The 71370-nt window shown below is 46.1% G+C and overlaps 6 protein-coding genes across 6 annotated transcripts; 2 read left to right on the top strand and 4 right to left on the bottom strand.

Annotated features, from left to right (window-relative positions):
- Positions 1-27064: 27064 nt before the first annotated feature.
- F5J12DRAFT_787102 (uncharacterized protein) lies at positions 27065-28920 on the top strand (the record flags this gene model as incomplete). Its single annotated transcript, XM_051743580.1, has 9 exons — positions 27065-27120; positions 27205-27309; positions 27529-27603; positions 27697-27771; positions 27863-27976; positions 28032-28106; positions 28198-28260; positions 28364-28383; positions 28568-28920. The coding sequence occupies 9 exons, from the start codon at positions 27065-27067 to the stop codon at positions 28918-28920; spliced, it is 936 nt and encodes a 311-aa protein (XP_051594615.1).
- Positions 28921-30756: 1836 nt separating this feature from the next.
- F5J12DRAFT_695764 (uncharacterized protein) lies at positions 30757-31313 on the top strand (the record flags this gene model as incomplete). Its single annotated transcript, XM_051740434.1, has 3 exons — positions 30757-30828; positions 30876-31131; positions 31180-31313. Coding segments are annotated over 3 exons (462 nt in total), but the record flags the coding sequence as incomplete, so codon positions are not given.
- A 3708-nt stretch (positions 31314-35021) lies between these two features.
- On the bottom strand, positions 35022-35861 carry F5J12DRAFT_728555 (uncharacterized protein; the record flags this gene model as incomplete). The annotated part of the gene is made up of 2 exons (XM_051741893.1): positions 35022-35287; positions 35339-35861. The coding sequence occupies 2 exons, from the start codon at positions 35859-35861 to the stop codon at positions 35022-35024; spliced, it is 789 nt and encodes a 262-aa protein (XP_051594617.1).
- A 1202-nt stretch (positions 35862-37063) lies between these two features.
- On the bottom strand, positions 37064-38164 carry F5J12DRAFT_787103 (uncharacterized protein; the record flags this gene model as incomplete). The annotated part of the gene is made up of 7 exons (XM_051743581.1): positions 37064-37545; positions 37586-37599; positions 37651-37741; positions 37782-37795; positions 37847-37937; positions 37978-37991; positions 38043-38164. The coding sequence occupies 7 exons, from the start codon at positions 38162-38164 to the stop codon at positions 37064-37066; spliced, it is 828 nt and encodes a 275-aa protein (XP_051594618.1).
- A 12976-nt stretch (positions 38165-51140) lies between these two features.
- On the bottom strand, positions 51141-51914 carry F5J12DRAFT_867441 (uncharacterized protein). The gene is made up of 3 exons (XM_051747062.1): positions 51851-51914; positions 51250-51792; positions 51141-51173 (listed from the first exon to the last, which is right to left on the bottom strand). The coding sequence occupies exons 1-2, from the start codon at positions 51882-51884 to the stop codon at positions 51572-51574; spliced, it is 255 nt and encodes an 84-aa protein (XP_051594619.1). The 5' UTR covers positions 51885-51914; the 3' UTR covers positions 51141-51173; positions 51250-51571.
- Positions 51698-52939, bottom strand: F5J12DRAFT_559651 (sulfate transporter). Its single transcript, XM_051740049.1, has 8 exons — positions 52706-52939; positions 52601-52647; positions 52428-52515; positions 52327-52359; positions 52167-52267; positions 52022-52101; positions 51851-51937; positions 51698-51792 (listed from the first exon to the last, which is right to left on the bottom strand). The coding sequence occupies exons 1-7, from the start codon at positions 52735-52737 to the stop codon at positions 51932-51934; spliced, it is 387 nt and encodes a 128-aa protein (XP_051594620.1). The 5' UTR covers positions 52738-52939; the 3' UTR covers positions 51698-51792; positions 51851-51931.
- Positions 52940-71370: the final 18431 nt, after the last annotated feature.

Consider the following 71370-nt stretch of genomic DNA (forward strand, 5'->3'; position numbering starts at 1 on the left):
AAAGGGTGGGAGATGCTATTGCATATGCTTCCATTGCCCCACAGACCCCCAACACCCTAGCCCCTTTGACACCTGACTCATGCCCTTCAATTCTGGAATTAATATGTCCCTATCTGGAAACACCATCCATCTGTCATGCCATCTTCAGATCTAGAGATGTCTCTGCCAAGATCTGACTTGCATCACCACCCCCTAATGTGATATCAGTGTGCTTACTCAGTTTCTGATGTTATTTGACTCATTCTGTGATATTTTGACTGTCCTTGACTTGTTCATTGCCAATATTTACCAATCCTCTTTGCTTGCTTACTTTTCATTTCTTGCTTACTCATCATGATTACTCAGTCCTTACTCATTACTTACCAAGCATTTGTACCTTGTTTGTCATAGGCTGTGCTCCCCCTACAGTATATAAACCCCCATGTACTTAGCTACCCCACAAGCAATCAAGAAGCAATCCAGAAGTCACTCAGCAGTCAGTTCAGCTCTTTCAGGCATAACTTATCATCAACAGTTGAGGCTCATTCAGAAGAGTCTATCTGTCTTCATTCATATTTGGTAGTTGAGGCTCCACAAAGGGGTCTATCTGCCTCCATTCTTTATCTGAAGCTTTATCCCCACTTAGTCAGCAGTCTTGCTTAGTCATCCATCCACTCCTGCATAACTCATCATTGACTTGTGCCAGGAGCACATTTTTATCAAAGTCCATTACTCCAGAGTACTTTTGGCTGAACACCTTTGCTCTGTTCAGCATCCCTATCCAGTCATCACTTGCTTGTCTGCTCCTGCATAACTCATCAACGACTTGTGCCAGGAGCACCTGCCATTGAAATTCCCCCACTTTAGATTCTTCTGCACTCCAGGTTCTTCAGAGGCAAACCACCACTTGCTCTTATTTGTCTTTGGTGTTGGTTTTGGTTGGTTTCTGCCACATTTCCACACTTTGACTCACAACAATGGCAAGTATCTGGGAAAAGAGTTCATCATGCATCTCAAGGCAAGTGGCATGAAACAGAAGCTTACTGTCCATGACACTCTACAACACAATGGCATTGCTGAATGCCTTAATTGCACCTTGCTAGAAAAGGTCAGAGCCATGTTGCATGAGAGTGGCTTACTGTGCACCCTATGGGGTAAGGCTGTTCACCATGCTGTTTGGTTAAAGAATTGGACACCCACAAAAGTGCTTGAGGATGGAACCCCTCTTGAAGCCACTACAGGACAGAGACCTGACCTTTGTCAGGCATACACATGGGGCTTGCATGTATGAGTGTGCATTGAGGGGGGAACAAACTTGGTAGGACATGTTGCTGAGGGTTGTTGGGTCAGAATTGATGATAATAGCCCCAATGGCTGCCAAATAAACTGGCCTGAAAAGAAGTCAGTCACAATTGAATGCTCATACTCATGTACTTTGTGCTTATGGTGTTACCTTAGATCTTTGAATAGGTAATGCATAACAGATGTTTGCTGCTTGTGCACTTGACTGAGATCTTTGTATAGATTTGTATAAATAATCTCATCCAATCTACTTGGTGTATCAAACCACAGATAGTCATGATGTACCGTATTATGTCACTCTTGATCTAAAATGTTGTTCAGATAGAATTCATCATCAAGTTCCAGCCACACCATCTGACAGACTCACAGTGCAACAGCATCACAGCACCACAGTAGTACAGTCCCCCACAGGCTCCCACATGTAGTGTTGTGGAGCTTGGTAGTTATAGTTAGTAGTCTGTACAGTTAGTATTTACATTTGTTACTTGCTACCAGATAGTGCTAGGTAGTAGTGAGTTGGTGGTGATTTACTGGTAGAACTTCTTTGCCTGCAGCTCACCCACTTTTGTGAATCATGATGAGGCAAACACACTGTTGTGATCATCCTGTCAAGGGATACGGGTTTACTTATGATCTCATCACAATCTGATGACATAGTGTGTTGAAAGATTTGTGATTTTCCAAGTATTTTGAGTTTCTCTTGCACATTTTTGCACTTCATGATAATGTAAGCAAAGTCTCATGATATCATAATCAGGCACTACAACTTTAATTATGACATCATCATAATGTGAGTACTTCCTGACCTGTGGGAAGTGCACCAATTTTTTTCTAGCATACACCACTGCTAGTGTACTGCCACAGGAAGTGCCTGGAGAGTAATGATGTGACAGTGAAAGTTGTAGCCCATGATTATGGGATCATGGGAGTATGCTTACCTTCCAAAGAAGTGCAAAGGTGCATAAGAAAGATGCAAAATACTCCAAAATTCTTGAGTTTTTACACAAAATGTTGCTGGATCATGATGATATCATAAGTAAGGTTGCAGCCCCTGACAAGATGGTCTCAGTGGTGGCAGTTTTTTTGTGGTTTGCCAATGTTGCCACCTCACCTAGACCCTCCTTCCTGTCAAGTCTGGGCCTACTCTGACCAACTCCAACGCTGGACAAGGTCTGGGGAGAGGTTCAGAAGCAAGTCCAACAGAAAGAGCAGGACTCCAACTGGCAGAGTGTTGGCAAGAATGAAGTCCACCAAGGTAAGGGTGGAGCAAAGTAAGAGTGTTGGGTTTAGCTTGTGTGCTACCCCCTTGCACAATCTCAGCCCTCATATTTCAGAGGGGGAGTACAGATGGACAGTTGGAGGTAACTCCAACAGGCAGAAGACAGAGACAGAGGGAGTAGGAACTAAGTCAATATTTGTACTGAGGAATGGCAGGGTATGATACATGCTTTTATACTACTACAGAGGTACAGTAACCAGAATCAGAACTGACATATGGAGACCCAGAAATTTTCAAGTAAAACTTCCTAGATGATGAATGAAGGGTAGACAGAGGACATATGGATGGGTAACATAGAACATCCAGAAAAGGAAACAGTCCAGGTGCTGGAGCATGTGGTGCATGCACTGCAGAGTACCTGACTGCAAGCTGTCAGGGAGGAGTCTGAAGGTAGTCACATGACCCCTCAGAGAACAGTCCATTCAGTCCAGTAGGAGAGCAGTACAAGTCCAACAGCAGTTGGAGCAGAGACGACTTGTAAACATCAGGGGGTGGGCAGAGTTGGTGCAGAGTGAGTGAATGACTGGCAGAAAGGGGTGTGGAGTGAGTGAGGACTTAGGATGAATGCATGATCATGACAGTGCCCCCCCTTAGGGCCTGAAGCCCTGAAGGCTGCATGTATGAGATGAGATCAACACAAGTCAATCATTTGAAACCATTTTGATGCCTCAAGGATAATGGCTTTAGCCACAGCAGAGCTCCATCGGAGTCTGAAGAACTGCTTAAAAAACATGTGTTAGGGTACTGAACCTTTGTCCTTTCTCCCCATCATCATGTCCTCCCAGTGCCAGAGCAAAACCCCCCAGCCAACCCCTGGTCATGTCTGCAACTACTCCCAAGTCATGGATGATGAACTGGTCATCCTTACTGACAACTCCACTGACACCAAGCAGGAGAAGTCCACAGAGAAGGCGCACCAATGAGAGGAGACCAAGTGGAGAGAGAGTGTGTGTGAGGCAGAGCGCAAGGCCAAGCACAAGGAGGCCAAAAGGTGGAAGGCAGAGGAGGAGAGGTTGGAGGCAGAGCAGAGGAAGAGAGCAGAGGAGGAGGAGGAGGCCTGAAGGAAGGAGGCAGCAGAGGAGGAGGCAGAAAGGCAGAGGCAGAGGGCCCAGGCCAGACAGGACAAGGCTGCACAAAGGTGAGTGGTGGAGTACTATGAGTCAGGCAGAGCTGACTTGCAGCTTTACCTTTCTTAGACTATGCAGCGTGGTGTATTATGTCAACACCACCCAGAGGGTCCCTGGGACCTCTGTGGTGGTCACTGTGACCAGGCAGCCCCCCTGTACTTGCTGTGTAGTGAGTCTGACAGTGGGGCAGTGCAAGCTGGGACAAGGCAAGACCAGGGCCTGTGTGCCCTGCCAAAACAAGAAAAAGGTGTGTAGTTGGATGAAGGAGGATGCAGTGGCAGGGCCCTTGCAGAAGAGAGTGGGGACAGGAAGCTCCCAAGGGGAGAAGAAGAAGAGGTTGTGAGGGAAGGGGAAGGAGAGAGCAACAGAGATGAAGGAAGTGGATGATGGTGGGAGGTAGGCAGTGTAGACAAGGAGGAGCCAGAGACACTGCACGAGGGACCCTCAGGAGCAGGGGCCTCTTCCTGGTGGGCAGAGTGGGGGCAGGAGTGGCAGCTGCAGGCTGTGGAGAGGTATGTGGAGGTGCATGAGAAGGCTGTGACAGCCTTTGAGAGGATGGCAAGAGTGGTGGAGCAGACAGCCAACAAGTGGGGGCTGAACCATGAGTGGGCAGAATGGGCAGAGATGAGGAGGAGGGAGGATGTGTGTGAGGCCAAGATGGCTGAGTTCAAGTGTGCAGGAGGAGGATGGAAGAGGCCTTAGTTGGAGGTGCCAGAGGACAGGGATGAGGAAGCAGATGAGGGTGTGGAGGGGGATAACAAGGAAGAGGAAGAAGTCAGAAGAGAGCCAGAAGGTGGAGAAGGACAGGAGGGTGGCAGAGAGCAAGCAATGGAAGAGTAGAGTAGATTTCTCTCGTTTTTTTTTTTTTTTTTTTTTTTTCTTTTTTGTCTTTTGTTTTTTGTTTGTATATTTTGTACTACTACTAAATAGACTTGTGACCTTGTTTGTGATTCTGAGAAGTGAAACAGACAAGTGGAGAAAACTCTAAAGTACTTAAGGTAGTTTGGTAAGGGGCAGAGTTGGCCCATGGAGGAAGGTTGTATGGGCAGAGTACTATGGTGGAGGTTGATATGGGCCAGGTTTGTATGGATATCATTCATGGAAAGCAGAGACTATGTTGGAAGCATGACCTAGCTCAGTTTCAAGCAACCAAGAGGTTTCTTCATTGGTGTTCTCATAACCAGCCCAGCAGACTAGGTACAAGAGTTGACAGTGGCAGTGACAGCAGTCCACCTTAGAGTCAAGTATCTCCAATACTTCATACTCAAGGTCACCATCAACATCCACTGGCAGAGGTGGAGGTTGTTGTCAGTTTGGGAAAGGGTTAGCTGCTGCAGCTTCCAGTTGTGAGACATGGAAGACCAGATGTACTGAGTGCATAGAGTCAGGGAGCTTAAGGGTGATGGAGTGTGTGCCTGGCCTGGCCAAGATGGTGAATGGACCTAAGTACTTTTTGATGAGTTTTTCTGAAGGACAAGTGGAGCAGAAGTACTTGGCTTTGACATAGGCCTGTTCTCTGACCTTGAACTCAGGTGGAGGTATGTGTTTGGCATCTGCTGGACCCTGGTAGCACTGCTGAGTGGCAGACATTTTGGAGCAGAGGAAGTCATGAAGGGCAGAGAGCTTGATGACATAGTCATGAGCCCTTGGAGAGGTGAAGTTTTGGTCAGGGACCACAGACAGGTTTTCATGATATCCCTTGTTAGCAAAGAAGGGAGAAACTCCAGTTGTCACACTTGGTGCATTGTTGAAAGCAAACTCCACTAGTGGTGTCACACACCAAAGGTGTTTGGTGAGGTGGACATGGATGTAGCTGATGAATGGAGGTGAAGACCATTGCCCTCATGCAAAGAAGGACAGCCAGCAATGTTGGCAGTCATCCCTTGCACAAGAACAAGTTGTTGGTGCCAAAGAAAAAGGAGGAGGCAGGTTAAGCACCAATAAAATTCTTAAGTGCCCGTGTACAGCATTCCAGTTTTTGACGTATCTCCACCAGTTCTGCAGACACTGAAACCATTCCCACACTCGCTTGTAGTGCTCAGCCACGTGGTCCTACCTTCCAAGATTGGAAAGGATTTGCGCACTCCACACGTTTCTACAGCACTCCCTCCAAAAGACACTCATTTCGCTAATTCTTCTGATATGGCTGCCTCCACATCAGTCATTTCGCTTGTCCCCTTTGCTAGGGACCATGGCTACATATATCTACCAGGGGTTCCTACCAGCTTCCATCCTGAAGCGTCCTGGTACATCCCACCCTCATCTGCCCCCTCTCAGCCCATCCAGCTTGGACAGCATGTTCTTTTTGTCAGTATGACCTCCAGGAGGACGTTCTTTGGTCGCCTCAGGTCTGTCATTTGCTTGGAAAGGTCTTATGTGGTCGTTTCAGTCTCTCCAGCCCAAGAAGCATATGGATCCTTCCTCCCTGCCCCCTGCAACATCTTCATACCAGTCTCGTCCGTCATTCTTCCAAAATTGCAACAGCTACAGTATAATCTACTGTTCTCCACTCTCCCTGATCGCATCCATGATGAGTATGATGCACATCTTGCCTCCTTGTTGCAAGATACAGCAGAAGACGCTCCCCCTTCATCCTCTCTTCCAACAGAGCCTCGTTCATGAAGTTTTTATTTGCTTCACTGAGAGGATGGTTTGGGGGGGAAAGTTGTGATCCCCTATGCTCCTGTCACCCCACAGACCCCCAAAGCTTGACCCCTGTTGACATCTGACTCACCCTGTCCACTTTTGGATGTACTATATCAGCATCAGATCAGCGCTGCCTCTCTGTCATCCCACTTTGGCCTAGAAGTGATCTCTTTGAGATGTGACATGCACAGCCTCCCCCTAATGTGATTCCAGTGCACTTTCCCAGTTCCTGACATTGCTTGACTCATACTGTGACATTCTGACTGTCTTTGACTCACCTATTGCCAATACTTACCAATCTTTTGACTTTGCTTACTGATTCTTCGCTTTTTGGCTTACTTATCCTTACCAATGCTTACCAATGCTTTCCAAGACAATTACCCATTGCTTACATTCCTTACTCATCAGTTACCAATCACTTACCAAGTGTTTGCACCTTGTTTTCCATAGGCAACACCCCTGTACTGTATATAAGTCACTGTACTTAGGTAGCAAAAAGAAAGGAGACATCAGAGAGCCCCTCTTGCTTGCAATTTATCATCTCTCAGTAAATCATTCATCAGCTTCAATAGTTGAGACTTTATTAAGGGTCTAGCTATCATCTACTTTGCTTATCATCATCTATCATCCATATACTTCGCTCCAAGCCCTCCCTGAGCTCAGTACAGCTTAGGACATCGAATTAAGTCACCATCCATCCTTCTGTAGGCTGACAGCAGTCTACCCTATCACTTTCTATCACATTCTTGCTCCCTCTTCATCAGGAGCACCCCCAATCCTCAGCACTCATCTTTGAGTGTTGTAGCTCACAAAAACCCTCCCAAAGAACAGGTTCTACCATCTAGGTACTGCATAGGCACACCACCACTTGCTTTCATTGTCTTTTGTGTTGGTTTTGGTTGGTTTTCACCACTGAACCTCACTTTGACTCACAGCAGACTGCCTGAACCTTCTCAGTGGACATGGTCAGACTGGAGGGAGAAAGAACATAACTGAGGTACTCAACAGAGTTGGAGTGAAACTCACACTTCTCTGGCTTGGCATAAAGACCATGCTTTTGAAGGTGGCAGAGTACCTCTTTTACGTGTTTGCAGTGCAACTCCACATCCTGTGAATAAATTAGGATGTCATCAAGGTATACCATGATGCAGACATCAAGCATGTCTGCAAAGATGCTATTAATGAATCACTGGAAAGCTGCAGGCATGTTAGTCAGACTGAATGGCATTACCCACCACTCATAAGAACCATAACAAGTGTGGAAAGCCATTTTCCACTCATCTCCATCTGTGATGTGGACTAGATGATTGGCATGGCAGAGGTTGATCTTGGTGTAGACTTTAGCATGGCTTGGGGAGTTGAGTGGGTTGGAGATGAGTGGCAGTGGATAGTGATCTTTTTTCATGAGTTTATTGAGTCCTCAATAGTCCATGCAGAGGTGGAGTGAACTGCCCTTCTTCTTTATGAAGAGGACAGGGGCACCATGAGTGGAGGTGGACTGCTTGATGAAACCATAGCCAAGGTGCTCATCAATGAAGGTGCAGAGACCTTCAAGCTCTGGCAGAGACAGAGAGTAGACCATGCCAATGGGCAGAGAAGCTCCTTCCTTGAGGTTGATCTTGAGATCAAATGAGCGGTGTGGTGGAAGTTCAGTAGCCTTGTCTTTACTAAAGATGTCAGCAAACTTGCAATACTCAGGAGGGACCAAGGAGAGGTCAGGAGGTGGAGAAGAAGCAGAGGACACACAGAGCTTCACATCATCAGTGGAGAGCTGTAAGTGAAACTGTCTAGAGCCAGGGAGAGCACAGGCTCTGACATATGCAGCAGCACTGATGAGTGAGATGAGCAGAGTGGAGTGTGGCAAGTCTGTTGGAGGTGCAGATGGAACTGCAGACTGAGCAGGGCGGAGTGGAGGTTGCAGTGGAAGGAGACAAAGGCACCTGGGGTGTCAGCATTCCCTATAATGATGGTTTGAATGGTATACTGCCCAGTACCCAGTCAATTGATGGATTGAAGCAGGTGAGCCAGTTGTGTCCTAATACCAGTGAACACAAAGAATCCAATGGAGTAACATAAAACAAAACAGAGTTGACATTGCCAGAAGGAAAGCGAAGGGAAAGATCTACTTCTTGGGAAATGACAGCATTTGTACTACCATCAAACAAGCAGAGCAGAATTGGCAGAGAAATGGAGGAAACAGGAATAGCATATTTTTTGATTATGGACTGGTCTACAAGACAATGAGAAGAGCCAGAGTCAATCAATGCAGAAACAGCATCAACAGAGTAATCAAGAAGAGTTACAGATGGAAGTAGAGAATTGGGACTAGAGAGAGCAGACATGTTGAGTCAGATGTCCAGTTGCACACAGTTGGGACCAATGCTTCCTCCAGGCTGTGTGAGCTCCCTGGAGGAGTGGACTAATTTTTTGGCTCTGCCTTTGCCATGGGTGGAGGAGGCAGAGTTCCAGCCATAGCTGCATGGGCTTTGGCTGCATGAGAGGTAGACTTGGAACAGTCCTTAACAGAGTGGCCAGCCTTGCCACAGAAGAGGCAGAGGTTGTTTTTCATCCTGCACTGTTGTTCAGTGGAGGTGAGTTTGCCATCCTTGCCCAGAAGATGGGCAATATCAGACTTGGACATGTTGGACCCAGGCAGATCTTTCTGTTTGCCCTTGCCTTTGGTGTTGGACTTTGGAGCAGAAGTGGAGGACAATGATTTAGACTTGTTGTTGGAGCTGGAAGGCTGTGACTTGTTGGTGGCAGGCTTGGTGGTGCACAAGATCTCCACTTTATGCTCCCAGTAGTGCACATTGATCATCTGAGTGAGTTTGCAGAGTTGTGTGAGGGTAGAAGGTTTTCCAATGCAAGTGATCTCATCCTTGATGCAGTCTGGAAGTCTGCTATAAAAGCTGTGGCAGAGTGTGCCAACACTGTAGTCTTTGACCTGTGAAGCCCAGTGATTGAACTCTACAACATATTTGGTAATTCAAGAACTGTCTTTCATAGTGAGGTTTTTGAGTTGTTGGATGGCATCCACTATGGCATCATGTGGACCAAAATTAGTTGTGAGTTCTTGTAAGAATCATGATAGTTGTCCATCCAGAGTGGGTGGTTGTAATTGTCAGGGTTTAGTAGGTCTGGCTTGACCTGAGCCAGAGCCATACCCTTAAGATAAGACTGAGCAAAGGTAACCTTCGCTCTGTCAGAGCAGAACATGTGGGGGCAGTCTTGGAAGTTCAGCTTGCATTGTACAAGGAACTCATGGAGTTTCTTAGGGTTGGAGCCATTGAAAGTGTCAGGCTTGCAGACTTTGGTTTTCAGAGCAGAGTCCCCAGTGTGTGAACCAGACTGCACAAGCACATGGACAGCCCTAGCAAGAGCTATGAGGGGATCCTCTGGTGGCTCAGCTGGGTCTTCAGGGATATCCCTGTCACTGCTGCCCCTGCCATCAGGATCACCATCAGGGTCATCAGGGTCGGGTCCATCATCTTGGTTACAAGGAGACAGAGTATGGAGAGTGGTTGGATGGAGGTCAGAGCAACCAGCTTGCAAAGCGCTTTCACCTTCAGCATGAGAGGGGCATCAAGTGGAGAATGATTGGAACTGTTCGATGATGGAAGGGAGTTGATGTGGATTAGCTAGTACAACAGTGAAGTTCTCAGCAACTTCTCTCTGGGATTGAGCTCGAGTTTGCATAATGGTGTAAGTTTTTCAGAAGACAGAAAACAAGATCATATAAGTGTGGGTAGAAATATACTGTCAAGTCCAGGCCTACTCCAACCAACTCCAATGCTGGACAAGGTCTGGGGAGAGGTTCAGAAGCAAGTCCAACAGAAAGAGCAGGACTCTGACTGGTGGAGTGTTGGCAAGAACAAAGTCTGCCAAGGTAAGGGTGGAGCAAAGTAAGGGTGTTGGGTTTAGCTTGTGTGCTACCCCCTTGCACAATCTCAGCCCTCATATTTCAGAGGGGGAGTACAGATGGACAGTTGGAGGTCACTCCAACAGGCAGAAGACAGAGACAGAGGGAGTAGGAACTAAGTCAATATTCATACTGAGGAATGGCAGAGTATGATACATGTTTCTATACTACTATGGAGGTACAGTAACTGTAATCAGAACTGACATACAGAGACCCAGAAATTTTCAAGTAAAACTTCCTAGATGATGAATGAAGGGTAGACAGAGGACATATGGATGGGTAACATAGAACATCCAGAAAAGGAAACAGTCCAGGCACTGGACCATGTGGTGCATGCACTGCAGAGTACCTGACTGTGAGCTGTCAGGGAGGAGTCCAAAGGTAGTCACATGACCCCTCAGAGAATGGTCCATTTGGTCTGGTAGGAGAGCCATACAAGTCTGACAGCAGTTGGAGCAGAGATGACTTGTAAACATCAGGGGGTGGGTGGAGTTGGTGTGGAGTGAGTGAATGACTGGCAGAAAGGGGTGCAGAGTGAGTGAGGACCTAGGATGAACACATGGTCATGACACTGGTCAGCACTCAGCAGATCTGTTTTTGGTCCTTTCAGCCACTCTGTTCATGCTCCAGAATTCTCAGCATCTGCATCTGACATTCCCCACTGAGCCTTCCATGGAACTACTCTATGATCATATCCACAAGGTTTTCCAGCACTCTGGCAGTCTAATTGCCTATGCCAAATGATATTTCCCAAACAGGATCCCATATCTTTGGCTGGAGGCCCCTGCTGACAGCCCAGAGACCAGATTTAAACTCAAGAACCATTACAAGATCATCATTGAATGTGCATTCCATAGTGTCCTTCTCCCAGACAATTCCCAAGACCTGCTCCACTGACAATTCACATACAAGAATGAATGGAAAAGAGCATTATCATCAATAATCATGTTCATGCAGAGACCTGGCTGCTGCTCAATCTCAGCAATGCTTACTTTCCCCTGGACCCTCAGCACCCACATCCTATTGGCACTGGAAAGAGGAACTGTATGTATGTACTGTGCCTTGTGGATTGAAGAATACAATGAGAAGTTCTCTAGATATCAGATGACAAGTGGCTCTCATGGTAGAGCCTATCCAGCTTGGGCTTTTCCTGCTGAGGGTTCTGTTGATGAATGTGTCAGGGAGGAAGTGGAGGTGTAAGTAATCACTGCCACTAACAATATCCATCTCTACCCCCAGAGTCCAAGGTCAGATGAGTTTCAGTTGCAGAACACTGGGATGGCAGCAGAATCTATCACCATAGGGCAGTTAATGGATAGGGTTGTCAGGTGGAGAGGTGAATCATCCTAGGTAACTCTGATCCAGTGGGGCCACTGTCTGTTTGTCTATAGTATTCCTACCATAACTTATACATCAGCAAGCCCAGATTTTTAGCACAATGGTCACAGTTGTCACAGGATGTCACATGACAACCAAAGTGCAATGGTCCTGTGGCAAGCATGGCCCACAGTGTCCCACACCATCTCAGACTCAGAGTAAAAGTCAAACATCATCACATCACCACAGCACCACAGCAGTACAGTCCCCCATGGGCTCCCACATGTAGTGTTGTGGAGCTTGGTAGTTATAGTTGGTGGTCTGTACAGTTGTTATCTACACCTGCTACTTGCTACCAGATAGTGCTAGGGGGTTGTCATAACTGTGTGTTCACTCTAAGTCCTTACTCACTCCACACCCTCTTCCACTGGTCATTCACTCACTCTGCACCAACTCTGCCCAACTTCTGTTGGTTATGAACCATCTCTGCTCCAATGGCTGTTGGACTTGTGTTGCTCTCCTACTGGACTGAATGGACTGTTCTCTGAGGGGTCATGTGACTACCTTTGGACTCCTCCCTGACAGCTTGCAGTCAGGTACTCTGCAGTGCATGCACTGCATGGTCCAGTGCCTGGACTGTTTCCTTTTCTGGATGATCTATGTTACCCATTCATATGTCCTCCATCTACCCTTCATTTGTTGTCTAGGAAGTTTTACTTGAAAATTTCTGGGTCTCTGTATGTCAGTTCTGATTCCAGTTACTGTACCTCCATAGTAGTATAATAAAGCATGTATCATACTCTGCCATTCCTCAGTATGAATATTGACTTAGTTCCTACTCCCTCTGTCTCCATCTTCTGTCTGTCAGAGTTACCTCTATCTGTCTGTCTGTACTCTCCCTCTGAAATACAAGGGCTGAGATTGTGCAAGGGGGTAGCACACAAGCTAAACCCAATGCCCTCACTCCACTCTGCCTTTATCTCAGCAGACTTTGTTCCTGCCAACACTCTGCCAGTTGGAGTTCAGTCCTTTCTGTTGGACTTGCTTCTGAACCTCTCCCCAGACCTTGCCTAGCATTGGAGTTGGTCAGAGTAGGCCCAGACTTGACAGGGGTAGTGAGTTGGTGGTGAATTACTAATAGAGCTTTTGCCTGTAGCTCACCCCCTTTTGTGAATCATGATGAGGCAAGCACACCATTGTCATCATCCTGTCAGGGGCTACAGGTTTAATTATGATCTCATCACAATCTGATGGCATAGTGTGCTGAAAGACCTGTGATTTTCTGTGGATTTTGTGATTTTCTCATGCATTTTTGCACTTCATGATAAGGTAAGCAGAGTTCCATGATCTCATAAGCAGGCACTATAACTTTCATGTTGACTCCTGTCTTCATAGGAACATTTTAAGTTCCAAGCTTCTAGCCAGACCTTATCTCCTTTTTGGAACAGGGTGAAGGGTCATGACAAGCAGTCTTTCATTGTTTTTCTAGCCAGGTCATGTGCCACAAGGGCCTCTTCTCTGGCTTTTTGGAGTTCTTTGAGTCTGAACTCAGCAGCTGGAAGGTGGGTGTCCACAATCAGGGATGGAAGCAGTTTTGGTTCATAGCCATACATGAGGTAAAACAGTGATTGATGGGTGACAGAATGAGGGCAGTGATTATGTGTGAATTCTGCCATGGGAAGGTTGTCCACCCACTGAGTGGGGTCATTCTGGCAGAAGATGTGGAGGTATGTTTCAACCTCCTGGTTTATGTGTTCTGTTTCTCCATTGGTCTGAGGGTGATACACCATTGACAGGGTGAGGGAGTATCCTAGTAGGGAAGTGAGTTCTTTTGCAAATGTTGAGGTGAACTGAGGACCTCAATTGGATATGATCTTGTCATACAGCCCAAAATGGGAGTAGACCTTCTTGAAAAAGAGGGCTGCAATATCAGCAGCAGAGGTGGTTTTCTTTGTGGGTGATAAAATTACCCCCTTTGTAAGCCCATGGTCTACCACAACCAAGAGGGAATCATAACCCTTGGAAAGGGGAGGGTCAGTCACCAGATCACAGGAGATCTGTTGACAGGGGCAGGTTGAGGTCAAGGGGATGGGCATGAGGGGAAGTGTTGTCAGGTGGGTGTTTACTTTATTCTGCTGGCAAGTAGCATGGCCTTCAATATACTTTCAGACAAAGGACATGAGTCCTGGCCACCAAAACTTGGAAGAGATGAGCTGTTGAGTTTTTAAGACACCAGGGTGTCCTGCAGAGGGGTGATCATGGTGGTTGGACATGATGGTCTGTCAGAGAGAGGGATCATCAGAGATATACACTCAGTCCTTATAGAGTAGTACCCCATTATCAAATCTCCAATCTGAGAGATGGGATTTGAACAGGAGGGGCATATCAACATTTTCAATGGTGTGAAGAGCCATCTGGACAACAGGATCTGTCATGGAGGAGGATGCAACCTTCTGGGTAAGGTTGGTGTCAATGAGGTTGACAAACATGGTTTGGGGAAGGAGAGTCACTCCTTTGTTGTCCTCATCATCATCCAGAACATGGTCAGGGTGTCAGGAGAGTGCATCTGGAGCCACCAGGTCTTTGCCTGGGATGTGTTCAAGTTGCAGATCAAAGTTTGTGAGATCCAGGAGCCAGAAAGCTTGGTGATGGTTCAGGTTCTGGGGTGCTTTGAAATAATTCAGGTTTTTGTAGTCGGTGAACACCTTGACCAGAAATGGGGATCCATGGAGGTAATGTCTCCAGGTTTTCAATCCTTGGATGACTCCTAGCAGTTCTCTATCATAAATGTTGTAGTTTTGTTCTGCTGGTTTAAATGATTGGGAAAAGAAGGCACAGGGTTGCCACTGGCCATTTGAGTCTTCTTGGAGGAGGACACCTCCAGTTGCATACTTGGATGCATCTGTAGTGATTATGAATGGCTGAGAGGTATTGGGCATCCAGAGGGTCAGTTGAGTCATGAAGATCCTTTTCAGGTGTTCAAAAGCAATTTGGCATTCTTTTGACCACTCCCAAGCAATGGTCTTCTTGGTGAGGTTGATCAGGGGTCAGGCAATGTTGAAGTAGTAGGGGACAAATCTTTGATAGAAGTTGGCAAATCCTAAGGGGGATCACACATCCTTAACCTTCATTGGGACAGGCCATTTGGCAATGCCTTGGACCTTGACAGGATCCATAGCAACAGTGTTTTCTTTTATGATCATTCCAAGGTATTCCACCTTGGTGAGATCAAAGTGACATTTTTCCAGTTTGAGGGGTAGTGACAACTCCCTCATTCATTTGGGAATGTGACAAGTTCTTTGTTTATGTTCTTTGATATTGGTGGAGAAGATGAGGAGGACATCTGTGTAGATGACCAGCCATCCTTCAGCAATCATATCTCTGAAAGAGTCATTCATGAATCACTGGAAGGTGGCAGGGGAGTTGCACAACCCAAAGAACATGACAGTTGGTTTGAAGAGTCCTTTGTGCATGATGAATGCAGCTTTCCACTGGTCTCCTTCTTTGATATGGACATTGTTGTAGCCTGATCTTACATCCATCTTGGTGAAGATAGATGCTCCCTTAAGTTTATTGATGAGATCTGAAATAAGTGGAAGGGGATATGCACCCTTCACTGTGTGTTTTTATTCAGATATCTGTAGTCCTGACATGGGCGGAGGGAGCCATCTTTCTTTCCAACAAAGAAGAATGGGGCAGCCTGAGGAGACTTCAAAGGGTGAATTTTCCCTTCTTGAAGGTTTTCTTCAATAAACTTTTCCACAGACTCTCATTCAGAGGGAGAGAGTGGATAAGCTTTAGCCACCTTGGGGACAAATTCCTCAACAAGGTTTATAGCATGGTCATATGGTTGTGATGGGGGTAGTACTCCATCAGAGGGTTTTTTGAAGATGGAGGCAAACTCTTTGTAATCTTCAGGGAGGGGTGGCCTTCATTTTCTTCCTATGTTCTTCTTGCACTAACTCAGTAGCAGTGGTAATCTTTCTAAGAAAGCTATTCTCACAGCAAGCATTTTACAATTTTCTTTGTACAAACATAGGGAAAAAAATCTTTGAAAAGATACATTGTTTTATCTCATGTTCTCTGCTGAAACAACTGGCAATAATGTTGTTTGAAAGGTTTTTCTGACAGAAAACATGACACAGTGGATTTCCAATATTTTATTGGTGAAAAACAATTACCATGACCCACCACCAAAAACCAAAAATGATCATCAAAAAAATTATTAGTACTGTTTTCTACATGTTATGCAATACATTAATCAAATACTTTACCACAAAATAATTTAAACACACTGATCATTGAAGAACATGTAATGTTACATAGAACATCAGAAGTAAATGATATATGTTTTGTATGTGATAATAATAAAAACATTTGGCCAAGTCTTTCAATGTTCACCTGAAAAAAAAAATAGAACAGCAGTTCAATGTTTTCTCTAATGACATGAGATGCTAAAATACAATTTTTATGTACAAGAACATGGTACTGAGAGCATGCCAAATGTTCTAGGTCAAATTACAGTATCTTATCTCCCAGAAAACATGATAAATAAATAATGTATTAAAATATCCTGTTCTACCACAGAATAACTGTGAAGTAGGCATGTTATATGTAGAGGTGTTGTGAAGGTTCTGAGCTGTTTAGGTTCATTTGTGGGCTGGCCACCTTGTGCACAGATCCAAGTTTGTCTCTCTTTGACATTGTTTCATAGGTGACAAGCTGACCACTCCCTTCCAGTGTGCTTGACTTGTTTTTCCAATCTTTCAGCATCTCTGCCCTAGCTGCATCATCAGGCCTCTTGCTGTTCTGCTCTGCTGTGCACTTAGTCCCTCAGTAGCTTGTCAGCATACTGAGGTCTATCTACAGATTCCACAATTATATCCTAAAATAAAAGATGAAACACATAAAACAGTACAATGTATCACTGATAAAATGACTCATCCAGTTCTTCCAATGAGGACCATGGTGGGTCTGTCATGCACAAAATATCCTGTTTGACAGTTCTGGACAGACAAACATGACAATTTTACTCATTGAATTATTCCAACATGGCACAACATTCCAGGGGTGTTACAAATGTATACTAGGCATATTTAGGACATAACAATGCAATCTGCATGAGCCAATTTTTTTTTGTACTAAGTTTTTGAAATTTTGACCCACAAATGTGGCCAGCCCCCAAAAGAATTTGTAAAAATCCTGGAAAAAGCGGAATAAGTAGCATTAGCCTAGTACAATATGATTTCAATGTCAGGGTACAGCTGTCACACTAGTGATGAGCAGAAAAAATTGAGCAAGTCTGAGGTCTGTGGTCATGTGAATTGCTCTTAGACACTGTTATGCTCGACCAAGGTCAAGACATAGGGAGAGCTCAGCTGCAGTCTATTGGTTTCTACTGAGCAATGGCTGCAGTAACCTCTGTAAACAACAGAGGATTTAGGCAATGCCAGTAAGAGTGGTCCAGGTTAGGGACACTGAGGGTGAAGTTCTGAGAGAATGCTGCATATGATTGAGCAGCTCAAGTCTGGGTCTACCAGACTTGAGCCAACAGATTAAATACTGTACAAGAAACAGACCATGAGGTGTCCACATGTATTGAGGTAACTATGCCATTGGTTGAACAATGACTGCACATGTCCTAAGCATGTAACCAGCCAATAACACTGATGGTGGAAACAGAGAGCTGTTGGATCATGGAGAAGATGGCTTGAAAAGGAAAAGTAGTCCATTGGATCAAACACAAGGTAAGTGTGAAGAGAAAAGGGAAAAGACAGGGATGAAACATAACATTACCCCCTTTCTAAGCATTGAAGTCTCTGACCTCAACTACTCTCTGTAGGGCTCTCCAGTCATGTTACTGATGGCAGAGTCATGAAAATCAAAATTATTGTCATACAAGTCATCATCCTTGCTCTTGACAAGGGTACAATCATCTACCACACTTGGGGTAGCAATTCTTTGTTGTAGTGCATGATGAGGGCATAGAGATGGGAACTGAGCCTGAGTATGTCCTGGGTGAGCGGTGTGACAAAGGGGACATTCATTGAGTCCACAATTGACATGGATGTGTCCGAGATGACAACAGACATAGCATGTCTGACAGTATCATGGATTGGAAGGGGTGGGAGGATGATCAGCCTCAGTCATTGCATTCAGGACAGGGGACAGGGGTAGTTGTGTGAGAGTTTCAATGATGTTTAAGGTGTAGTCAAGTTCAGCTCTGGAGATGCCAAAGGCAGTCTTGGGATTGACTTTAGACAGGGAGTCATGAGACTTGCAGGGTTGTGGGTTGGCACCTGACAGACAACAGGCACAAGGTTGATTGGCTCTTCTGAGAGAGCAAGATGAATGGGAGGAGCGGGAGGATGATGATGACAATGCCAGAGGGGAGGATGATACAGAGGAGACAGGAGGAGAGGTCACAGTTGAAGGTCTTCTAGACCCAGGAGGAGGGGGAGCAATCAATGTTGGATACTGACAGACACTAAAAATGAGGTTGGCTCCACCTAGGACATCGAAGAGTTGGAGGAGCAGGGGAACCTGTTCATAGGCTATTTCATTAAGGATGGTATGGGTGGGGGACAGAAGGGGGTTCTGTTGATTAACATATCTGGACAGTTCCTCAAGCTGAAGGGCCTGGATGGTGGCATGATAGACAAGGTTGAGAGGGGAGTTCTCGTCAACCTCATGATAGATGGTGCTGATGATGGCAGGGTTGGTGATGAAGAGTCAGTAAGAAGCGATCATCTGATCGCTAGCAGGTTGTCATTGTCATTGAGCAAAAGGGGTGTGGCAATGAGAGGGTTCACAGGGGTAAGTATAGTGATGAGGAGGCATTTCAACAGAGATCTTTTTGATGGTGTGAGTGGGACATCGAGTGGGTTGTTTCTGAGGAGGGAAATCCTTAGGGAAGCATTTTTTATAAGTGGAGAGCATATCATCCACATGTTCAAGGTGTGCTTCCTTTTGCCATGAGTTCTCAGATAAAGGATAACCCTTCCACTTGATTAAAAAGGTGTGTCCATGGCTGGACCTTTTATGGCTGACTATTGCCTCCACCTCATATTCTTCTTCTTCATTAATCAGATCAGGTGGTGGAGCCAGGAAGTTTGGTCTGTGGATGTTGTTTTTGTGATAGGGTGATAGGAGAGAAACATGGAAAATGTTATGTATCTTCCATTGTGCAGGGATTGTGAGGTGATAGGTGATTGGAGACAGGACTTTGGAGATAGTAAATGGTCCTTCTTGTTTTGGGGCCATCTTTCTGTTTTCATGGGAACATTTTAAATTCCATGCTTCAAGCCAAACCTTATCTCCTTTTCAAAATGGGGAGAAGGGTCATGATGAGTGGTCTTTCATTATATTTCTGGCTAGATCATGTGCTGCTAGGGCTTCTTCTCTAGCCTTTCTGAGTTCTTCAAGTCTGGACTCAGTGGTGGGAAGGTGGGTTTCCATGATAAGAGATGGAAGGGGTTTTGGTTCATATCTGTACATGAGGTAGAACAGAGATTGATGAGTGACAGCATGAGGTCAGTGGTTATGCACAAATTCTGCCATAGGGAGGTTATCCACCCATGAGGCTGGATCATTTTGACAGAAGATTTGAAGGTAGGTCTCAACCTCCTGGTTAATGTGTTCAGTTTCCCCATCCATTTGAGGGTGATATGCCATTGACAGGGTGAGGGAATAGCCAAGAAGGAAGGCGAGTTCCTTTGCAAAGGCAGAGGTGAACTGGGGTCCTCTATTGGATATAATTTTGTCATACAACCTGAAATGGGAGTAGACTTTCTTGAAAAAGAGGGCTGTGATTTCAGCAGCTGAGGCAGTTTTCTTTGTGGGTGTTAAAATTACCCCCTTTGTAAGCCCATGGTCTACCATGACCAGAAGAGAGTCATAACCCTTAGAAAGGGGAAGATCAGTGACCAGATCACAAGAGATCTGTTGGAAGGGACAGGTCAAGGTTGAGGGGATGGGTGTAAGGAGTGGTGTCATTGGGTGGGTGTTAACCTTATTTTGCTGGCAAACAGCACAGCCTTCAACATATTTTTGGGCAAAAGAGGCAAGTCCATGCCACCAAAACTTGGATGAGACAAGCTGTTGGGTTTTCAGGACACCAGGGTGTCCAGCAGAAGGATGGTTGTGGTGATTGGACACCACAGTTTGGTGGAGGGATGGATCATCTGGGATGTAAACCTGGTCTTTGTAAAGTAACACTCCATTGTCAAACTGCCAATCAGAGAGATGGGATTTAAACAGAAGTGGCATGTCAACATGTTCTATAGCATGAAGTGCCATCTGAACTATAGGGTCTTGCATAGAGGAAGGCATGACCTTTTGGGTGAGGTTTGTGTCAATAGGGTTGACAAACAGTGTTTGTGGAAGGAGGGTGACTCCCTTGTTGTTGTCATCATTATCAGGAATGTGATCAGGTCAGAAAGAGGGTGTGTCAGGGGTGGCTAGGTCCTTGCCTGGGATGTGTTCTAGTTGCAGATCAAAGTCTGCAAGATCAAGCAGCCAGTGTGCCTGGTGATGATTCAAGTTTTGCAGTGCTTTGAAATAGGTCAAGTTTTTATGGTCAGTGAACACCTTGACTGGGAATGGTGATCCATGGAGATAGTGTCTCCAGGATTTCAATCTGTGAATAACCCCTGACAGTTCCCTATCATAAATGTCGTAGTTTTGTTCAGTGGGGTTAAACGACTGGGAGATAAAGGTGCAGGGTTGCCACTGGCCATTTGAGTTTTCCTGAAGGAGAATGCCTCCAGTTGTGTACTTGGACGCATTGGTGGTTATTGCAAATGGCCAAGAAGTATCAGGCATTTGCAGGGTTGGTTGTGCCATGAAGACTCATTTTAGGATGTCAAAGGCAGTCTGGCATTTCTTTGACCAATCTGAAGTGACTGTCCCCCCGGTGATGTCAATCAGGGGTCAAGTAATGTCTGAATAGTATGGGATGAATCTTCTGTAGAAGTTTGTGAATCCAAGGAAGGATCACACATCCTTGACCTTTTTTGGGACAGGCCACTCAGCAACACCCTGGACCTTGACAGGGTCCATGGTGACAGTATTTTCTTTGATGATCATTCCCAGGTACTCAACCTTGGTCAGATCAAAATGACACTTTTCCAATTTGAGAGGAAGTGACAACTCTCTCATTCATTCAAGAACTCAATGAGTTCTGCATTTATGTTCTTCAGGGTCAGTGGAGAAGATGAGAAGGTTGTCCATATAAACAACCAACCATCCTTCAGCAATCATATCCTGGAAGGAGTCATTCATGAAATGCTGGAAGGTGGCAGGGGAATTGCACAACCCAAAGAACATGATGGTTGGTTCAAAGAGTCCTTTGTGTGTGATGAATGCAGCATTCCATTGGTTGCCTTCTTTGATGTGAATGTTGTTATAACCCAACTGTACATCTATCTTTGTGAAGATAGATGCTCCCTTGAGTTTATCAATGAGATCTGAAATAAGGGGAAGGGGATAGGCGTCCTTCACAGTATGCTTGTTCAGGTATTGGTAGTCTTGGCAGGGTCAAAGGGAGCCATCTTTCTTTCCTACAAAGAAGAAGGGCACTGCCTGGGGGGACTTTGAGGGGCATATTTTTCCCTCTCAAAGGTTTTCCTCAATGAACTTTTCTGCAGATTTTCTCTCTGAAGGAGAAAGCAGGTATGCTTTAGCCACCTTGGGGGTAAAGTCCTCAACAGGGTTGATAGCATGATCATAAGGTCATGATGGAGGAAGGACTCCATCAGAAGGTTTTTTGAAGACTGAAGTGAACTCCTTATAGTCCTCAGGGAGAACAGCTTTTGGCTTTTTCTTGTGTTCTTCTTGAGCCAACTCAGTGGCTGTAGTGATCTTTCAAAGAAGACTGTTGTTTGGATTGATTTTCTTTGCTTCTTCTACCAGTTTTCCAACCAACATCACAAAATGTGCATGGATGGTTTCATCCTCTGGTTCTTCATAATCCATAAACCTATTTATCCCCTTCTTTTCAACCAGGGACACAAGGTTTACAACAGGTTCTTTGACTGCAACAGAAGAGATGTTGTGGCTCAACTCTTTAGACCTATCAGTCTTTTCATCAATGGAAAGAGTGCCCATCCTCCAATCGATGACTGGGTTATTTTCTTGAAGCCAAGGGAGACCCAGGATGATGTTTTCCATTCCACAATTAATAACATGGAAGAAGGTTTGATGAATGATTCCTTCAACTTTAAAATAGAGGGTGGCAGAGAACAGGATTTTTCCCTTGGAGTTCTGAGTTCCATCTGCATTTTTAGCGAGGATGGGTTTGGTGAGTCATTGAGTAGGAATTCAGTGCTTTCACACAAATCCCCAGTCAATGCAAGAAACTTCTGCACCAGAGTCGACCAGTGTGGTGGTTTTGACAACTTTTTCAGTTCTTTCTGATGCATAGAGGGTGACAGGAATTTGCATAGTATGATCTGGGGTAGAGGATACTAGTACAGGTGCAACAGAAATAGAACTGTCCTTAATTTTAGGAACATCTGGCATCAACACAGAGTTCCTTTCTAAAAATCCTTCCCAAGTGCTCTGGCAATGTTCACAAGAGCAATGGATGGACCAGCAACCTTTTCTTCATCATTGCTTTCTTTGCTCTCCACAACTTTGCAGATTTTCTTTACTTTCTTTTGGGGAGTTTTCCCCTTGTTGGGACATTCTTGAGAGAGGTGTCCATTGTTGCCACAACTGAAACATCTTCCTTCTTTGATATGGCAGTCTCTTTCTTCTTTGGAGAGTCTCACTCCATCCATGTCCATGGCATTAGGATCATTTTCTTCGATGAGGTTGTTCTTGGGATAGAATGTCCTCTTTTCTTTCTTTCCAGAAAGTTCATTCACCTTCCTCCACTTTGCATCAAACTTCTGGGCTTGTGTGTACCACTCAGTAATCTTGGTGGGAGTGGTTTCCATCATATGGATTCAGTTTGCAATGAAGGGTTTGAGTCCCTGCAAGAAGAACTTGATCAATGTGATGTCTTCCATGATGGTTGAGTCAGCAGCAGCAGTTTGGAAATCAGTGATGTACTGTTCCACTGTTTCTTTTTGTTTCATGATGTATAGCTTGGTTATTGCTGCACCAGTGGTGTCAGAGGTTGTGAAAGAACTTTTGAAGTCTTTCATAAAATCAGCAAAAGTGCTGAAACTCAGGGGGTTCTTTTCCAGAGAAGTCTTCTGGAAGGTAGCTGCCCAGGAGTGAGCAACACCTTTCTTCATATACAACAAGGCATAGACCACCTTTTTGGTGTTGTTGTCATAAATTTCTTCATTCACCAGGAGATAAGTCTGTACAGGGTACAGCCAACTCATGGTGTTCTTTTGGTCACCATCAAAATCAGATGGGGTGCCAATCTTCAATTTGGTAGCTTTGGTGGCAACAGCACTGACTGTTGCTTTTGATGATGAACTGGACATCATAGTCTGTTGTAGAGGTGGGGGTGTGGGAAGGGTACTGGTGGGTACTGGTGGAATGGGAGTACTGAGCATGGCAAGGGAATGGGTAAAGAGGTTTGAGAGGATGCCAGAAGTAAATCCTCTATCTGGTTGTTCAGGTTTGTTGGAGGAGATGTCAGTGACAGTGCTCTCCTGTTCTTCATCAGATGATGATTCTTCATGAGTGGGTCACAATGATGCCCAATGTTGATTGTTTTGGGGGTTTGTGGTGGTGCACTAAACAGTGACCAATTTGGCCAAAGGCTGGGAGACTTGAGCTTTTGTTATGCTTGACCAAGGTCAAGACATAGGGAGAGCTCAGCCACAGTCTATTGGTTTCTACTGAGCAATAGCTGCAGTAACCTCTGTAAACAACAGAGGATTTAGGCAATGCCAGTAAGAGTGGTCTGGGTTAGGGACACTGAGGGCAAAGTTCTGAGAGAATGCTGTGTATGATTGAGCAGCTCAAGTCTGGGTCTACCAGACTTGAGCCAACAGATTAAATACTGTACAAGAAATGGACCATGAGGCATCTGCATGTATCAAGGTAACTACACCATTGGTTGAACAACAATGGCACATGTCCTAAGCATGTAACAAGTCAATATCACTAATGGTGGAAACAGAGAGCTGTTGGATCATGGAGAAGACAGCTCAAAAAGGAAAAGTAGTCCATTGGATCAAACACAAGGTAAGTGTGAAGAGAAAAGGGAAAAGACAGGGGTGAAACATAACAGACACAGGAATGCCCTTGAAAACCCACTGTAACATGCAACATGGCTGGTCTGCATAACCAGAGCTCAGCTGTTGTTGAAACAGGCAATGTATCATTCCCTGATACACCCAAATCTGACAAGGATCAGCACACAAGCAAATGCATGAGGACATGATCTCATGCTCCCAGCCCTGAGGCAGAAGATGGAGAACTGGAGTGGAAATGCATCAATGTACTTGACAGTTTGAAGTTTACAGCCAGTGAGAGTGAGTCAGAGGGTGAGCTTGAAGATGATCATGCCACATTCCAAGTCATGGGTGTTGGTGAGGCTGATCTCTGTGCTCAGTTGGTCAACCTTGCCATTATTGCTGGTGATGATCCTCTTGGTGAGACTTAGTTACCTCTGAGAGAAGCAAAGTGTGCTGCCCAATGAAAACAGTCACTCAGATGCCCCAAGGGTTACAAGAAGGGTCCTGATGTCCATCAGCTCTCACAGAAAGCCATGATGTTCATTGAAGTGGTTCTTAATCCTACCTTATATAGGGTCAATAACATGTTACCACACCCTAAGTACCACATTCAGTCTAACCAAAATTTTGGCCACCCTAAAAAGTTATGGGAAAAACTTTGGACCACTGTTTTTTGATGTATTTTCACCTGTAGCATCTGAATCAAGTGTTAGTTTTCCCCCCAAAAGTCATGGGAATCCAGAATCAAAATCATTGTGTTTGTCTGTCCACAGCTGTACCACAGAACATGATAAATAAATAGTGTAATAAAATATCAATATCCTGTTCCACCATGGAGCATTATAAACTGTGAAGTAAGCATGTTATATGTAGAGGTGTTGTGAATGTTCTGAGCTGAGACTGCTGCCTACTGCAAATACAGTGCAGAACTCCCCATTTCTTGCATGAACTGCCTTGTACTCTTTCACTTTCAAAAGTGGACTGGGGACATTCATGAGTAGTGTGGGTGCTATCAGAGGCTACTCTTTCTCTAGTCAGTCAGGGCAACCATGGATTTTGGACTATCCTGTTCTACCACAGAACATTATAATGTGTGTCATCAATGTGTTGTTGCAAGAAAAAACAACAAAGGACACAGAATACTCAAGTATAAAAAGTCAGGTGGCACATATCATGACTGACTGAGGTTTATTCCATGAGATAAGATCATGTGACAGCATGTGATGGGGTGGTTGAGCAAGGACAAGCAGTGATAGCATTGATGGTTGCGGATGCCACTTATCATGTTCTGTGGTACAACAGGACACTTTAATGCACTCTTTATTTATCATGTTCTCTTGGAGACAAATTGGTGTGATTTGATTGAAAATATTTAGCATGTTAATATGGAATCTCAGTAGCATGTTTTTGCACATAACAAATATTGTTTTAAATGTCATGTTTATGAAGTAAACATTGAGCCAATAATCTGATGTTTTGTGGGTCAACATTGAAAGACTTGGTTAAAGTTTATTAGTATTATCACATACAAAACATTTATCATTTACTTGTGACATTCTGTGAACATCACACATTCTCTAATGACTAGTGTGTTTAAATTATTTCATGTTACAACATTTGATTAATCAATTACATAACATGCAGAAAACAGTACTAATATTTTTTTTGATGATTGCTTTTGGTTTTTGGTGGTGGGTCATAGTAATTGTTTTTCACCAGAAAAACATTGGAAATCTACTGTGCCATGTTTTCTGTCAGAAAAGCTGTTCAATACATAAGATTATTTCCACTTGTTCAAGCAGAGGGAATGTGAGAAAATAGAGTATCTTTTAAAAGAATTTGCTTGCATGTTTGTGCAAAGACAATTGTAAAATGCTTGCTGTGTCTTGGGATTAACCTTCTCTGCTTCTTCAACAAGTTTTCCAAGTGACATCACAAAGTGGGCACATATGATTTTGTCTTCTGGTTCTCCATAGTCCATGAACTTGTTAATCCCTTTCTTCTCAACAGGGGATACAAGGTTCACAGTTGGTTCTTCAATGGCAACAGAGGAGATGTTGTGATAGAGTTCTTTCAACTGGTTGGTCTTTTTATCAATGGAGAGGGTTCCCATTCTCCAGTCAACAATAGGATTGTTCTCTTGTAACCAAGGGAGACCAAGAATGACATTTTCCAATCCACAATTGATGATGTGGAAAAAGGACTGGTGAACAAGTCCTTTGACCTTGAAGCAGAGGGCAGCAGAAAACAGAATCTTTCCCTTGGAGTTCTGGGATCCATCTGTGTTTTTGGCAAGGATGGGTTTGGTGAGCTGCTGAGTGGGGATTCAGTGCTTTTGCACAAAATCCCAATCAATACATGATATTTCTGCACCAGAATCAACCAGTGCAGTGGTGTTGATGACTTTCTCAGTTTTTTCTGATGCATAGAGGGCAATGGGGATTTGCATAGTATGATCTAGAGTGGAAGATACTAGTACAGGGGCAACAGAAATAGAACTGTCCTTTTTACTGGGAACATCTGGCATCAATGCAGAGTTCCCTTCTAAAAATCCTTTCCCAAGGCTCTAGCAATGTTTACTAGAGCAATAGAGGGACCCATGACTGTTTCTTCATCATCACTTTCTTCAACTTCTACAATCTTTCTGATCTTGTTGACTTTCTTTTGGGGAGTCTTCCCTTTGTCTGGACATTCTCAGGGAAGATTCCCTTTGTCTCCACAACTGAAATATCTTCCTTCTTTGATGTGTTGGTCTCTTTCTTCTCTGGAGAGTCTTACTCCATCCACCTCCATAGTGTTTGGATCTTTTTCTTCAGAGAGGTTGTTCTTTGGATAGAACATTGTAGGGAGCTGTATACTCCCTGATGCTGAAACAGGAGTCTGTCACTAAATTCCACTTGCCTCTGCACCAAACCCCTATTGCTCCACACCTTTGGACACTTTCAGAATTCTTCCTACTCATCACCTCATGTTTCCTCCCAACCCCTGTTGCCTTCAGAGTTTCTCCCAACCTTCTGCATGTCACCCAGTCATCAATAAGCAATAAGCTGATCCAGACATTCTGGTCCCATTCAGTACCCTCCTGCTGATCTGGAGGTTGAACACACTGACCTCTACCTCCATCTATGGGGTGAGTCTGCAGTGCAAGTATGGATGTGGAATCACAACAAGGAATTATGGGAACCTGCACATTCCATGAGCAGACACTCCAGTCACTTGCCACCATTTCCCTCGCAGAGTTCTGTTTGTGGAAAGTCTGGTCCCATACCACCTGTGCAAGGTATCTGCATCTGCTGTTTATATCACTTTTGTTGACATCTAATGTCTCACAGGAATTCAAGCCACAAGTTCCATGAGCACACACTCTAGTCACCCACCCCTATTGCCCCTCACAGCATTCTGTTCATGGTCAGTCTGGCCCTGTACCAGGGCTGACACCTGTGCAAGGTATCTGCACCTACTGTTTATGTGTTGACCTTTAACATCTCCCAGGAATTCAAGCTGGAAGTTCTGTGAGGACTCACCCACCCCCATTGCCCTCATTGAGCTCTGTTCAAGGAAAGTCTGGTCCTGTACCAGGGCTGACACCTGTGCAAGGTATCTGCACCTACTGTTTATGTCACTTTTGTTGACCTTTAATGTCTCCCAGGAATTTAAACTACTAGTTCCATGAGTGGACACTCCAGTCACTCACCACTGTTTCCTTTGCAGAGTTCCATTCATGGAAAGTCTGGTCCCATACCAGGGCCAACACCTGTGCAAAGTATCTGCATCTACTGTTTATGTCACTTTTTATTGACCTCTAACATCTTATAGGAATTCAAGCTACAAGTTCCATGAGTGGACACTCCAGTCATCCACCACCAATGCCCTCGCAGAGTTCCATTCATGGTCAGTCTGGTCCCATACCAGGGCCAACACCTGTGCAAGGTATCTGTTCCCCCTGTTTATGACAATTTTTTTTTGACCTCTAACAACCTACAGGAACTCAAGCTGCAAGTTCTGTGAGTGGACACTCCAGTCATCCACTGCCATTGCCATCACAGAGTTCTGTTTGTGGTCAGTCTTGCCTTGTACCAGGGCCAACAGCTGTGCAAGGTATCTGTTGCTACTGTTTGTGTCACTTTTGTTGACCTCTAATGTCTTACAGGAATTCAAGCTACAAGTGCCATGAGTGGACACTCCAGTCATCTGCTGCCATTGCCCTCATTGGGTTCCATTCATGGAAAGTCTGGTCCCATACCAGGGCTGACACCTGTGCAAGGTATCTGTTGTTCCCCCTGTTTATGATGGTTTTTTCAACCTCCAATGTCCTGCAGGAACTCAAGCTGCAAGTTCTGTGAGCAGACACTCCAGTCATCTGCTGCCATTTCCATCACAGAGTTCTGTTCATGGTCAGTCCTGCCCCGTACCAGGGCTGACAGCTGTGCAAGGTATCCGTTGCTACCGTTTGTGTCACTTTTGTTTACCTCTAATGTCTTACAGGAATTCAAGCTACAAGTTCCATAAGTGGACACTCCAGTCATCCACCACCATTGCCCTTGCAGAGTTCTGTCCACAATCAATCTAGCTCTGTATCAGGGCTGACACCTGTGTGAGGTATCTGTTCCCACTGTTTATGACAGTTTTGTCAACCTCTAACATCCTACAGGAATTCAAACTGCAAATTCTGTGAGCAAACACTCCAATCACCTGCAGCCCTTGCCCTCACAGAGTTCCACTCATGGACAATCTGGTCCCATACCGGGGCTGACAGCTGTGCCTGCAAGTTCCATGAGCAGCCACTCCAGTCACTGTAACCTGGTGCCATTTTCCTCACAGTGTTCCATTCATGGGCATTTTGGTTCTGCTCCAGGGTTGACATCCATAGAAGGCATTCACCCTTCTTTGAGGCAGCCAGCATTGGACAAACTTGATCAAAATGGGCCCTTTCTCAGTGTTGTTTCTCATGCATTTAAGACCCTCAAAGAAAACCTTAGAGTGGAATTCACTGCCATTCATGAAGCAGTTAGTAGACCAGTAATTGTACATCAAAATGTTGCAATGAACACCAAGCACCATAAATGGAAGTCACCTGGCACTAACATACATGATAGTAAAGCCAATGATGAGTCATTGGATGATGAGGGAAGCACCAGATTTGATCCCTTTGCAAAGGATCCCCTCAGAGTAATCTTTTGGGTCGGAGCTCCATCTGCTTCATCTTGATTTCAGTAACTGATTCCCATGTCCAGCAACACCTTCACAAGCACTTACAAATCCTCCTCAAAATTGAATCAACATCATAACTTCTGGACACAGTACCCCCCCCCACATGAGATGAAATTAGAGCCTTCGATGAGAAGCTGCCTGGTTGCATCAAAATAACCTCTGAGAATTCCATTTTGATCTTATTGGAAAGCAGACATCCACCTTTAACAACTGTGCCAAGGCTGTTGCAGCTGGTGATTTTATTGATAAAGTTGTCAACCACAAATGGTACAACTACCCCCCCATTCCAGAAAAGTTCTTGAATATGGACTATGTCATATTCACACTAAATGGGAAATTGAAGCATCTTCAGAAAATCTATGATGAACTCCAGGGTGGATATTCCAAGAAACAAAGGTGTCTAGTCACCACAGCCAGTACCACCTGAAAGCGACAGGCAGGTTCACTTTATCTATGCCACTGACTCTGGCTAAGGCCCCATTTCACCTATACCACAGTTGTTTCAGGCACATATTGCGATGGCAAAAGATGATGCCAGCATACATAGGCATGCCCCACTACTCAAACACATTGGGATAAAAGGTATCAGCTCAGACAAAGGAGAAGGGCCTCTTGAACAGTGCACTTATGTTGTATCGACTCCACCCTGGAGAAGTGCCACTTTGGCCACTCTGTATCAGTAAATCAACGATTCCTGTACTGCCCACCGAATAGTGAAGGCAGGTCATATTAGATTGCAGGGTAATGCACTACAATTCCATATCCACCCCAATCCCCCAAAAATGAGCACAAACACCAAAGTGCCAATGGGATTACCCATCGATTGTTACAATAGGGGTTGGTGTGACTCTCTCTGTGCAGAGGAGTGTAGATTACTGAAGACAGATGAGACAAATGTGTACCCATTTACCAATTCTCCTTGATAGAAATTTCAGAATATAACTGTCAATGAGTTGTATTTTGAACTCGAGATTTGGGCTTCAAATGTCACCCATAAGGATTCATAACCTCAAAGAGAGACAAAGCATTGAATGGTGCTTAATGGATGCCATGTTTTGACACTTGCATTCTTTGATATTCTTTTATTCATGACCATGACCAGCAACTCAACTACTAATGCATACCAACCAGCCAGGGCTCTGGCTGATGGACACACTGACTCTGTTATGTGCCTCTCCTTTTCTCTGTGTGGCAAGTATCTTGCCAGTGGCAGCGAAGATTTACAGCTCATTATTTGGGATGTCCACACAAGAGCAATGACACAGAGGGCATCCCTTCAAAGTCCAGTACTTTGCCTGCAGTGGGATGTCCATTCTTCCCGTTCTTCGAGACTCATCTTTGGGTGTGAAGATGGAAAATTGGCACTTGTTCCAGCACCTAATGTGAGCAGATATCTTTTTACCCTTTCAATGGAAGTGTACTTCTTGTACTGAATCATGGTGACCCAGAACCTGGACAACACACAAGACATCCAGAAGGGGATCATGGCGCCTGTTCATTGCCTAGACATGAACCCTTCTTCTGGGGACCTCACAATAGGAGTAGGCTGCAAAGTCCACATTGCATGAGAGCTGAACAAAGGTAGACTTACAGTTGTCACAAGGACTGACTGGTAACAGCTCTTTTCTGAATGATAGACATATATATGACAGTAATCCTCCTTCCTGCACCACAAGAGCTTGATGAACATCAAACAGAAGCAGACATATGTATCCAGCCAAGATCTGCACACTTCCTCAAAGGCAAGAATCAAGTTGTTGTGGCCTACCTAAATCATGGAGTGATGTATGTCATCAGAATATCTCACTGTTAGTGTCCTCTAATATTCCATCAAGCTGCTGGGACATCCAGAAATCACAATTGCTTTGGCAAATCTGTCCTGCTCACATGCATCAGCATATGTTAGTCCTCATTTTATTCATCTGGAATCAAACTGACAATCAAGGTTACAGAGGAGTGTGGCACTATTGCCAGACAAGACACACATCTTGATATCCAATCTAATGACTGGCCTGGACCTGTATCCTGTGGGCCACTCTGTCATATCCTTATCATTTCCATTCCCATGTGACTCTTCTAATGGAAATTATCCATGTGCTATCGATTTTGTTGATTGTGGTCGAGAGGTGGTCAGTGGAGCTACTGATGGTAAGGTATGGGTGTGGTGCACAAGAACAGGAACACAAGTCCAAACTCTTCATCACAGAAGTACATCCAATCCTCTAACATACCTCATAGCAACTGCTTATTCTGTAGGTGTCATGGTACAGGTGCTGTGTAGTTTCCAGGGCAGGAATTACAATTTCTTAGCAACATCTGCCACTGGACATGGCACATGCATGACCATCAAACTCTGGAATGCAAAAACAGACATGGACATCAAACATGCTTTTGGACAGGTGGGTCATTTTGCAGCCATAGAGTACTGTATTTCATGGCAGGGATGTAGCTTTTCAACTTGGACAAAGCAGATCATCCAGGGACTATTAAGATCATTGTGATCACATTCATTCTAGTTCTTGCTTTGAAAGGCACTTGGGCACTCGTTCTTGTGCATACACCATCATTCCCACATCACTATCTCTGATGACTTTGCAAATAGTCTTTAACCCCCATTACAGTCAGTGATGACATATGAAGGTTTTGTCCTGCCTGCTGATTTCATGCTCAAGTCAGCACAGGACATCATGCTTGTTGCTCTGACACCCAAATCTGCTTTCTCTCACCCTTGGCATTTCTTGGTGAATGGCACATTTGTTATACATTCATTTCTTCAACATGTCTCACATTCTTTAAACCTCATTACTGTAACAGCTCATATGGGTCTGACAATCAAACTGTGCAAGCTTCTACTAGAATTCCTGTGATGCATGCAGGATCAGATTGATGTTCCCATAGAGGCAGAGCACATTTTGTACATATGAAGAAAGTGTCACATCTACTCATTGACCTGTGATGAAGGGCGCTCTCCTTTCCCTGAAAAAACTTTCCTGTGCATTTCAAATGCCATGTTCTTGAGATACATGGTGGTGAAGGATTCTGTGGGCCAGAGGGAGACATAATGCACCATTTCAGGAAACTTTTCATGAACCTTCCATGCAAGGTGTTAGCATCATGGAAGCGAACTAAACAGCTTGTGTGACCCACTGCCAATGAATATCTCACTATAGCCTCAGGATCCTGCTGACTGTATGGTTTTGTCAGGTCAAAAAACTGCTTGCAAAGCACATGTACATCATCCTAAATGATGGAATCTCAGTTGGTGTTACCATGTTACCAGAAAAGTGTAAACATGATCTCAACCAGGACTTTGTTGTAGGTACTATCAGACCAGCCCAATGTTTCCCTCAGAGATCACCCACCTAGGCCTGGCTTTGACATCAGTCCAGGAGGATGAGGGATGAGAGCAAGACCTAACATATTTAAAATTCAAGCCAATGGTCAATTCATGTCACCATTGTCAGTACCAACCTTCCAATGGACTCTGGTAGACAAAGTTAGGAAGCATTGGCATTGTCTCAGCAGTGGTTGCTTTGTTCTCATCCTCTGGCCTCTGATGTCTAGAGTTTATACCTCTGTCTGGAGATGACAGACTGATGGGCAATTCAAAGCCAAAAATCTGCTCTGATGCCCCTGATGATCACATGCCCCAGTTTTGTGCCATCTCACACACTCCTACATCTCCAGTGAGATTTCCCCCAGGGTCCACCTCTCTACTCCAAGGAACTCCTGCTCTGACATGTTCCTTGGTGAACATCATGTTGACTTAGCTGCAGAAAACAATGGCTTACCTGTAATCTTGAGCTTATGCATCATTTCTGCCAGTCATTTCATCCTAGCAGAAAGTGAGCAGCCAGATGAAGATTCACTAGGATCAAGTCATGTTGTGGTTGTCATGATAATTGTCCCAATGTCATTGTCGCTCTCATGTGGCTTGGCTCTGAGACCTCTGATGGCTCCATCTTGTTTCCCATCAGAGAAGCTTACAGACCACCAATGTCTGATCTTCTGCACTGGTGTGCAGAACTTATTGTGGTTCAGGTCTTTCATCATGGATATGGGGGTAATGCTTGTACTCTTCAGCACTGATTGGGGGGCCATAGATGTTGTCAACAAGGGCGGCTTATGAATGGTTACAATGGGGGGGTCCAGCCTGATCCTCTGTGATTGCCACTTCCTTGTCCTGAGCAAGTCACCATATGAATCACAGCCACCGATGATCCATCAAAAGTGAATGAAGTGAGGTCAACTTCCTCCTGATCATTAGTATACCCTTCCCCCACCTCTTCTAACCCACTCATGTTGACTCCTCCCATCTGGTCCCTGTCCTGTTCCTTTTCATTCCTGTCCTCTTGCTCCTCAGCTACTCCTTCCTTGTGATATGACCATCCAGAGTCATCTTCTCACAGACTCTCGATATCTTGGAAAGGATCCTTGCTCCATATGTGATGTGAATGGGGCTGGCATGCTTGACAAATGATGGTGCACTACTCACTGTGACCATTGTTCCCAAAGCAGTGCTTGTGGACACAAATCATTTCAAGTCCTCATTGTTCCCTGAGTGGGCAGTTTGATTGATGGTAACTGTCAATTCTTGCATAGTGGGCATGGTTTGTCATCAGTCAGACAATTCATATCTATCATTACTGCACTATTCAATGTCTGTGATCTAGTTTCACCCATCTGCAACTGTCATCCCATTACACCCACCAAAATGCAAGAACAACTTGGTGCCCCTTATGATCATGTGCCCTAGTTTCATGCCATCTCACACACTCCTGCATCTCTGGTGGTTATTCCCCCAATGTCTGCCTCTCTACCCCAAGGAACTCCTGCTCTGACATCTAACCACTCATTTTCATCTATGGTATTGCCTGAGGCACAACCCACCATTGATTCTCATGTAGTGGGCATTGTTCATCATCAGTTGGACAATTCATATCTATCATTACTGCACTATTCAATGTCTGTGATCTAGCTTCATCTTTCTGTGACCATCATCCCACCAAAATGTCAGAACAACTTGGCATCCCTGATGATCATGTGCCCCAGTTTCACACTATCTCACATGCTCCTGCATCTCCAGCAGTTATCTGACATCCAACCAGTCATTTTCATCCATGGTATCATCATCCAAGGTGCAACCTTGCATCCCCAAGCTGTTTCTTGGTTGCTGATGGTGGAAGGACTTATAATGGCAAGTGTATTGCCAGTGCAATGGCTGCCTACCTGGCTGTCCAAGCATATGGTGGAGGTATGTCAGATGGACCCTGTTTCATCCATGGGATGGCTGAATGGAGCATGACAATTAGGTACTGCAGGAGCCAGGGTTTTCCATAGAGGACATGGGGTGCCTGTGAAGTGCACAGGTTGTATGAACCTTATGGAGACTGGTGGATTGTAAGCCTTGAACTGTTAACATGATGTCTATTGACTGGCATGGCTTTTTGAGTGGAAACTGTCAATTGTCACAGGATGAACCAGCTCCTGTTCAATGAGACCATATCATTGACATGAATTTGTGTGTACAGTACTGTATGTACAGGTGCTTTCTTCAATTACTAACCCTACCAATACATCAGAAATTATAATGTTCTGCAGTAAGTGAGAAGCAAACTCACCCTGTTAAGTGATAGAACAACTTGATATGCACCCTCCTGCACTTATGGAGACTTGAAAGGTGTGACTGCAGCATGACAGATAATGTCTGATGCCTTGATGACCCCAACACAGGTCTGGGTGCGGTATAACTGCACTTCCAGGAGTGGGTATTGATGGTATGGGTCATGACTATATTCCAGAGGTGAAAGATCCAAAAACTGGAGGACTTCTGCAAAGCACTCTGTAACATAGGTCCCTTGGTTGATGTGAGAATGATAGAAGAGCCCAGTAATTTGACCAGCCTTTGGTTTGTCACAACCAGGCACTTCAAAAAGGACAATGGAGCTGCTTTTTCTCTGCTTTACTGATGCCACAAACTTGACCCCATGGAGTTCAATTTCCTTGCAGTAATTGACAGAGGGATCCAGTACATGACCTGGCTTGGTTACACTTGTTTGATAGGATAAGAAGGGCAGTGCAGTGGCATCACAATTGAGTCAGGCAAGCAGGAGTTCATAGATGTCATTGGGAAGGGTCTTGGGATGGTCCAATCCTCCAGTTTCTGGAACTAATGGATTTGCAGGTTTGGCCAAGGTTGCTAGATCACTGGTGAGTGTACTGTTGAACACAGTATCACCATAATGTTTATGGATCAGTGGCTTCAGTGCATCCAATACCTGAGGGAACCCTGACTGGTGTTGAAGCAGTGCATGAAGATTCCCACCTTGGCAAAAGGCTTTCATGAATGTCAACTCTAGTTCACCTGGTAGATTTCATTTAGTTAAATAGTAATTCTAAAGCAACCAGGACTTACCAATTTTATTATTTGTGTGGTACTGTTGAATAATACCATTGAAATGTTCAAAAGGAAAAGACCACCATCCATGTACAGGTCCAAAGAGCTGGATGCACTGAGATAGGTGAAGTGATAAATGATGGGAAGGCTGGAGTGCTTCTGTTGTATACAACTTCACCAGTGATGTGAGGTAGTAATGAAGGTAGGAGTTAACAATTTCCACATGGTCATCAGATGTTGACCTCCTAGTAGCCCACCAGACAGCAATGACAAGTGCAATGTAGTTGTCCAGCATGGATTTCTCCTGACTTCCCACATGAAAATGGCCCCAGAGGCAGACAAGGGTGATAACAAGATGAACAAGGCATGCACTTCTCCACTGATCTGCTCTGAGTTCCCCATGCCCAGGACTACCCAAGTTGCAAGGAGGCCTTGTCATCCATGATGGCAGAGTGGTAGTTGCCATGTCAGCCCATACTTCTTTTAGAATTTCTTGACCCAATACAATGGTCTTTGAACTCCCCCTTGCCCATGGAGCCATTGCAGAACATGTGTTAGATGTTCCTCCCAGGTTCATTGTTTCCAGGACCCAGTGTTAAAGTTTGCCAAGTCATCCTTGGATATCCAGCAGAAGGGACACCAACCCTCAGAACTGCTATAACTGGCAAATCCAGCTGCTTTTGCAAGTGCTGGCAGATCACATACAAGGGGAATGACAGCTGCATGAACCAAGTGTCCCATGGCATAGTCAGCAGTCCTGGTAAACCAGATCCCAGAGTGCCAAAACTGCAGGAGTTCATCAACAAGAGGGCCAAGGAAATGATTAAGATGATGTAATGGAGGGGCTTTGGGACCTGGTATGATCCCCACAAGGTAGACATTCTCTGGGAGGTAACAAAGATGGATGGGTAAATTCATGCAAACCATGTAGATGGCACCAACAGATTTGGCCTTTCCAGAAATTCGATTTCCATAGGGATTGAACCAGTCAATGAATAGGCTAAACACAAGTCAAGCTTCCCCAGAGACAGCATCTAACCAGGTCTTTCCATCAGGACCCTTAAAGGATCAGAATGCCTCACCATCCCAAACATCACAGACAGGTCCATGTTTCCAAGGGCACACCAGTCAGGAGATGAATGAATCAGGACAGCCAGCTGTGGTGGTTTCCATGGACTGTTCAATGCCTGGTCATGAAAGCAGATGGGCAAGCCAGCTTTTGAGTGGCTGATAATTGAATGTCTGGTGTGGCACAGAATCTCCTGTAGAACTTGAACAATACAAAAGTGGTGTGTTGCAGATTGGGCTTCCAGTTGTCTACCTGGCAGTGCACTGCTCTGGGATATCAAGGGTCTGAGCCTGGTACTTGTACAAGTATAGTGCACAGCATCTGGGGCAACAAGCATAGATATTGAGCTCTGGGTCTAAATTGAGGGTATGGATAGCTGACCAAAGGTCCCAAGGCCAACTCTGGAATTGCAAGGAGTCACAAAACAGTGGGAGTGGGATGTCTCCCCCAAGGGATGTCATGGCCCATTCACAGGCAGATAACACAATTAATTGAACTGCATCCAACAGGAAATTAGATGCATTTTGTGGCATATTTGACAGAAGGTGAAGTGTGACAACAACAGTGATACAGGCCAACACAGGTGGTGATACAGTTTTGAGATGATCAAGGAAGCCAATGTGCAGGTCTGTTGGATATTCATTATATGATTTCATCCCAAGTGATGAAATGCACTAACCAGCGGAGTAACTTAAGTCAGACATCAAGTTCAGACTCCCAGAAAATGACTGCAAGCCCTGCTCTCCCTTCAGCTTTGCCCATTGGGCATCAACTATTGCATCCAAGCACTTGCAATAAGAGTCCAGCTCCTGGGAAAGGCACCTCTGTGATTCTTGAACATCCAGGTCCATGCTGTCTTGAGGGTACACACCATCTACTAACCTGATCAGGCTCATGATGGCCTCCTGATGCATAAGAAAAGCTGAACAGTGCCACCAATGGAGAGCAGGGGGTGGATCATTCACAGCCTTTGGCTGGCTTTTGAATACTAATGTTTGAGTGAGAAGGTGGCTTGCACCGATCTGATGTCCATGGAACAATTCACAATAATGCACAAGTGCAGACCTCAAGAGGGTATTTGCATTGGTGGGATGATCAATGGACAGATTAATGTTGACAGGAGCATTAAGCACAGTTGAATTGATGGACAGACCACCTGTATCTAGATAAATCAATGCTCATTTAATTAAACCTACTGCTGGCAGATGACCTATGTTCAATATCCATAGGAGCACTATTGCGATAATGCATGAGCACAGACCTTGAGATGGTATTTGCATCAGTGGGATGACCAACGGACAGATTAATGCTGACAGGAGCATTAAGGACAGTCAATTCGACAGATGGACCACCTGTATCTAGATAAATCAATGCTCATATAATTAAACCTACTGCTGGAAGATGACCTGTGTTCAACATCCATAGGAGTGTTATCACTATAATGTGTGAGTGTGGACCTCAAGATGGTATTTGCATTGGCAGGACAATCAATGGACAGATTGACATTGACAGGAGCATGAAGGACAGTTGAATCAACAGACAGACCACCTGTATCTAGATATATCAATGCTCATTTAATTAAACCTACTGCTGGAAGATGACCTATGTTCAACATCCATAGGAGAATTATCACAATGACACATGAGCATGGACATTGAGAGGATATTTGTGTTGGTGGGACGATCAATGGACAGATTAATGTTGATGGAAACACCGGGGACAGTCAATGAGTCAGGCCTAGATGTGACCTGCTGAGGTGCTTGGAGGGTATTCATGATGATAGAATGATCAACAGATGGACCACCTGGATTTAGATAAATCAAAGCTCATTTAATGAAATGTACTGCTGGAGGATGAACCACATTCAACATCCATAGAAGCAGCATCAAGGATGGTCAATGAGTTGGTCCTGGACACTACAGTAGCATCTAACTGCAGCATTTTAAGGGATGCCAATAAAATCCTATTTTCCACACCCTCATTTTCCATGGATTGGCGATGTTGCTGCAACAGTTCTTCATCATGTTGATGGCAAGCATGAGTAGACAGTTTCAACAGAACACCTGAGATGGATACATTCATCAGAGGATCTCACAAGTGGCCCCTGCAGCAACTGTGAACACAGCACCAACAAATCTTGTACTGTTGTTGCCTGGCCATGATTGCACTGTAACAAGATACTCAGTACCACAGATGCTAAGGTGACTTGTTTTGGAGGATGATGTGCTGCAGGATTGTCAAGTCTATGGAGAGGAATATACTCAGACTTCAAGTTGGTTGAAGCTGAGGTGCAGTAAGGAAAAAATAAACTGCTAAGTGTCCGCTTTTGAATTACATAATGCTGTGCTCGGTGAACCACAACTAAGGTAAAGGTGATAAACTCCAACACACCCCTTCAGTGAGTATAGTCAAGAAGGAATTAAAAGAAAACAATACCCATAGCTTCAGAGAAACAAACATGCTTCTCCCTAGACACACCCTTAGTCAGCACATCAGCCACCTGGTCATTGGTAGACACATAGTTGACAACTACTTCTCCAGAATCCACCTTCTCTCGTATGAAGTGATGATGGATCACAATATGTTTCATGCAGTTGTGGAACATTGCATTTCAAGCCAGTGAGATAGCAGATTGATTGTTGATGAGGAGGGGAGTGGGTTCGTGTGATGACACAGTCTCAAGTTCAAGGACTAGGGTACGAATCCAGATAGCTTCCTTCATGGCAGTGCATGTGGCCATGTACTCGGCTTCTGTACTTGAGAGAGCAACAGATGATTGCTTTTTCAATGACCAGCTAACAGCTCCACCAGAAAGGATGAACGTATAGCCAGTAACAGAGCAGCGGTCATTGATATCCACTGCCCAATCTGCATCTACATACCCAATCGCACATGCATTTGAGTCTCGCTTATAGGTAAGGTGGACATCGGGGGTGCATCGCAGATAGCAAAAAATGCGCTTTAGCGCAGTAGAGTGTTCATGCCCAGGGCATGCAGCATGATGGCTCAACATGCCTACAGTAAAGGCAAGGTTGGGCCTTGTTGCTAGCATTGCATACATGAGGGCTCCAAGAGCACCCTGGTATGACTTGGTGTCGGCCTCTGGAATTTCTAGTTTTTTGAGCTTTAGGTTAGGCTCAATGGGGGTCGCGACAGCTCACCCCTCACTCATTCCAAAGTGCTCAAGAATACTCTCAACATATCTCTTCTGTGAGAGCTGTATGATACCTTTATCACAGTTGCAAAGTATCTCCATTCCTAAAATCCAACATGCCTCCCCCAGATCTTTCATCTCATACTCCTGTGAGAGCTGAGCCTTGACACGCTCAATGGTTGTGCAGCACTTTGAGAGTATTAGCTTGTCATCTATGTGGACAGCAACAACAATGAGTATGCCATTCTTGACTTTAAAGAAGAGGCTATGGTCGGCCTGGCTTCAAGTGAAACCCAGGGATTTGAAAACAGTCCAAAGGTGAGAGTACCACGACTTGGGGGCTTGTTTAAGGCCATAGAGCGCTCATAGCAGCCACCAGACTTTGTTGCTGTCAGGAGGAAAGCCTGGAGGGGGGCGAAGGTATATTTCTTCATCTAATAGTCCATTTAGGAATGCGGATTTAACATCCATCTGATGAATTTCGAGATTATACTTAGTGGCAAGTGCCAGGAGTATTCAGATGGTTGTGAACTTGGTGACAGGTGCAAATGTCTCTGTGTAGTTGATCCCATGTACCTGTGTAAAGCCTTTGGCTACCAAACAAGCCTTGTACCTCTCAATTTCACCAGTCGACCCTCGCTTGATCTTGTAGACCCATTTTGAGTCAATCAGTTTATGGCCAGGGGGCAGGGCAACTTCCTCATACAGTCTGATGGACTTAAAGGTCTGTAATTCATCAATCATCGCAGCGTACCACTGATCTGCATTGGTGTGTCACATTGCATCGTTGAATGAGTGAGGTTCATTGTCATGTGTTGTGGATGCTTTGTAAGCCATTTCCTCATTCATCTCAGCCACCTCAGCCTCGCTGTTGCCACACACATGCTCTCGCTCTCGAGCGACTTTGTCGACGGGGCTTCCACCCTCACTCTCTGCACCTGAACCCTCTGGCGCCACAAGCTGTTGACTAGGTAAGGTTGTCCTGTCATAGGAATTGATGAAAAAGCAATAATCATCATCTCTAGGTGGCGCTTTTTGTGTTCTGGTGGACCTGTGGGTCTCTCGAGGCAGAATTGGAGTTGGATAGGGCTGCAGGGGTGTCACTTTATGCATGGTAGGTTTTGGTGTCATCCTAGCTTGCTTTACTGATGGTTTTGAGGCCATTTCAAGCGCTTTTTTAGGACTCTGGCTGCTGCCTGGCATGTTACCCTCTGAGTGCTGTGGGGAATGATCTACCTTTGATCCTGAGTTATCAGGTGTGTCGTTTGACTTGATTTCGACCTCATGGACAACATCTTCACTCTCTCCCTCACTAGACTCAAGATCCCCATCATCAGACTCCATGTGAGCACAGCCTTCCATGCCTGAAGCCCTGATGGTATCCAGGTGCAACATATTGCCCTTTTGGGCATTCCCTCTTATGTCTGCTGGTTTACTAACCATGCCTGCAGGATCTTCTTCTATCCAGACGCGATCTAGGCCCGCTGCTGTGCTTCCCTCATCAAATACTACATCCCAGGATTCAAAGACATGACCAGTGGGCTGGTGTAAGCATAGGTATGCTTTCTTGTTCTCTGCAAAGCCCAGATGAATGCATTCTAAGGACTTTGCATCCAGCTTCTTTCTTTTTTCCTCAGGTATATGTATGTGTGCGGTGCAGCCAAAGGTTTGGATATGGGCCAGCAATGGCTTAATCCCTGTAAAGGCTTCATATGGTGTGACATCCTTGGAGATAGCACAGGTTGGTGATCAGTTGATTAGGTAGGCTGCATACTGGATAGCATCTCCCCAATATTTATTTGGCAGTCCAGCATCTTTTAGCATTGCCTGCGCACTTTCAACAAGTGTGCGGTTCATCTGCTCAGCAATGCCATTCTCCTGTGGGGTATAGGCATTCATCTTCTCATGGTGGACCCCTTTTGACTTGAGGTAGGCCTTGAACTCATCTGAGCCATACTCCCCACCTCCGTCACTCCGAAAATAATTTGCTTTTTCGCCAGTCTCGACCTCAGCTCAAGCGAGGTAGTCTTTCACTGAGGGGTAGACTTCGTCCTTGGATTTTATTAGTTTAACCACAAGGTGGTGTGAGCAAGCATCAATGAAGGTTACGAAGTAGCAGTGTCCAGTTCGGGCTGTAGTCTCCATGGGGCCACATACATCAGAGTATGTGCAGTAGAGTACTGTTGGGCTTTCAATGTTTGACCTGATGGGTATCACCTTACGGTGTTGCTTCCCTTCAAGGCAAGGTTGGCATACAGAGTTTGAGTGCTCAGTGCCAGTAAGCTCCATGCCTTCAACCATTCCCGCTTTAACCAGTTTAAGCACAGATTTTGTACTTGCATGCCCAAGTCATCGATGCCACAAGTCAAGTGTGGCTACAGACTTTGGTGCTGCAGCTGTGAGAGCTGGGAAAGTAAGGGTAGGGTCAAGTAGTGGAGATGGTCCTTGTACGACAAGTGCTCCATGACTTGGAGAGTGAGTCCTTGCTGCAAGGATGTAGAGTGAGCCCTGACGATGGCCCACACCTACAGTGTCTGTACCATCAGTGATTGAGCATGTTCCACCTGTGAAGGTGACCTGGACATTTCTAGTGGCAAGGTATGCCACCAAGAGGAGGTTTGCGCTGAGATCTGGAACAAAATAGACCTTCTGTAGTAGGATTCTACTGGTCTTCCCATTTGGAAGATCCATACAAAGTTCAATCTGTCCAATGGCAGTAGCAGGAATTGTGCTCCCATTTCCAACGACTACAGGCTGTGGGGGTGAGAGCATCTTTAGCAAAGTGAACCATTTCTGCTGACAGCACATATTCACAGAGGCACCGGAGTCAATGACGCAGTGCATGTGTAGATTCTTGCCATTGTCAGTGGCCATGAAGAGCTGTAGGGCACTGTCTTCAACAGGTGAGATGCATGTGACTTTAGCAACAAGTTTGTCCTCCTTAGGCTTATCCTTTTCAGCCTGTGATGGGGACTTGGCTGCCTCATCAGCCTTCTTCTTGTAGCAGTCATCTTCGACATGGTTCATCTTCTTGCAATAGCCACAAGCCTTTTTCTTGTCATTCCTCTTTCCCTTTTTGTTAGGCATCTTTGTTACAAGGGCAGTTTGTGCCAAAGAGGTGCAGTGAGACTTTTCTTCTATCAAGACTTGGGAAATGACAGAGTCTGGAGTTAGTTTCTCATTGGACGACATGAGTATAGTGCAAAGGGTTGAGTATGAAGTTGGAAGGGAGATGACCATGGCTATGGCAACAAGAGAGTCTTCAAGGGGCTGTCCCAGAGACTTTAGGATTGTTGCCTTCTGCCACATGGCATTAAGCTGCGTCTCCATCGAGACATCATCTGCTAGGATACCATGAAATAGTTCACCTATAAGGTAGGCTATCATTTGTTTCCCTTTGCCTTCATAGCACTCACATAGCTTTTTCCAGACTTCTGCTGCTGTCATGGCATGCAGAACACCACTAAGTGGGTCATCCTTTAGAGTAAGTGTGATTTGAGCCCTTGCTTCTTTATCCTTGTAGTGCCAGTCTGCACATGCAACTGGATCAGCTGCTGCATCAGGTGCCTTCAACTTTCCTTCTACGAGCTCCCAAAGTCCACAGACATCTAGGATCATCATAATTCGGTACTTCCACATCTGGAAGTTCAAACCATTGTCTTTGAGGGATGGTATGTCATAGAGTCAACTGGAGGCTTGAGTAGCTTTACCTGAAGGTGTAGTAGAGGTTACTGTTGAGGCAGAAACCAGGACCTTTGAGGGACTGGAAGTGGATGCTGACAGACCAGACATAGTAGACACTTTGTACCAGACTTGACGTGTTCAATTTTCCTAGGATTAGAACTCACAGGTGGGGCTCATAACCTTTTGGAGGATGACACACTGCAGGATTGTCAAGTCTATGGAGAGGAATATACTCAGACTTCAAGTTGGTTGAAGCTAAACAATGAACTACCTATGGAGAGGAATATACTGTAGGTAGGTAAGTAAGTGTTCCAATATAATGAATGGAAGGAGTCCCACCTCAGACTTCAAGTTGGTTGAAGCTGAGGTGCAGTAAGGAAAAAATAAACTGCTAAGTGTCCGCTTTTGGATTACATAATGCTGTGCTCAGTGAACCACAACTAAGGTAAAGGTGATAAACTCCAACAACTTGTTTAATCAATAATGCAGTAAAATAAAACCTATTGCAGCAATTTCCTTTTTTGTAAGGTGCTCATTCGAACACTGAGGGTGCCAGTGGTGTCTGTCCCTACACAAGATATCACTGGGGATCAACAGTATGGTAGACTATTTCACTGCTCTGCCATTGTCATTTGAATGATTGACCATCCATGGCAGGATTACCCCAGTGATCACTCACTGTATATGAGGGTGTCAGGCAGCAACTGCATTGGAATCTGCTGCAATAGCCTTGAGCCCAAAATGAATTGCACCCTTAGCCCCTGTCCAACTGACTCCAGTCCATGTGCAGGGCACAAGAAAGGTAAATCCAGCTCTGGACATCTTCCCATTCTAAGCCATTGACTCCTTCTGACTATCCATGTTCTTGCAAGTCCCCAGTCTCTGCCTCCTTCTCAACCCAATTTAATTGTAAACACCATCACTGCAGGTACTTCTTCACTGCTCACATCTCCCTTATACAATGTGCCATCAACTGCCTTGTCAGTGAACTGACTTCTGGAACCTCTCCAAGCTCGATGCAGCCAATGATGGCAACATGGCCAGTACACTATTACAATGCCAATTTACCCTGCCAAGATGAAGTCCCTCATGTGTTTGCAGTCATTAGCAAGAGGTTTGTAGGTGGGGCCACTCAAGGATTGTGCAGTGCACAGCTACTACATTAACAGAAATCATCAACATCTATTTATGTATATGTGCAAACAAAACCTCTGAGAATGGTGCTGAGCTGATGTGCTGTAGCTGATGATGCTTACAGTACTCCTAGTGGCTCAGCTGTCACTACAACATTGGTTACAAGTGCAATGTTGGTTGAAGTGAGATAGCAAGTGAGGAAAAATGTTCAATTTATGCTTGATATTGCTGTGGCACACATGTGAAACAATCATACAATTTGTGCTCAATTTGCATTCCTTTTGTGTTTGCCACCCTGTTTATCATTTGGTAAGGTATCTGCCTAGTAGATAGTATGATGGTATGTATAATTTCATAAAGGTTATTTACCTGCAGATAATTATGGGAAATTAAACTATTGACAAGCTCACAAATTGAAATGAAATTCAAGTATTGCTCCTGCATTGTTCACACAACCCCACAGACAAAAATTGAGCTTTGAATCGGATTTTACACTGTGATAATATGAGAACTAGGATGAAACTTAGCCATACTTCATACCAGCCACATTCTTATGCAAATTTCACAGTTTATATCAATAGTGGCACTCAAGGTGGCTTTGGAAGTGCTCTGGAAGTGCTCTGGAAGTGGCAAATTCGAGAGCAATGCTATGACAGAGTTTGAAAATTATGCCTCCCTATTGATGACACCCTCGAGAGTCTGCTCACCTGCAGTCACTCTCATCAAAACCCATGGCTTCATCAAGTGGACAAGCTTGTCGAGGAAGGCCTTCTGTAACTGCAACTACTGGTGGTGGATCATCCTCACAAGTACCTGAGAGTGGGAGTAAAGGGAAGGGCCCAGCATCCAACAAGCAGCTGGTGGCTGACTCCTTGATGGAAAGTACCCAGCCAAAAAACATCAATTGGGATACTCCTTGTACTGAAATACTTGTCCAGTGGCTTCTTAGCCATCCTGCTAACTGCAGGATTCTTTTCAGCAACAAAAACTCAGGCAACTTACCCCCATCATTATCATCTACTTTGACTGAGAGACTGGTGGGCTACAACAAGAAGGAGGTCCAAGCAATGATTGCCCAAGCCATTTTCAAGGATGACAGTGTCTACAAGGACATGTACACAGCAAGTGCTGCCAAGTTTCAAGTCAGTGTGGGCAACCATCTCAATACATGAGTCTCCAATCATCTGATAAACCCAGGATTCACTAATGATCATCTAGGCTGAAAGCAAGCTATCGAAAGTGCCATGCATGATTCAAACAGCCAGGGGAAGGCATCATACCTGGCCATCCAAAATTTGTCAACCTTCATGGTATGTTACATGACTGATGTACAAGAATGCAGGGGCTTATATGTACATACAGATGTCATTCTCAACAGTTTTCCTTCATATGATGACTTACATTCCATTTGGCAGGGGAACCCATTGTTCAATCCCAAGCCCTTCAACTCCAAGCCAAACAAAAACCATGCAAAGGGCTTCTTAGTGGTTATCCAAAACAAGACACTTGGTATGAAGAACATTTTGGGTTCCAGGGCTGAGATTGCAGGTGATTGCATGGGTGTGGGGGGGACAGTGGGGGAACTTGAGAAAGCTGAGCAGGACATGCCATCTCAAGCTAGTGGTGAAGTCACTAATGAGGGTGAAGAAGATGGTGGAGCTGGGTTTGATGAGGCAATGCCAGGGTTTGGGGATGAGCAGACTGGTGGTGATGAGTACCCTGACATCAACATGGACTCTGCATCTGTGCAGGGTGATGAGGTATGTTCATGTTCATTCAGAGCAATGTTAATGAAATTTTACTGATAAGTTATTGCTAGTTACAATGGCCTTCAATGCCAAGTGACACTCATTTCCCCTCTAGGTTCTCCCTCCTGCAAAGGGGCCATATGCCCTCATCAGACAGCTGAATTGCCTTCTCTCAGTCTTCACCATATCTTCACCCTCCTCCTTCATCTGCAAGTATTGCCTCTATGACAACATCTGACTCCTCTGGTAGCTCTTCCCAAAAACCTAACCAGTCCCTCTGGGACTCATCATCAAAGACAAGTTTGATGCTAACTAAATGTGGCAAGTCTCAGCATCAAGACTCATCAACTTGAGTCACAAAGCTGAGTTGTTAGTGGATTCTTCTTCTTCTGGGAAGACTAAATGCTATATGATCAAGATGGAATATCTTCATAGGAAGGAGGAATTGATGAAAGAGCAGGTGGAAATGGCAACTAAGATGGAATTGGAGTTGGAGGTGAAGAAACTTGACATCCAGCTGATGAAGGCCCAGGAGATCACCTTCAACAGTGAGGCAGAGACACTTTGCCTCAAAATCAAGCTTTCAAAACTCATGAAGGCCGATTCAGATGCAACCCCTCCCACTGCATAGGTTTATCTTGTTGTGGCCAAGTTTTTACCCATGCTTCCCCACTGTATCCATCTCCAGCATGTTCCCACTATGTATTCATGTCATATTCATGTTTCCGCTATTCTCTTGCAAGATGTACATATGGTGAATGTATTTTTTTCATCTTGCTAATACTACTGTCTCCCACAACTGCCATTAATGGGTTTGTTCCCATCTGAGATGTTGAAACAACTGATCCAATAGCTTTGCTCGAAATCACTGACCAATAGTCTCCACAGCCTCCACCACAGCAATTCCATCCCCATCATCAAGGCCACTTCCTTTGTTAACTGCCCAATCAGTTGAATGCTCAATTGTATTGTCCATTTCCTCCTCAAACTGGATGATCATGTTGTGTAGGATGATGCAACAAAGCACCCAGTAAATCATGACTCTCATATCTTTCTCTGTCCAGATTTTCAGGCACACTTCACAGAGGCTTTGAAAGCACCCTTTCAAGGTGGCAAATGCATGCTCAACTTGTACATGGATCTTCCAAAGCTGTCAGCCCATGTACTGTGGCAAAACTAGGTGTGTACCTTTGAAAGGTACTTGTTATACACATTCTGATCTCAAGATAATCTCCCACCTTTAGGTTTTTTGAAGGGGACAACACACCACATCTCTGATGGGTATGCACTGTCTGCCCACATCCAATGATCACATGGAATCAACTGCATAGGGTTTGAAGTGATGTGAGTCCCCTGGAAGGCCCATGCATCATGGATGCTTCCCAGATGTCCAAGTCTGTAGTCCACAACAAGAAGATTGTGCAGCAACACAATAAGCTATCTTGGTAAGTTTCTTCTGCTGTTCACACTCAGTGTTTGAGTACACACCTGGCGGTTCAATGAGTACCTAGATTTTCTATCATAGAACATTTCCCCAAAGATATGTGGTTTCTCAAAGAAGGGAATACTCGAACCATCAGCAGCAAACACACCATTCCTCCAGGCTGAACAGGTGCATGACTCAGTGAAAACCCACACTCTTTCCATCTCCTGCAAGTCTTCAGATGGAATATTGATGAATCTATCATGCTCATCCAGTATAGCTACCATCACACAGTTTGTACAATTGACAACTGAGCCAACACTAACACTGGCCCACTGCACTACATCCTCAGGCAATGCCACATTTCCATAATGCCCTGCATGGAAAAGGAAGATCACCAACTGGACTGTGACTGCCAGCTGACAGTTTTCAGAATTTCTTTGGAATATTGCATGTCCACTAATCTGATCCAGAATGCAATCAAAAATTGGTGGGTCTACATGAAGGTGCTTTCGAAACAGGTGGGGCTGATGATCTGTGAAATGTTCAAGGAGGCACAGCTGAGATGCCTGCATCATTGGCATCTCAGGTCTCTTAAGGATATGCACATGCTCTACTTCATCTCTGAGAGCCATGATTGCATTTAGCAGCCAAGCATAATGCCCATCATGCTCAGCTGTGGAGTCTGTGTCATCAGAGGTGCTGGATTCAAAATCTGACAGGATCAGAGTGACTGGCAACAGTGGAGTGATGAAGAAGAGAGTTGTGGGGGAGCTGGAGCCTGAACTCAGCAACGTTGACATAGATTCCAAGCTGCTACCATCAACTCCACATCATGCATTTTCAAGCCTTGCTATCACAACATGAAGGCTAGTCTTGTCCAGCTGTTTGAGCAGATCTTGGCAGACAGATTTCTGGGGCATCTGGTAGCTCTTGGATGATGGGTAGATGTTTATTGATCATGTACAATGCATTAATACAAGTTTGATATGTTATTTGACATGTATCTTCCAGGATAAGTAACTACCATGTATTGCTAGTCAAGCAGTGCCACAGGGCCTGGCATGTCAGAGTCAAATTTTATAGCAGCAGTGGCACAATTCCAGAGCAATTCCAAAGCCACCTTGAGTGCCACTAATTTGTACTTCAGAATACTGGTGCAGAGAACCTTATATTCCTGTGGTGTCATTATGCCTCATTCTGTTCTCCCACTTGGTACCATAGGCTGATTGCATAACAGCATCAGGAAAATAACACTCTACTATTTTTGACTTTTTGTGACTAATGTGACTTTTTGGGAAGGAATCTACTATCATTACCCATGTCCTGCAGGCATGGCTGCACTTTTCTTGCTGATTTTGGTCTTGTTCAAACCACCTAATTCACGGCTTTCAATAGATACCACATACATTCAAATTGATGGAGATTCCAAAGAGATATTGTGATTTTTCTCTCAGACAGTGTGCATCACACCAATGGCTCAATATCTCTGAATTTTCAGACATTTTCTAGTCTTCTTGGCTTAGATATATCATCACTTAGTTGTCTCAATAGACTCTGTTCTCTTTTCATTCTTCAAAATGCTGTATATGGTCAAAAAAAAAGTACAGATAGTAGGTTCCTTCCCAAAAAGTCACAAATAGTCACAATAGTCACAAAAAAGTCAAAGAAAGTCACAAAAAGGTCAAAAATAGTAAAGTGTTGATTTCCTGATGAGGCTTCTCCAATGACGAAACCACTCTACACCTCGTCGCATCCTCACTCACCTACGTGTGTCTGGTGACATACGCGAGAATACCATCCAGTTGTCCAATTTGCCTTTTCCTTCCCGTGGGCGATCGTGCGTCCTCCAGGAACCGCCATTTACGTCCGATCATTGGCCACACGGACAGCGTGCACGAGTGCGAGACTTCGATTCTGATCACGCCCACCCCGTCCCTCTCTCCTCCCTCTGAATCGGTGGCTTTTCTTCCTTACGATGGTCAGGATGGAGATGGGCCTGCCGGAGATCTAGATTTTATTTCCCATCTGCAAATTGCGTCCTTAGATACTGCTTCTGCCTCTGCCTCAGATTTCCCTGCTCTTTCCCCTACTTGGAGTCGTCTCAAGAGACGGGGACGTCACAAAAGATGCTCTCTACCTCCTCACACGAGGATACATCGTTTGAATCTCCCTTATTCACACCATCAGGCCTATCTTTCCTACTCACTCGAAAACTGACATCGCCTAGCGATGGAAGTATGCCAACGATTGTCGAACACTCACGATCATCGTCTCTCACAACTGGGGGGTCCCTCCCTGACGAGCCTCGCTATAGAAGGAGGGACGAGATCGCTGCCCGGGAAAGTGGTATTTTCCCAATACAAGAGCAAGAAGGAGCACTACCGCGTACGCCATCTGAAGCGGCGCCCTCATTGCCTCGGCACACCGTCATCGCCCATCGCGATCCCCCCTCCAGTCTGGGTCCTCCCGAGAAAACTGTTCTCACGGGTTTGGGTGCCAGATTGCATCACGTATTTGAAATCGACGTCGATATTTGCGATGTGGCAAAAATAGCCATTTCCTCTGTTCCTGCAGTCATTTTTGGTGCCCTTTTGAACATCTTGGATGGTCTCTCCTGTGAGGGATTCTTTCTGCGTCCTTCCTATTCTCTTCATGGACATTTCCGCAGATGGAATGATAATGTTTCCTGCTTCCAGTGTTTTCACTAGCTTGGGTGGAATGGGCGTATCGCTATTTTTCGTCTCGTGAGTACGAGCTTTCCTTTGCTAGTGTCGATGGTATGGCATTCCGACACCACCATCCGACTCGAATCCCGGTTCCACCGCTTTTTTGCTTTCTCGAGAATATGGGCACAAAATTCAGGGGATGGCTTGACACTTGAAACTGAATTCATTTCCAGAGCAGTGACTTCCCTATTCATCTACTCGTTCGGCGGAAGTCAGTTCGCAGGTGCGAATGGGAGTAACATGATCGAGACAGTCGTATGTCCATAACCTTCTCACAATTTCCAATCTGATCCCGCTTCCGATGTCCGAATACTGTGCTTCCTATTGCCCAAATTTCCTGTGAGGGCAGCCGTTTTTCCATATCATCGCATCGACAATAGAGAGAGATCGGGAAAGAGCACGTGCGTGAAGTGATCGCAACAACGCTTATTGCATTTCCCTTGTCCTCTGTTTTGACAGGTAAGTAAATTTGTCAAACCATAACGCACTTCATCTTGTCTCGATGATGGAGCCTGCGTACCAATAGTTGGCGCGGATGATGTACGGACTGACGTTCCTCCTGCTGGGATACCTACTCTCGGTTTCATCATCGGATTCTTCCCGAGACATATCCTCGTCGGGTGCATAGGTGGAGTTGGCGTGTCCCTTATTTTGACAGAGTGAGCAAAACTCGGATTGACTGGGGCACTTATATTCGGATCCATATCTAATTCTGCCACGTCCGTCGATATGTTAGATTGACAGATAGCACACGTCTGCCCTCCGATGCGCTCGATCCACCTACGTGGGACACCCTTCGATATTTAACGACGAACACACATGCACTTGGACAGTGGATCCCGCCTTTGGCCCTAGCTATCCTGATGAGGGTTATTACATCCCGGTGGAAGCATCAACTCGTGTTTCCAATCTGTGAGTACAGCTTATTTTCTTTCCGGCTGTCAAGTTACTCATACTGCTCATACCCAATCTTTTTTTCGGACAATAGATTTCTTGGTGATGCCGGTGGTGTTTTATGTGATAGTCATCGCTACAGGTCTCGATCTAGACATGTTACGAAGAGACGGATGGCTATTCGATTCTGCAGGAACGACTGGGTCCGAAGGTTGGTATGGGTTCTACACCCATTTCGGCCAACAGGTCTGCCATCAGGGCATTCACTCGCTGGTAAGGAATGGTAGGCCACAGGGGGCCAAAGCTAGATCGTCAAACTACGCTAGAATAGTGCAACATAGGGTAGAACCACCCTCACACACTTAAATTCAGACTTAAAAAAAGTCTACGACTATGAACTGTAAAGGGTTGGTTCGTCAGTCCGGATCCTCAGCAATACTCCGTAACTTTTCCTCAACGCGCACGATCGTTCCAAAGAAAAGGAAACCTTGTAGTTGGATAATGTGTGTTTGTTTCGAGACTTCGTGGATGTAGGCCCTGTATGCAGCAGGACGGCGGACAGTGGACATGATTGCGCTGCCAGGGTAGCATGCTTGAATATTCCGCCGCCGCGAGTTCTGTACGACAAAGAAAACACCTTTGCAAGGAATGAACGATACATGCTGGGATCATAGTTAAATGAAAAGAAAACTCACAACTGACAATTATCCCGAACAGCACGCCAATCATGAAATGCCACAGTCATCGTCACCATGATGCTCACGATGGTCACATACTCAGTCCTGCAATGAAATCGGTGTCAGCATCACCCGTTCCCCCTCCACCTTGCGGAAAAGGAAAGAAAATGTTGCCACGCACCAACTCACGCGATACTTTGTATCCCACAGTGTCCCCTCGACAAGGTCAATTCCAAGCGCAAAAATTAATGCACCGACGACGACGAACGCTATCACAGGCAAGTGAACGGACCCTTAAACGAGATTTGAGAACTCAAGTGAGGTGACGACGTACGGATGTATGCAACTGGTGCCGTGCCGACCAGCGGGATGAGAAGGGTCACAAGAGCAAGCATTAACCCTGCGATTCTATTTCCTCCTCCGACACGGTAGAACCTATCGAACGACAAGCTTCGCGTGAGTGTCCAGTACAGAAAAATGCAGGGAACAATTACATCAACGTATTGACGTAGACAAGATAGTTGGGCCTACAAATGGAGCGAATTTGTCAGAATGACCTGGCAACATCACACTACGAGGAAAGAGACGAGCATACACAGAACCCAGAAATCCAGAAATCGAATTCGGCGATCCATACCCGACGAGTTCCTTGTTTGTGTCGATATCTTGATTCAACGAAATGGCTACTCATGATTCCACCACCGACCCAATCGCCCTCATTATATCAGCGACTTATCATGAAACAACCAGACCGTAAATTAGACTCACACAAAGCGGGGACGTTGAGGGGCGGATGCAAAATATTAAAAAACAACCTATCCCGAGAAAACCCTTCTGGCCCTGTTGATCTCAAGTCTATGATGTGACACTTACAGTGCTAACTGCGTCGGCAACGTATTCCACATTGGTATCCACTTAATCAAGCCGTGGTCTCCAGGCACAGCAAAATCAAAAACTCGAGAAATACACAATTTTATGACGAGAGACAGACTCGCCCCCCATCAGTCCGCTGTTCCCGCTGGCTGTTTTAGACACTCTGCCTTTATGGTGAGGATATGGTAGGAGTTTCAATATCGACAGCAAGATATACCGCGCCGACTTTTAGGATCGCATAGAGGACAACGATGGCCATCGGAAACTGTGGCAAGAAAAGAGGTACAATATCATCGGGACAAACAGATAAAGCATCTTTCAAGTACTGCGCGAATTGGTTGGAAGCGGCGTCGAGTCCAGCATAGCTATATACCACTCTTCCATCACATTCAACGGCGACGTTTTCTGGACGGGCAAGGGCACGACGTGCCAGCAGATCGTAAACGAAAGAGTAACGTGCAGGGTTCTCCGGCTCCGCTAAACTGTTGATTTTGACGACAGAGGGGGTTCCTGCGTGAACGCATGCTCGTTCGCTGTCATCATATTGACTTCCACACCAGACAATGAGGCGTTAACGAGGAATTGTTCAAATGCAAGAACGAGGTGGTCGAGCGTATACTGCATATCTTGCACGTCAGAACCGCCGGGAACGAACCTCAATGTGAAGGTGGGGTGTATGAGAGTGTCAGGTGCGGGGGCGTGTCGTATGAGCGGAAATGCGATCACTGAGCTAAGGAGAATAGCGAGAATGCAGGCTCCTCTAGAATCTCTGCAACAGAGTGGATTCCCTCGTTTATCACGCTCTTGGTAACTTCCCAGGTGGCCGAAGCACGAATGGCATCTGGAGCAAGTGGCAGGGACAACTGCTCTCGAGGATAGAGAATCGAGGAGAACCAAACCCGTCGAGGGACGAGAACGATCCCTGGCAGTACCGGTAACATTGTTCTTTAGTGGTAAATCTCGAAGACGTTAGATGACACGCCCTCGGCGGTGAGGATACCCTCGGTTCCGGCATGCTCTGACAGCACCACAGCCCAAGCATACAGCAGAGTCAATCGAATATCCACGTGCTTCATTCGTCCCAGACCAAGATGCTCGAAATCTGTGTGTGTTTCCGTGACTCAAATGGAAGCAGATGCTGAAGGTGCACGAACACATTTAGTGAGAGGGACCGAGCCGAAGTCTGACAACAGGGTGTACCAGTAGCGTTCAGAATCTGCGTATAACTGGCTAGTTATCATATTACACCCAGATGGTGGGACGGGGGAGACAGCAGAGGAAGAGGAGCAACACCAGTCAATGTAGTGAAGAATGCATAGAAGAGAAGAGTTGTCAGAGAGCAGAGGACTTGCAGATAAAACAAGGTGAAATGACCCATTATGAACATCGCCGAGGATATACATTCAAGTAACGTTGCAAGGGGTTCATTCGAAAATGCCATCGACAACATCGTGAAATCGCTGTTCGACGTTTGATGAGGTGAATACGATATTATCGCCACCCCTCCAAGTGGTGTTATAAGATGAACTCCCATGCGGAAAATTGTATAACCGGTATTCTACGAGAGAAGGGCAGGAGCTGAATCGTCGCGCAACATGCCAATCTTGCTCACAGAGTATCCACTATATGAAAAAAGGCTATGGGTGGCAATGATTTGTCTAGTAGATGATATGAAGGTCAACAACTAGATCCCAGTGCCCTCGAGACGCTGCACAAAGTATGGGCAATTTTCCGTATGTGCATAGGCGAGTGGGGAAGGGATCACTGAGCTTGTGTTCAACGCCTTCAGTTGGGAAGGAAACAGTTTGGACTTTGCAGTCGCTAGTTAATAGCACTCAGACTTGCTCGGTTCCCTGTTTTGTGTGAAGGAAAACGTCCGAGAAGCCTGAGGCCGCCGCCGCCGCCACGATCATGGAGCTGCCAAGAGTGCACATGCATGCTGTGTCACCGGATATACCGTGTCAAAAATTGGGGTGGTAGCGATGGTGTGACAGGGGGAGTTCTTGATGCTGGGTCATGATGAGCGCACTTGCTAACCCAAATTCATATCTTGGTAGAATAGCCATGGGGAAGGGAAGTGTAACCGCTAGCCAAGTAAGTTGAGGCGTTTGTCATGGATGTATGCATTAATGATGCGACGCGTGCGCCGTCTTGAACGACGAGCGTGTTGTCGTCCCCATAGAATCAAGCCATCGATGCGATGGACTCGGAGAGACTCTTCAAATCTGTGGATTGCAAGTACGGATGGGGCGGGTACGGGTGACCGTTCTGGACGATGAAAAAGGGTCATAATTTCACCGATGGCGACCTTCTAGACTTCCGACGATGAACTGGGTGCCACCATTTGTGGTTCATGCGACAAGAAGGGATATTTCAGCCGTTCACAATACCCGTTACACATGCAACTAGTGGGCTGCGGAAGACTTCACATTGCTGCGTTATATGAAAGTGACCTGCAGGTCATTCCATACGACTGAACGTAATTCGCAACAAAACATGCTGCATTGAGGTGGGTATGAAGGAAGTACTCTCACCTGACTGCCTAAGTCAGCTTAGCCAGTTACAACGCACGTTGCCCTCGCCACACATGACCTCCAACCACGTTACTAACTAACTCTGTCCATCTAGTCCTTCGAGTCTGTCAGAGCAACTCCTTTTCTAGCAGAAAGCATGAATTCACTGTACTCGGGTATGCGTACTTAGATTGCACTCACCGATCGAAATCATTTCATAAAATAGGGGCCGATAGGCACGCGTGATCCGAACGAATGAGAAATGCTATATGCACGTTGCAAGGAGGTTCAAAGACGACCCACCTTCGGCACCGCGATAAGCGTGAAAAGTGAAGAAGGTCGACACGTTCCGACACTGATGACACTAAGGGAATATCCGTGGCCGGAACAACAGCCGAATGTTCAGGCCCGTTCGAACCCGATCGCTGACGGATATTGGGCGGAAGTTACACCTCGAGGTCACGGCCTACATACTCTCTGGCCCGAAGTTATGCAGGGCCGAACTGAAATGCGTGTGAATGGTAGTCAATTAGCTGCACATGCGCATGCGCTGGTCAGTGCTGCATGAGATCGTAGGCGGATCGGAGGACAAGCACACTGTCTTCGTCGTACACCCATGAGGTATAATATTGCCCGCGCATACCGGCCAGGGCCTACTCGGTGGATCGTTGTCTGATCTGTAGACATATGCGCCAGTCAGTACTACACGAGACCGAAGGTGGATGGGAAAGCGAGCACGCTGGGTTCGTCGTGTACCCATGAGGTGTGATATTATCCGCATATAGCGGTCCGTGCTTACTGGATGGCTCGTCGTCTGACCTGCCATCACTATTATCGTGTTCTTGTATCTCAGTAACGAGGAAAACTGACCTGTTCCTGAGCGAATCGCTTCGCCAGAATTACATAGGCATACACGTCACCATGTACTAGCGGAGCTGGCACAGGTGCCGATGCGCTTAAATGGGTCCTCCGACTTCTTGGGCGGTTGAAGGCGCGCTTGACTAGGAGCTTGTGGCTCAGATTGATGCGGGCGCATCACCGCCTTTCGACAGAGCAGCCGACCCTGACAATGGAAAACATTCTGATGGGCCGAACGGTGAGACCCCGAGGGTGGCTTCCAGCATTCCCTCAGTCACAGCCTTATTCGCAGCACTATGCGACTCCAAGCATCGGGAGTTACGATAACCCCAATGTATTCGGTGGTTTCGTTCTCTTCTCAAGTTGTAGCCCAAAGAACCCGATCAGCCATCGGGAAATCAGTTCTGAGCACGTGTACTCCAAATTCGGATGGGTGATGCTGATTGGCCGGACAATTGCAACAACCTACATACTGAGGTCGAACTTCGGGTGTTTTTCCAGCAACAATAGTCGCGCCGACGTTTCTGCTCCCAGGTCTCAGTACCATGCTTGATACATCATGTGCAGCACTTACCGTATTGAGGGGTGTCGGAATCGTTGCCAGGGACGACAGAGTGAGAGCGCTCGTGGAGCGTGTATGACGTCACTGATCACGACACTAGAGACTGCGGGAGGAGGTGCGAGAGACTGATATTTGTGGAGGAATTTACCCCGTTTGGACCACAGCCTCAACGAGCGGAGAAAGAGGGAAGTTCTGTAGTACATTATCATCGATAAGACGCCGCCACCGCCGCGATCATGGAGTACTGTCAAGAGTGCACATGCATGCTGTGTCACTGGATTTACCGTGTCAAAAATTGGGGTGATAGCGACGGGGTGACTCGGGGTGGAGAGTTCTTGATGCTGGGTCATCAGGAGTGCACCTATTAACCCAAACCTCCACCCTCTCGAAATCGCGGCATGGTAGAATAGCCGCGGGGAGGGCGGTGTAGTAGGCCAAGTAAGTTTAGGTTTCTGCCATGTATGTATACATTAATGATGCAACGCACGCGCCGTCTTGAACGACGAGCGCATTGTCGTCCCCATAGAATGAAGTCGCATCGATGCGATGGACTCGGAGAGTGTCTTCAAATCTGTGGATTGCAAGTACAGATGAGGCGGGTACGGGTGGACCGTTCTGGACGACGAAATTCTCCATCGATCAGAATTTAGAAAGCATGTCGGCTAAAAGAATGATGCCCGCTCCAAACTGGGGTGCCAATGGCTTCTATTTCCCACTTTAGGCTTGCCCTGTCGTATAAAAACAAATGTCGTCTGAGATACGGTGAGCTTCTCCCCCTTATCCTGTGCTCTCACCATGTCGGAGAGCGTACAGGAGTCGAAGCGTCACCATGAACACCATTCCCACCTGGACGCAAAGACTAGGGTTGTATCGTGCGTCGTTCACTCCTCGTTCGTCCTCCACCTTTTCACCCGATAAGTACAGCAACCTCGATGCCAAGTTGGCCAATCCACTACGAGGGGTTCCATACGAAACTCTCATGAACGAGGTCGAGATATTCGCTCAGGAGAGGGGCCTTTCACATATACTTCCTGAACTGAAAAAGGGGGCTCTTGTAGCACAAAATGCGGATGGTCAGTGTGACTTGAATTTCGTCCCTCGGTCTGTCTCATACCCCTGCCAGCCTACAGGCAGTACGACATGTTTACAGACGAAGATAAGAAGTTTCTGGAGGACGAGGTTACCCACAAATGGAGACAAACAGGGACCCTGTACTACGTGCGCACTCCACATTTCGACTTGCACACATGGAGTACACCTTTGACGCGCGTTCTCCCATACTTACGTAGATGGTTGTCATGTCTTCCCTGGCTGCCGCAGTACAAGGCATGGATGAGGCTGTCATTAACGGGGCCCAACTTTTTTATCCGTCACAATTTGGAATGGATACCACGACTTGTGTGTACTTTGCGTCTATATATGTCTGCTTACACCACTCTCATCATACGCATCAGCGCGTGGCAGTTGGTTACTTGGCGTCGTTAACTCTGCGCCTTATCTGTACGTTATCATTAGCCTCCAAATATCTTCCTTGCCATCACTGATTCCCACACACTAGTTGCTGCGCAACCGTGTCATGTTGGCTAACCCACCCCATGAATCAATGGCTTGGGCGAAAAAAAACGATTTTTGTTACTTGCTTAATCTCGTTCCTCACTTGTATATGGTCAGCATTGACAAATACCTGGTGGCATCTTTTCATCGCGAGGTTCTTCCTCGGTTTCGGCATCGGTCCCAAATCTGCGACCGTCCCCGTCTATGCCGCTGAATGTGCGCCGGCTCCAATCCGTGGTGCACTTGTCATGATGTGGCAAATGTGGACAGCATTTGGTATCGGACTCGGCGACATCATTGATCTAGCATTCTACTTCATTCCCGACTCAGGAGGTATCAAAGGCCTCAACTGGCGGTTAATGCTTGCCTCTGCGGGTATCCCGGGTTTGATCGTTTGCTTGCAAGTTTTATATGCACCCGAATCTCCTCGTTGGCTAATTGGCAAGGGTCGATACGAGGAAGCCTTCAATGAACTCTGTCGCTTGCGTTTTTCACGTGTTCAAGCTGCCCGCGACCTGTACTATATCCATATCCTGCTCGAAGCAGAGAACGAGATGAAGAAGGGTAGAAACCGTGTCGTGGAGATGTTTACTATTCCCCGTAACAGGAACGCAGCGCTCGCAAGTTGGATTGTCATGTTTGGCCAACAATTCTGTGGGGTAAACGTGATCGGTTAGTTTACCTTCTTGCCTAGAGGCATATCGTAGTCTGATCCGCTCTCGCAGCGTACTACTCGTCGAACATCTTCTCCCAGTCTGGTTTCTCGGATACTTCTGCTCTCGCAGCAACGGTTGGTTTCGGAGTTTTGAACTGGTTATTCGCGCTCCCAGCAGTCTTTACCGTATGTCTTCTCTTTCTACGGTGTCCGTACTGTAGTTCACCCATCCCAGATCGACACGTTCGGGCGTCGTAACTTGCTCTTGTTCACCTTCCCGTGTATGGCGATTTGTCTCCTGATAACTGGCTTCTCTTTCTGGGATACCGTCAGGGAAGGACGAATTGCTGGGGTAGCGGTTGGCATCTGTATGTGAACTGCTTGTTTTGCTCAGTACAACTGTCGCTTACATTCTTCCAGATCTTTTCGCCATCTTCTACTCACCCGGCGAAGGGCCTGTTCCATTCACCTATTCCGCCGAAGCATTCCCACTCTACATCCGTGACATTGGCATGTCCTTTGCAACCGCCACGACTTGGTTCTGGAACTTTGTCTTGTCCATCACGTGGCCGTCTCTGGTGCTTGCGTTCAAGCCCCAAGGTGCATTCGGATGGTACGCAGCGTGGTGCATGGTACTCTGGTTCCTCATCCTCCTCTTCGTACGCGAGACGAAGGGTAAGACGCTCGAGGAACTGGATCAGGTGTTCTCAGTGCCCGCTCGTGTCCATGCTGCGTATGGGCTCAGACAGATCCCGTATGGGATTAAGAAGTTCATACTGTTCCAAAACCCGACACCGGAGCAGCTTTACCAGCCAGAGTCGGAGAGTGAGGAGAGCATTAAGGAAGGAGATGGTGCTGGAAAGGAGGCTCACCGAAGTGCAGCCGCGGAGCCATAGGAAGCCCCGTGTGATTCTTCATTGCTTCACTCGTTAATCTTTTATCCGAGTCCACGCGGTTCTCTGGAACATCTATTACGCACCTTTTATGTCTTACGTGGTGATACTGATAGGCAGGCTTGTTTTGTTTGGTACATACATAATTGAGTACATACGTACACGTGTACTTCTGAACGTGCGTGTATCCCTTTAGTCATTAACCTTCCAAAATCCTCGGCTGTGGGAAGGACACCATAAGACCTTAGGAAAAGGTTCAGTTACAATGTTGTATGTTTCGACGTACCGTCACAAGGGTACTTCTAATGCCATTCCAGGAGACACGCACGAGACTCATCAAGTCTTTTCACGAGTGCCGATGACAACGACATACTCTTACGCTGTACATGTTGCCCCCACCAGAATCAGGGAGTTGTACGTTGTAACATATAACCAACCATTTTGCCAGAACTAGTGGTTCAAGCCCGGGAGAAAGATGCTGCATTTCGTATCTAGTGAGTGAGTTGTGCGATTTTGTATTCACAATATCTGGTGATTGAGGAATGAAAAAGTCCCATCGAAGGAGAGCCGAGGCTTCCGCGGAACGAGACCTAATGGAATACTTGAACGGTGCCTGGTGACTATGCACCTACCATCATAAGGCGAAAACCAGGGCTCCAAGCAGCCAGCAGCGGTGTAAAGTTTCAGAGAGTGTTTCCTTCGAAATCTACTCTCGACTCCCTTCTTAACGCACTTGGAGATATCGAATATGGGAACCTTGATACATGCTCGCTGATGCCTGCATCAAGCGAAATGGAGACTGTCAGTTGTCTCACCTTACATCGCAACTCCAACAGTGTCGCGTGCATTCATCACAGGACAGAAAGTGATACTAACTTGCACCATTCCACAGGACAAAATTGGCTCGAACTCCAAAATGTGGTCAGGACGACCCGCCCGCTAAGAGGCATGAGTGTCAAATGAGACTCTTCTTCGATATCCCCATCCCGAGGGCTTGAGGTCCGGTCGGCCTTCGAAAGGAAAATAAGTGTCAGAAACGAAACTTCAGAAGCACCTCAGTCGCCCAGCTACTTCAACAGCTGCGGAATACGAGCATTATGTTTCGGCCGCTGTTCGTCCGCTGGCTTGCTATGCTATGCTGTGACAAGCATCGCCAACTGGTGCTGCGCAGATGGTGGCAGCCCATGAAAAAATTCCCGCAAATATTTACGGTTCGGCTCCCTAGTATAGCAGCGCATCGACTGGGACCCAAACCTTAGCGTAATGCAACTCCAACAATCTCGGCTGAATGAAAGTCGTCAGGCGACGGATCTCAGCCCTTGCATCGTCCTCGAATTGAAGCTTCAAATTGCAATTTTCCGTCACTTATATTGTGCGGGGTCGCAGACAACGTAGGGGATCGTGACTGTTGTGGTGACAGAGGAGGTGCTGGGGGGGCAATATTTCTGAAACATGATCATTAACTGTTGTATGCCATTGGTGGGAGTGTCCTACTACTGCCTGGCCCCTGCGTTTGACTCTTACTGGTCTCGACCAGGAGGTGTGAGAATCGGGGCGGGGTACAGCTTCCCCATTGCAGATCTCGCAAGAGGAAGGTACGACTTCTGGTCGTTCCAGATTCCCGCCACGTATGAATTGTCGATAGTGCGTCATCTTCAGCGTCGCAGTGTTTCGCCTGCTGTGCTGGCCTAAAATTTCACCTTCTACTATGCATACCTCTTATTACTTTGCTTGTGTTATCGCGCTGCCTAAATGACCTGATCAAATACCACACGTTAGTCGACAGCCGTGTTAATTGTCGGCAAGGTTGAATGCCCCTTTTGAAACCATCCTGCCGATGACACCACACCAATGCTCAGGGAGCTTAACAATTGAGACTGAGCAAGGCTTGCCAGCCGCTGCCACCTTACATCTATAAATATCTTTGTCACTTCTCAACTACAACGTACAAAGAAGATGTTTACATAGGACAGATTTTCAACATGGGCAGGTATTCCCTCATCACCTGCACTCCTACAAATTAATCCCTGCCAGGAGCAGACTGGCAGCACTCAAAGTTTCGCGCGACTAGTACCACCCAAATCCCCTTCTGGGCCCACCAAAATCCTGACCATCAACTCTGCCATCTCAGCGGACTTCCACGCTCGGAAAATTTTCGCGATTTCCGACCCGATCGTTGTCTTGTCCACGGTCGGGTCCCCCCAATGTATCTTCACCCCTAACACCCCCCGAACATACGTATAAAGCATCCCTGTTCGACCGAGCAACTTCCCTCCAGCATCAGGGGATTTTGCATAACCTGCCCTGGTTTCCACGAAAATTTGGCGGGAGTGCCTGGTGAGTGATATGCGCCACTGGTTGATGGCTTTGAGAGGTACGTCCATGGTGGCGGTCTCATCATTTAGGAGGGATATAAGCGTGGACGCAAGGTCACCCATTACATGCTCGAAACGGGTCGTGGAATCCTGATCGGTAGACCCGTTCAAGAGCACGATCAGACGATTGTTGAGGCGTGTGAAGAAATCGTCGTCAAATCGTACGCCGGGGAGGTGCACGGCAGTCTCGGTGCGAAGTACGGAAAAGAGCTTGCTACGGAATGTCGCCTCGATGGTCCGGAGATCAGCTGCCTGGCAGAGAGCGAAGAGGTGGGTTGACATCAACTACAGGACTATGAGTATCGCCAGCACGAACACTCAGTAGGGACGTAATAAGACTTGCCATAAAACAAAGCTTGACCGCTTCGAGAGTGTAGCGTCCGCTTATCAAAGCGAGAGAGTTGATAGACCTATTATGAGTATGTCAGTGCACATCACCTGCAGTCTACACTTAAGATACAGAACTGGTTATGCATCTCAGCAGAAACAACGTGCGTGCTAACAGGATTGGCAAGGTACGCGATCTCTAAAAGAACGATTAACGAGGGACAATACTGTTTTACCCGTTCTCAACCCACCAGAGAGGTAGGCAGCGGCAGCAACATCCGCCCCCTTCAGACTATAGTCGACACTAGGTTCGCCAACTGCGAGGTTGGGAGGCAACCCACAGTTCGTGGAGTGGTTCAGCAATTCGGTGAGCTGAGCAAACATCAACTTGGCTTGGGACAGAATATCAATTCCGTGTGTCCCCAGAGGCGATCAGAGCTTACCTATATGGTGCACTACTAATCGCAATTTCTCTGTTGCCTGGGATGTGTGAATAAAAGACAACTCTCAAAGGAAAAAATGCCTACAGAAGTCACGGCCATAGCCATAAAGTTCGCACCATGATGTATGTATTCTGTCTGCACGTCGACAATGGGGTTGTCTGTTGTCGAATTCAGCTCTACATCCAGGATTTTCTGCGCGACAAGCAGGTCCTCAAGCTGCGGTCCGAGCCACTGTGGAACGGAACGCAGACAATATCTGTCCTGTCGTAGCGTCGCCTCAGGGTCAGATTCGACATGATGAGGTCGTGCGAGTTGGGATGGCAGGAGAACACGACGGATGTTGGCTGCAGCCTCGATCTGGCCTGGGTGCGGGCGGGTAGCTTCGTGCAGGTATGGAGTGAATGGTTCCTGGAACCCCTTGAGCACCTCGACCGCTAACATGGTATTTGAGTACAACTAAATCTCAAAGCCAAAACGAAACTGGATTACCGAAGGCAGACAAAACCTGGGAAGCGACACCGATGATATGGCAGTCATGCATCCCCAAACATGCAACTGCACTGGAAGCACCCGTGCCGTTTATTAGTGAAAGGCCTTCCTTAGCGATGAACTCGATGGGCTGCAACCCGATCTTTTGCAGAATAGTGGGAGAATCGTACACCCTGCGTTCCGCGCTACGTGCGATATAAGTGCAAAACTACAGTGACGAGGACTCAAACAAGACTTACCCTTGACCATACCATGCATAGTTGTCAGGATGACCAGTCAAGACGCCGGATATGTACGCAAGAGGACCTAGATCTCCAGATGCACTTATACTTTGACGGAGCGGAACACAAGGTGCGACGTCATGAAGCAGTAATTTGTATAGACCCTCGATGACGATCCATCGCGTTCCAGATTGGGCACGGATGAGAGAATTAAGTCGAACGAACATCACACCACGGATCCAATCCTGAGGGAACAATAGATCCTGTTCCTCAGGAGTGAGAACTTGTCCGTTTTTAAAAGAGGGAACGATGCCCGCTTGGCAGAGTGCGATGAGCGCCTTCTGCAGAAGCGCAGTTTGCTTGGTCCGCGTTGTCGCTGAAATATACGAGTTCGGAGAATGAGGATCAGTTTATACGGCAAAAGGGAGCAAAAGGGTCACCAAACTCACCGCTCCCTCCGAAGCCGGTAGTGATCCCGTACTGGCTTTGTTCACCTGAAGCCAGCTTTGCGACGACCGCGACTGCTTTCGCAATATTTTGCTGCTTTTCCGGGGAGCAGTCAATACGGGGGGCATGAGCATGGCTGCAATAATTAGCCAGGCTTAGATAGCGACGCTGAGATTTCTGTAGGGACTAACCGAGAGACAGCCACTACTGCGGGCACATCGACACTATGGCCGTCGATGACCGCAGTTTTCTGACCATGAGTATGTGACCGAACTGATTCTAGGTGCTGCTTGACACAAGACAAGTGAGTAGACATGGTGCCGACTACTGGAAGCGTGGAGAACATAAGCCAGAATGGAGGTCCACATTATATATGTTCAAGAAGTGCAACCCTCCTGGACGGTCTTGTGGACGCCGTACAAGTAACGCAATGCTCCGGATGGCCTTGTGGACGCCGCACAAGTAACGCAATGCCCCCGGAGGGTCTTAAGAACGCCGTTAGGCGGGTCTGCAAAATGTTTGTCCCCCGAGTTTTCACATGCTCGGTATCGACTCAATTGACCGCACGACTTGTCAATGGGGCTGACACACGCAATTTTGTCATCTGGCCCGCTCCTGTTTGACTACCGGTGGCTCGTGCGCTATAATTGTCTTGCTTGCGAGATAAGCGCAGCAGAATTCGAAAGAAGGGAAACTGCTTGATTACGAAGTGATACTGACTTGCAAACCATTCCACAGGAAAAAATGGCTTGAAGTCCAAAATATTATCAGAATAATTGACCTACCGAGAAGCGTATATCTTACGTGGGATGTTCCTTCGATATCTATGCCGCATGAGGTTTGATCAGTCTTTGGAAGGAAAGTAGACATTAGAAACGAGGCTTCATAAGCACTTGAGCTGCGGAATGCACATTATTTTTGGGTCGTTATTGGCCGGCTTTGCTATGCTGCGGCAAGCATCGCCAACTCGTTCTGCGTGGATCGTGGCAGCCCATGGCAAGATTACCGCAAACATTTGCGGTATAGCTTCCCAGTGAGCATGCATGGCACTGCATCGACTGGGACCCAAATCGTAGGCCAACGGAACTCCAATGATCTCGGCTGAATAACAGCCATCAAACGAAGAAATTCGGCAAAAGAATGAAACAACACACCCAGCTCAATTCTACAAGCAGTCAGTTTGAATTGCCAGTCTCGACGTCCAATGAAGTGAAGTCGTCCTTCATGATTGACACTGGGGAAATCAGCATTCAAAGATCAGAATGGGCAGGACGCGTTAAAACTCACCAGCCGAAGTCGCCAGTTCGGTACATCCTAAACTCTTTCCTGAATGGATCCGTCATGAACAACTGCGCAGTAGCCTCCGGGTAGCCTAAGCTCACAGTCGGACCGGACACGAATATCTCCCCTACGCGCCAACCGGAACAAACTTCATGTCGGAATCCAAAACGTACAATCGTGTCTGTCCTCCAATGTTGAACCCCAAGGGGGTCTCGTTTGATGCTGACGAGCGCAAGGAATTTCTACCGTGAAACCGCAGATGGACTCGCTGGGACCGAAAGCGTTGAGTAGCATTCGTCCATCACTAAGCCACTCTACGTATCTAATTTGTAAAGAGGAAAAGCTGCAGACGATGAGACGCACTCTCCCGTACATCAGGAAATTAACACTTTACTATTTTTGACCTTTTTGTGACTATTGTGACTATTTGTGACTTTTTGGGAAGGAACCTACTATCTGTACTTTTTTTTTGACCATATACAGCATTTTGAAGAATGAAAAGAGAACAGAATCTATTGAGACAACTAAGTGATGATATATCTAAGCCAAGAAGACTAGAAAATGTCTGAAAATTCAGAGATATTGAGCCATTGGTGTGATGCACACTGTCTGAGAGAAAAATCACAATATCTCTTTGGAACCTCCATCAATTTGAATGTATGTGGTATCTATTGAAAGCCATGAATTAGGTGGTTTGAACAAGACCAAAATCAGCAAGAAAAGTGCAGCCATGCCTGCAGGACATGGGTAATGATAGTAGACTCCTTCCCAAAAAGTCACATTAGTCACAAAAAGTCAAAAATAGTAAAGTGTTATTTTCCTGATGTAAGTACCATTTTCCCATCACTTACTTTGTGCAAGGTTGCAGACTTGGCAGACAATGTAGGGGATAGTCAGTGCTGCTGTGGCATTGGAGGGGCTGGGGGCCAATATTCCTAGGGCAAGGTACAGTTTCCCCATTGCAAGTCTCACAAGAAGAAGGTGGAGCAATTGTGAGATCTCTGGTCATTCCAGATTCCTGCTTTGAATTGTGAATGTTCCTGCTTTGCAAGATGTCAGGGTGGCAAAATGCCAACTACAGCATGTTACACTTGAATTCAAGCCATATTATTGTACATGGAGCATGCCATACCATATCTCAAGAGGGCTGGATACTTGTTGAAGAAAAAATACATCTGTACACAAGGGGGAACCAGTCTACTGGTCCAAAGGGTTATTTTCAGAATAACTCGTCAGGGCTGAGATCAAACCACAGCGGATAAATGTGAAACGCTGTGCATAGGAATCTTCAAACACTCCCACTTCCCACAAAAATTTTAGAGGTGATCAAGAGGACGGTTTACATAATTGTAATCATCGTTGCAATGGAGGGATGCGAGAACGTGACAATACGTGACAAGCATCAAGTGGAGCAGTGGCGGAGTGACGTGCTACTTGTGTGTCAACACGTCAAACGTGGTCCGAGTTACAATGCAAGGTGCGACAAAATGCCATTGGGCTGATGGGAACATTTACAACTCTTGTGTCATTTCGTCTTTTGAACCAGCACCTCTTTGGCAGCTTCTACACCTCACGTGTTACTTCCGTCTCTATCAGAAGTTCCCTTACGCATCGCCCTGTACGTGCTCGTGTACTCTTCATATTATTTACCCGTGTAGTTGTGTAGTTCTGAGATACAGTGTTTCGATTTTTCAAAACTGGTGAACTGGTAGTAGTGCATCATTGTCGACGTTGCGACGTTGCGCCTACTGTGCTGGCCTAAAACTGCCTTTCACCTTCCATTTCCCTGTCAGTATCGCTGGCCAAAAGGTCTACCAATCACCACATGTTAGTCGGCAGCCGTGTTGGTAATGTCTCTTTTGACAGCATCATCACACTAGGCAATATCAATGCTCGGGGAGCCTAACAATTGGGGCCGAGTAAGAAAGGCGACCGTGGTAGTTAGTTACGACATGCACTGTCAACTAGATATGGTTTAATTTCGCACTGCATTGTGCGCACTCCTTCAATTTGGGTCTGGAAGTCAGGTATACTTCACTCTGCGGTACATGGAGATGAATCCAGCTCATTGCCCTCTCCGAATTCTGAACACAAAGCATTGTGGGAAGGAAACATCGTTTGAGATTTTGCAAAGGATTACATAATGCGATCGATCGGCGACTGACTTGACAAGTACACGCTGTCATAGTCCGAACTATGAAAATAGAAGCTGATCCTACTCGCCCACCGTATCCTTTCGTCTGCCCATGGCGGTGCCAGACAAAATCTCGCTTCCACAGTGACTCCCGATCTGTTAGAATTCTGGTTTGCAAAAAATATACTGATACAAGGACTTTTGGTGGTCTAAACTTGGCCTGTACCGAAGTAGTCTGCTTGACTGAGCGCTTGATTTTGTAGACCGGCTGATTTCCCGCGATACGCACGCTGCGTTTTGATGCTTATTCGCATCCCAAATGGGTCGGTGAGGCGTTCCGATTCCACTTCATTAGCCTTGTACTAACTAGACATTTTGAGTACTCGTCACCGATACTCGGTCGTTGGTCGTCTGAAATCGAGACTAGCCCTTCATTACAACCGCGCAGCATCATTCGATGACTGTTCGGAGAACTGATTCGCCCTTATGATGGCGCTCCTTGACCGGTCGGTCATCTTTTCTTCCCTTCTTAACAGCTCGTTTAGTATCCTGCGCGGTGGTTGTGAAGAAAATGGCTACCGATGAAAGCACTCCCCTACTAGAAAATTCGCAAACGAAGGCGAAGACACCCCTGCCAAAAACACAACTGGGGCTTGTCTTGTTCGTCCTTGCCACTGAGCCTATGTCATCGCAATACATTTACCCGTTCATAAATCAGGTGAGTAAGACATGTGTAAGATCACTGTAGAGCACTGTGGGAGCTGATTGGATGACACAACACTGGACGGCTTCCATCGCCCGCCAACGCCGTGTAGCTAATAAGGGAGGTAGGCGTTACGGGTGGCGACGATCGCAAGATAGGATACTATGCTGGCACTATCGTGAGTATTCGTCTAGCGATTCTCATGGATGTGTTCGGCCGAACTCCGGTCTCGGGAAACCAGCTTCACGAGATACATATGCATTCTGTTCTCACACGACTTTCAATTAATTTACCTTCAGGAATCCCTGTTTTTTGTCACCCAAGCACTGACGGTCTTGAGCTGGAGTCGGATATCCGACTACGTCGGCCGCAAGCCTGTATTACTTGTCGGCCTCATGGGTCTGAGCATATCCAATTTGTGTTTTGGACTATCCAAGACGCTCTGGGCGCTCATTGCGAGGTAAGAACTCTTGTAGTGCACTCAGCTTGGAGTGTAATCCAAATTTTGGCTGTAGTCGATGTATTGCCGGAGCCTTGAACGGTAATATCGGGGTGATGAAAAGCGTCATAGGCGAAATAACAGACGACACCAATATGGCCCAGGCATTTGTGCTTATCCCTATCGTTTTCTCTACTGGTGCTTCAATCGCGTACGTAAACACGCTCTCGTGCCTACCGGGTGCTGAACATCAAGCCCCTGACAGTCCCCTTTTTGGGGGCGGGTTGGCGAAGCCGCATGACCATTGGCCCGAGCTCTTCTCAGGGTCGTTCTGGATTCGATACCCGTACTTCCTCCCTTGTCTCGTATCCGCGTCGTTCGCTGCCTTCTCATTCTTCATAACTGCACTACTTTTGGAGGAGGTGAGCCAGCGTCGCGTACCATGTTGAACGGTTAACCATCTCAGAATACAGTCGCTGCCATCGAAGCGACATGGGAATAGCCCTCAGCCAGAGATACCTTCAATAGATACTCGGATTGGCACACCGGGTGGCAAAGATACTTCCCCAGTACCAATTCGTGCTCTACTCAAAACCTATTCGGTGATGATACCCGTCGCAAATTATGGTATACTGGCTCTTGTCGACATTGGTTTTTTCGCTCTTGTACCCTTGTTTTACGGAGCCCCTATCGAAATTGGGGGATTGGGATTGTCACCATTCGCCATTGGCGTGTGCTTGACGGCATTTGGCTTTGGCAATGGCCTGCTTCAAATGCTATTTGCGGCTCGGGCAGTAGATCGTTTCGGTGCAAGAAGGGTATTTTGTTCGACCGTACTTGCATTCTTCCCCACAATTGTTACATTTCCGATTATGAGTTGGGTCATCCACGTTCAAAAGGAAGTTGGCCCAGCCATCTGGATGCTCATCTTTGCTCAGCTACTCTCGTGGTCAGTAGTTGATATGTCCTATGGTATGTGACCCGTTACTCGATATAGTGAGTAGCTCCCTCATGCAATCGAGAAATTACAGCTATTATCTCTTTATTTGTCACGAGGGCTTCGCCGAACAAGCACTCGCTTGGTACAGTGAATGGTCTCAGCCAGACTACGCTATCGATTGCAAGGGCAATGGGGCCAGCAATGTTCACATCACTATTTGCGTTCTCAAAAGAATACAACTTACTTGGAGGAAATCTGGTATATATTGTGCTTCTGGTCCTTTCGTGTTTGTTAGCCTTCTTGTCGAAGCACCTTCCGGAGTTGAAGAAAGACAGTAAAAACAGGAGTACACACTCGGAATCGATACCGTGATACTTACATACACCGGCCCTTCGGGCAATCCAGGACGCGGATCCATGCATGGCTCAATCTCCTACCCGAACACAAATATACTGTACTATACAATGTGCATTTGGTTGGACATAGAGTACAAAGTCAGAAAAGGAACGTAGAGTGTGGATTCAGGACGAAGCAAAAAATGCGTTCAGGAATGGTGGAAAAATTTTAAAAAATGAAAATAAACGTTTCAGGGGGAGGGGGGGGGGGTTCGAGAGCGCTGTGGCAGGTACCATCGCCGTCGCATATGGCGTTAGATCTGCACATTTATTCCTGCGCGTTTTGTAGCGCCAACGCGCTTTTTTCCCCAGCTGGCCGCGCTGACGTAATGCCTGTGCCGCGCATTTTGTACCCTCACCACATTTTGCCTTAGTTGCATTGTAGTGTATTTTGTGCTCTACCGCATTGCTTTTGTACTTAGTTCGCTTTCAGACTTAGCAAGTTGGAGAATGTGACACAGTGTATTCAATCCAAGTATAAACTGTGTCTAAACAAAGTTACTAAACTCATGCTAAAGAAATGATTGAAAATCTTTCAGGGATAGAATGGTATAAGTTTCAGAGTCAGAAATCCAAGGGTTGACAATGGGACCAGCATTTGGTGAATCAGGGTGATGGCATCTCTGTAACAAGACATCATCTTCGCTGATGCTGATGTGTTCTGGTGCAGATGAGATTTGAGCCTGAGGTGAATTGTGCTGGGGGATACTGATGGGAGGAATAATGGTACCAGCTTTGATGAAGCTGCAAACACCAAGTTGTTAGAAACACAAGGATTACATCATGGAAGACATACCATTCTTGAGCTTCTTGACAGCAGGGGGAGATTGTATTGGCGAGTGTAAAATGCAAGACCACTTTCCTGACAGTTGGTGGGAGGTGTTATGCTTCTGTCAGGGGTCTTTCCTTTTTCGACTTCTCGCAGTCACGTGCATCACGTGCCTTGTTGTGTCTCTAATAATCATCACCATCCTAGGGGCTTGAATGCTCCAGGGAACGTTCGGATCTCCCACAGTCACTGTATTTCCAATACTGGTGGAGACCGCATTGCCACTGTGATCCGGTATTCCACTGCCCTCTCTGATGGACGACTTGTTCATTTCATACTTCATGACTCGTCTCTGACTCACTTATATTGCCCGTATGTTGTGTTATAGATCCAGTGTCAGGCTCCTCGCCATGTGTTGATCATGCAGCCAGTATAGCCTTCATCTCCCTGCCTATCCCCATCTTTTGACACTGTATGACTCTTTTATATTTCGTTGATGAACTTGTTGATTACTGCAGATACACGTTGTGACGCGTCGCTCACAACTGTTAGGGTACTCGTACTTAGGAGTATATAATCCTACATACTCCGTCCTGTATCTGCAGTTTTTCGATAGCTTGCAACTGAGCTTCATCCCTTCAATCTATCCTTGTTCTCTCTCCGCGTG

The sequence above is a fragment of the Pisolithus orientalis genome (assembly GCF_024613125.1).
Source record: "Pisolithus orientalis strain OTSU chromosome Unknown F5J12scaffold_86, whole genome shotgun sequence".
NCBI lineage: Eukaryota > Fungi > Basidiomycota > Agaricomycetes > Boletales > Pisolithaceae > Pisolithus > Pisolithus orientalis.

Excerpts from the sequence above, each read along its gene's own strand:
- F5J12DRAFT_559651 (XM_051740049.1), bottom strand. The coding sequence starts at position 52,737 with ATGTGGAATACGTTGCCGACGCAGTTAGCACT. Across the intron at positions 52,268-52,326 it reads GTCTACGTCAATACGTTGAT|GTTCTACCGTGTCGGAGGAG; the intron begins GTAATTGTTCCC and ends GTCGTTCGATAG. Across the intron at positions 52,102-52,166 it reads GGCACCAGTTGCATACATCC|CGTTCGTCGTCGTCGGTGCA; the intron begins GTACGTCGTCAC and ends TGCCTGTGATAG.
- F5J12DRAFT_867441 (XM_051747062.1), bottom strand. The coding sequence starts at position 51,884 with ATGATTGGCGTGCTGTTCGGGATAATTGTCAGTT. Across the intron at positions 51,793-51,850 it reads GTTCGGGATAATTGTCAGTT|GTGTTTTCTTTGTCGTACAG; the intron begins GTGAGTTTTCTT and ends TTCCTTGCAAAG.